General features: G+C 49.0%; 7 protein-coding genes across 15 annotated transcripts; 3 read left to right on the forward strand and 4 right to left on the reverse strand.

Annotated features, from left to right (window-relative positions):
* Positions 1 to 1,749: 1,749 nt before the first annotated feature.
* ppp1caa (protein phosphatase 1, catalytic subunit, alpha isozyme a) lies at positions 1,750 to 11,465 on the reverse strand. The gene is made up of 8 exons (XM_030348808.1): positions 11,265 to 11,465; positions 10,901 to 11,009; positions 5,431 to 5,562; positions 4,585 to 4,815; positions 4,388 to 4,492; positions 3,744 to 3,967; positions 2,666 to 2,800; positions 1,750 to 2,218 (listed from the first exon to the last, which is right to left on the reverse strand). Exons 2-8 carry the CDS (start codon positions 10,953 to 10,955, stop codon positions 2,102 to 2,104), a joined length of 999 nt encoding a protein of 332 aa, XP_030204668.1. The 5' UTR covers positions 10,956 to 11,009; positions 11,265 to 11,465; the 3' UTR covers positions 1,750 to 2,101.
* A 1,337-nt stretch (positions 11,466 to 12,802) lies between these two features.
* cldni (claudin i) lies at positions 12,803 to 16,632 on the forward strand. Its single transcript, XM_030348921.1, has 3 exons — positions 12,803 to 13,070; positions 14,247 to 14,379; positions 15,346 to 16,632. The coding sequence occupies exons 2-3, from the start codon at positions 14,248 to 14,250 to the stop codon at positions 15,850 to 15,852; spliced, it is 639 nt and encodes a 212-aa protein (XP_030204781.1). The 5' UTR covers positions 12,803 to 13,070; position 14,247; the 3' UTR covers positions 15,853 to 16,632.
* On the reverse strand, positions 15,088 to 24,406 carry coro1a (coronin, actin binding protein, 1A). Of its 4 annotated transcripts, none has more exons than XR_003974766.1 (12): positions 24,075 to 24,403; positions 22,011 to 22,214; positions 21,002 to 21,124; positions 20,390 to 20,519; positions 19,882 to 20,063; positions 19,271 to 19,390; positions 18,597 to 18,701; positions 18,241 to 18,386; positions 17,739 to 17,796; positions 17,419 to 17,634; positions 16,853 to 17,001; positions 15,088 to 15,103 (listed from the first exon to the last, which is right to left on the reverse strand). XR_003974766.1 is itself a non-coding variant. In XM_030348602.1 (12 exons), the coding sequence occupies exons 3-12, from the start codon at positions 22,206 to 22,208 to the stop codon at positions 16,906 to 16,908; spliced, it is 1,374 nt and encodes a 457-aa protein (XP_030204462.1). In that variant the 5' UTR covers positions 22,209 to 22,214; positions 24,075 to 24,174; positions 24,251 to 24,406; the 3' UTR covers positions 16,490 to 16,905. The 4 variants fall into 4 exon arrangements, 2 of the variants coding, with proteins under 2 accessions (XP_030204462.1, XP_030204472.1); XR_003974765.1 differs by lacking the exon at positions 15,088 to 15,103 and adding an exon at positions 15,287 to 15,315 and having other exon boundaries at positions 24,075 to 24,402; XM_030348602.1 differs by lacking the exon at positions 15,088 to 15,103 and having other exon boundaries at positions 16,490 to 17,001; positions 24,075 to 24,174; positions 24,251 to 24,406.
* Positions 24,407 to 29,740: 5,334 nt separating this feature from the next.
* Positions 29,741 to 35,537, reverse strand: paqr4a (progestin and adipoQ receptor family member IVa). Its single transcript, XM_030348857.1, has 3 exons — positions 33,867 to 35,537; positions 31,464 to 31,682; positions 29,741 to 30,274 (listed from the first exon to the last, which is right to left on the reverse strand). The coding sequence occupies exons 1-3, from the start codon at positions 34,138 to 34,140 to the stop codon at positions 29,844 to 29,846; spliced, it is 924 nt and encodes a 307-aa protein (XP_030204717.1). The 5' UTR covers positions 34,141 to 35,537; the 3' UTR covers positions 29,741 to 29,843.
* A 3,757-nt stretch (positions 35,538 to 39,294) lies between these two features.
* On the forward strand, positions 39,295 to 42,840 carry LOC115536985 (perforin-1-like). 2 transcript variants are annotated; one of them, XM_030348529.1, is made up of 5 exons: positions 39,295 to 39,383; positions 39,631 to 40,201; positions 40,683 to 40,821; positions 40,993 to 41,207; positions 41,538 to 42,840. In XM_030348529.1, exons 2-5 carry the CDS (start codon positions 39,675 to 39,677, stop codon positions 42,424 to 42,426), a joined length of 1,770 nt encoding a protein of 589 aa, XP_030204389.1. In that variant the 5' UTR covers positions 39,295 to 39,383; positions 39,631 to 39,674; the 3' UTR covers positions 42,427 to 42,840. The 2 variants fall into 2 exon arrangements, with proteins under 2 accessions (XP_030204389.1, XP_030204379.1); XM_030348519.1 differs by having other exon boundaries at positions 39,297 to 39,394.
* An 859-nt stretch (positions 42,841 to 43,699) lies between these two features.
* LOC115536972 (perforin-1) lies at positions 43,700 to 47,273 on the forward strand. 3 transcript variants are annotated; one of them, XM_030348491.1, is made up of 6 exons: positions 43,704 to 43,828; positions 44,337 to 44,369; positions 44,461 to 45,031; positions 45,493 to 45,631; positions 45,803 to 46,017; positions 46,305 to 47,273. In XM_030348491.1, the coding sequence occupies exons 3-6, from the start codon at positions 44,505 to 44,507 to the stop codon at positions 47,191 to 47,193; spliced, it is 1,770 nt and encodes a 589-aa protein (XP_030204351.1). In that variant the 5' UTR covers positions 43,704 to 43,828; positions 44,337 to 44,369; positions 44,461 to 44,504; the 3' UTR covers positions 47,194 to 47,273. The 3 variants fall into 3 exon arrangements, with proteins under 3 accessions (XP_030204365.1, XP_030204351.1, XP_030204356.1); XM_030348496.1 differs by having other exon boundaries at positions 43,718 to 43,828; positions 44,321 to 44,369; XM_030348505.1 differs by lacking the exon at positions 44,337 to 44,369 and having other exon boundaries at positions 43,700 to 43,828.
* A 140-nt stretch (positions 47,274 to 47,413) lies between these two features.
* LOC115537066 (glycine-rich cell wall structural protein 1.0) lies at positions 47,414 to 64,989 on the reverse strand. 3 transcript variants are annotated; one of them, XM_030348697.1, is made up of 23 exons: positions 64,678 to 64,989; positions 62,348 to 62,398; positions 62,157 to 62,192; positions 61,382 to 61,447; positions 61,248 to 61,277; positions 61,047 to 61,118; positions 60,601 to 60,693; positions 60,316 to 60,351; positions 59,989 to 60,039; positions 59,468 to 59,518; positions 55,887 to 55,943; positions 55,142 to 55,192; positions 54,903 to 54,959; positions 54,148 to 54,207; positions 53,593 to 53,637; positions 52,542 to 52,586; positions 51,905 to 51,985; positions 51,408 to 51,467; positions 50,771 to 50,845; positions 49,016 to 49,048; positions 48,819 to 48,857; positions 48,369 to 48,425; positions 47,414 to 48,083 (listed from the first exon to the last, which is right to left on the reverse strand). In XM_030348697.1, the coding sequence occupies exons 1-23, from the start codon at positions 64,742 to 64,744 to the stop codon at positions 48,079 to 48,081; spliced, it is 1,218 nt and encodes a 405-aa protein (XP_030204557.1). In that variant the 5' UTR covers positions 64,745 to 64,989; the 3' UTR covers positions 47,414 to 48,078. The 3 variants fall into 3 exon arrangements, with proteins under 3 accessions (XP_030204557.1, XP_030204550.1, XP_030204567.1); XM_030348690.1 differs by having other exon boundaries at positions 61,047 to 61,121; positions 64,678 to 64,985; XM_030348707.1 differs by lacking the exon at positions 52,542 to 52,586 and having other exon boundaries at positions 61,047 to 61,121; positions 64,678 to 64,984.
* Between the last annotated feature and the right edge of the window lie 2,696 nt (positions 64,990 to 67,685).

Below are 67,685 nucleotides of genomic sequence, written 5' to 3' on the forward strand. Positions count from 1 at the left end.
CTTCCATTAAGCTCATCATGCACTGGAAAGGGTATTTTCAGGTATTACAAAAAATAAAGGAAGTCAGTCTATGGGCGGCCCCCTCGCCTCTCTCCGCACCATCACGTTGAACAGCAGTGTGGCCGCCTAGGGCCTGCCCTAACCCAGTGGTAATGGGCACTTGCACTGAGATTTTGATAAAGAGCAGTGGAGATGGGAGCTGGAATTCCCCAAAACTGAACATTTAAGGGTCCCCGAGTGTCACCCACTGATTTAGAAATGTGTCAATGGACCGCATGAATGACGTACGAGACAATGAGACATAGGTCTACTTGTGCTCCCTCTCTCTGTTTGCATGCATGTGGTATGTATGCGTGTGTAAAGAACCATACACTTTGACATCGACTATATATAATGCTACAACAAATTAGTGTAAAAGCATTGGCATTATTCGTTAGGCAGCAAGAAAACAATAATCTGTTGTGTTTCTGCTGGCACTGTAAAAGGAAAAACACCACAAGCTCACAGGTACTGGAAAAGTACCCTCCATTATTATAATTGCAGGTTGTTAAATTACGGTGCACTCTAAAATAAGGTCATTAGGTGTCCGAGGCGAGATCAAGAACGACGTATCAAAACTTGCCAAATGGGCCGTCGATATGAAAGGAGGAAGAACACCGCATTGCATTGTCTTTTATCCTTGGTTGCCGTAGCAAACCTTTTGTAAATGGTTCCCTAGAGAACGCAGGGTTGGCAATGCACCTAACCGCAGCAAGACTGCCAGCAAACCAATGAATAATCAGTCAAATATACAAACACAACACCCACCGCTCTGACTCACACTTTTAAGTGTTTCGGAGCTGGAAGCAGCAACAGCACTGCCTAACGAGAGGGGAAGCATTGCCCTGGCTGAAACATGGACAAATTATTCCGTTAACGTTGTCCGGTTTTGTACCATTATTTAGATACATTTCTGTCATGGTATACGTTTTATATATATTTCGCCTAATTTTGAAAAACTTTTATTTTTAAATCAACATTAGGTTGTTTTTTTTCCTGGCCATTCGTTGCGGAGTAAACATTTAAGTTTGGATGCTGGAGAGCACGAGGCCCAGCCTTCACCGGGTGCCTCGCTCGACATCTTTGCGCTGGAGGAACTCAACGGCCGCGGTACAAAGAAGACAATAGAGTGGCATATTTCAAATAAATGGTTCTCTTTATTCGTCATTGACTGTCAGACTAACAACGAAAAAGGGAAAGAAAAACAAAAACACCTGTATTCATGATTCTAAAAAAAATAAAGAGAAAAGAATGAAAAATAAAAACAAAAAGCAAAAACTATTTCACATCCATGATTGTGTTTTTCCAAATCATTGGTTTTTCAAAAAGGTAAATGGGGGAGAAAATTAAAGTTGCTAGCGTCAAGAGACTCTGTATAGGTAAGGATCATTCTGCACGTAGCCACCTGTGTGCCCAAGTGGGGATTTATGTGCTGTTATTATTTCAGCGTGCAAGCTAACCCCACGACCCTTAACCCCACCCCCACCCCCCCCGCCCCCACACGCGCAAAATAAACACGCACAAACCTCTCAAACGGGATATACAAAAGCTTGTGTTTAACATTAAACAGTGCAGGGCCTTGACATTAACAGTAAGGGCCCTCCTCCCCCCCCCCCCCCCCCGCCTCCCGCCTCTCCCCCCTCCCCCCAACCCCTCCGCCCCCCCACCAACCGGCGTCCAGGTGCGCATTAACATCACTGAGGGGTAGAACCCATTTCATCTACAAAGTGACAGGATAACAGAGCAAAGAGGACATGGGAAAGAGAAAAAGAAAAACAAAGAGAAAAAACAAAAACACATTTGCTCATATGCACAGTACAGCCGCATCTTAATTCATCCTCTCTCATTGCTCATACATACGTGCACACACACATACGCACGCACACCCACCCAACAGCCAAACAGTTAAAAATAGTTTCAGAGGAAAAAACAGGACAGGACCCTGGATACTGTTTGCGTTGTCGCTGTTTGGTGATGAGGGAGAAAATGTGTTGGGAGGTAGAGGCAGAGAGTCGGGGGGGGGGGGGGGTTGGTTTTAAGGGGAGCCAGACCCAAGCAGGTGCTATTTTTTGGCTTTGGGCCCCTTGGCTGAATTCCGTGGTGGGGTCACCGGTCTGCCAGCGCCGATCGGGCCTTGGCCAGCGTAAGAATACAACTTCTTATCGGCAGGCTTGAGGATCTGCAGGGAACAGCGGACGACAATGTTAAGAACCCCCAAAACACACCCGCTAGGGACGGAGCCAGCACAATATGGTGAACGGACTGCTTTTATAGAGGGCTTTGCTCACCAGTGGCTACTCAAACACAATACAATACTTATAATATTCACTCGTACATGCACACATTCGCACACCGACGGCGGTCTCAGCCACGTAAGGCGACAATCAGCACGTCAGGAGCGGTTAGAGCGAGGCGTCTTGCTCAGGGACACCTCGACACTCAGTCAGGAGGAGCCGGGGATCAAAAGAGGAACCCTCCGGTTACCGGCCAAACCGCTTTACCTCCTGAGCCACATGCCTCCTCCGTTAACATGTCCATTACCAACTATGTGGTAACACAGAGCCAGACTAATCCACAGCAGCCTGTGCTAACAGCGCAGAGGAAACGGAGTGCTACGACGCCGTACCTGGAAGGAGCACATGAGAGTCTCGTCCACGCTCATCATGGCGCCGGCGTTGTCGAACTCCCCGCAGTAGTTGGGGGCCGAGAACAGTGTGACGAGTTGCCTCTTGGCAAAGAACTCGTAGCCGTCTTCTACCACCTGGGAGGGGGGGCAGGGTTCAGCACAACGTTAGCATCACAAAGGGAAACACGACACGTCGGTTAGGCATTCTGAGCGATTTAAGGTATAACGCAAGGTTTATAACGAGGGCTGAACGATTAATCGAAATGGCCATGTAATGGAACTCGGTACGCAAATCGCAAGGGCTGCGCTAAAAAAAAAAAAAAATAGTGCTTGGTTACCATTACTGACTGGAAATCAGTACGACTCATTTATTTAAATTTTACAATTCAATAGTTTAATAAAGAAGTTTAAAATATAAATTAATCTCAACACATCGACCTGGCCTAAAGGAAAGAGCAGTTTTAAGTTGACAATGTTGGTTTGGTTATACTAAGGAATGATTTTTTGTTGTGAATAATACACAACATAAGGAACTTGATAAATTATAAAAAACGCACATTAAATCGCAATATTGGTCAAAATAATCGCAATTATATAATTTCCCCAAATCGTTCAGCCCTATTAATAACCAGGGTTTCTGTAGGTTCAAGATTTATTTCATATTTTTAAGTCACATTTAAAGATCATTGTGATGCAATTTAAGACCTTCACATCCGTATCGCTGATAAAGTATGAAGGATATGCAGCAAATTCCGAGTGTGTGTAACTTGCAAAGTAAACGAAATGCAGTTTGCATTTATGGAAATTGGTTCCGTGATGGCTTGTTTTGTAGCTCTATTACAGCGTAATGAATACAAATTTCCCCCTAAAACCCATTTAAGCTGAAGTTAATGCAACAGTGTTTCATGAAACATTAACTCCAAAATCCAACACACTTTTAAGACCCATCTAAATTTAAATTACATTATTTAAGACGTCTGACATTCCAAATGCCTGATTATTGAATTTCAGGACTTTCTAAAGAAAGGACCCCTGTTTAACAGCTAGAACCAGACGAGCTGAGATGACAGCTGCATACCTGATGTGCCCTGCATATAAGGTCCATGTCGTGCTTGTGCAAAAATTTGGCCACCACGTCGGCACCGAACGTGAAGGAGACGCCGCGGTCGTTCTCTCCCCAGCCCAGGACATCTTTGTCGGGGTCGGCCCACAGCAGGTCGCACAGCAGGCCCTGATCCGGCACGTCCGTGGGCCGCATTACTCTGCGCACCTGCTCCATGGACTGGAGGTCGGGGGACAGACCTGCGGACAATGAGGGGGGGGGGGGGGAGACCACAGTCAATAACCACAAGCAGCGCGGCCATTTCATGTATCGCCCAAGAATCCTCGATCCAGTTAACAGGTGATATAATGCCCCAGGTATGAGTGTGAATAGCCGTTACAATCCGTTTGAAAATCTGCCTTGTCCCTTTGCCCTAGTGACAATCGCCAGTGGGCGTGTCCACCTAGACTTATGCTGGATAGATCAGTCCACCAGCCTACCCCAGTGGACTGTAGCAAATGTTTCTCCACTATCAGTCATACATCTAGGTGGACACTCCCACTTATGTCACACGGGCTCAGGGAAGGGCAGACTTTCGACAGCTTTTAATGGCTAATCACACCTGGAGGCATAATATCACCTCATTAAGGCCGATGAGGCAGATTAGGAATGACGATTACCTCCGTGGCAGCAGAAGATCTTCTCGTCTACGATGGCAGCCACGGGTAAACAGTTAAAGCAGTCTGTGAAGGTCTTCCACAGCTTGATGTTATATCGTCGCTTGCCTGAGAACAGAAAAGGGGACAGAAATAAGCAACAGAATGAAGGGGACGGGGTTTATGAGAGGCAAGCCGCAGTGTTGACCCCTGATACTCACACTCGTCGTAGAAGCCGTAGATACGGTTGATGGAGGCGCACTCGTGGTTCCCGCGCAGCAGGAAGAAGTTCTCGGGGTACTTGACCTTGTAGGCCAGCAGCAGGCAGATGGTCTCCAGGGACTGCTTGCCTCGGTCCACGTAGTCGCCCAGGAACAGGTAGTTGCTCTCGGGCGGGAAGCCTCCGTATTCAAACAACCGAAGCAGGTCGTAGTATTGGCCGTGGACGTCGCCTGCGGGGGGCGGCAGAGGGTTAGCTCTTTAGTTGCCACAGCTGCGGGCAAACTAAACGTACAACGGGGGGGGGGGCGGAAGTGGCTCAGGAGGTAGAGCGGGTTGGCTGGTAACCCGAGGGACGCTAGTTCGATCCCCGGCTCCTCCTAGCGGAGAGTCGAGGTGTCCCTGAGCAAGGCACCTCAGGGACAGCCCTAACTGCTCCGCACGAGCTGGCTGGCACCCTGCATTGTTGGCTCTGCCGTCGTTGTGTGCATGACAAGTCGACACACACAACAACGAATTGAATCGATGTAATGGAACACGGTACGCAAATCGCATGGGCTGCGCTAAAGAAATAGTGCTACGTTACCATTACTGACTGGAAATCAGTACGATTCATTTATTTTAATTTTACAATTCAATAGTTTAATAAAGAAGTTTATAAATAAATATTTGAATATTAATAAAAAAAAAAACGAACTTCGAATAAGGTTTTTTGGCAAAAGTCAAAGCCCTAACTGGAACCCTGCCGTGCCCCTGGGGGAAGCGGTCAGCGGTGTGTGGGGGTAAACGCGTGTGCGGTGTGTGGGGTAAACGTGTGTCACCGGGGCCTGTAGTTCATGAGGACTCACCGCAGATCTTGAGTGGCGCTTCCAGTTCCAGCAGGATGGGTTGGCTGAGGAAGATTTCACGAGACTTGAGGCAAAGCCCTCGGATCTCGTTCTCCGTCAGCTGGACATTCTTTCCTGGACGAGAGCCCTTGACTGGAGCAGTGGAAAGGGAGGGAGGGAGGGAGGGAGGGAGGGAGGGAGAGGGAGAACGCAGGAAGCAGAAGTGAGCAATGGAAACAGTCCACACGCGAGCATCTGTAGAGGACACAAAGTATTGTGCCAACATACGCATTGTATGGCTTTGTTAATACCCACAACATCAGAAAATATTTTGACAATAAGGGCCATAGTTGTGGCGTTGGATAAATGCTACAGACACTTCAAACCCAACACACACACGACAACAACTCGTGGTGAGCCAATATATAAAATGGTCGATAGCACAGTAGCCATCCAACGACACGTTTCCTGGTTGAGAGCAGGGCCAAGATCAGCCTGCGAGTGCAGAGCTGCACCCAGGAGAAAGACAAACGTCAATGTTCTGCGTGCATGTTCTGATCTCCCCCCCCCCCCCCCCCCCCCCCCAACTGATGACGTTATCGCAGCACAGGGACTGCAAAGGTGCACGCAATTCACCACAGTCAGCAGGAAAAAGGGGCTTGCTTCAGAGTTCAAAGGCTGGTGTTCAGGGTTGAATTGTGCAACGTCTGACATTCGAGAAGACATCTTCATAACCTATGCAGTCAGGTGAGCGTCTCAGGACCTCGCTCAGCTATGGTCTCGTCAGTGAACGTCACATTCTTCTCCGCCTCGTTTTCGTACCGAAACCAATCACAACTCAAGATAAAAAAAAAACCCAAACTTGTTAAAAAGGAATCTTGAACCTAAACATGAACCCATGGCTCGAGAGATTAGATCACTGCAGCCGGAGACACTAGTTCTACAGCTACATGTAGAAGTTCCGCCTTCTGGTCAGAGTGTGGTCTGCACTACAGATTTTGACGGGGAGTGTACGATGGCCAGGTCTGTGACTCAACTTAAGTCTGACAACACGTCTTGCGAAGAATTCTAATTAGAGTAGGGGGGGTGTGTCTAGAAAGCTATCCCCGGTATGGCACTATTTCAATTTCAAGTTAAATCCTTTAAGCCTGGGGGTGGTAACGGTTACGATATAACGACACTACTACTTTTCTCGATATTTCTTATTGATCCAGTTGGACTGGTAGTATGATTTTACTTCCTCTGGATTTGAACAAAACCTGTTATGTGCCAATTTCCAAGATGACACAAATAGCAATGCATTTGGAAGTAACATCAATATGAGGACCATGTCATCAATTCAACAACAGTTCAATAGGCCTTATAGATATGCATCGATTGATTTACTTATTAATTAGGCATCAATGTGTACAAATTATGGAACTCCTTTGATGAAGAGCAACAAAAATATCAGCCCTAAAGGGAATTAGGAAGCGAAGTCCTCCCAAGTGAGAACGAGGTATCAATACTGCAGCGCTGCTCGCCTCTATAAACCTGGATTACTCCTGGCTAAGCCCCAGCAGAGCTTACTCCAAAGTTAGCCCCGTGTGGCCGGTGGGCAGCCGTGAGCTCAGAGCCGGACGGGGGACCGCCTAACAAAAGGGCTTTCTGCTGCGCTGATCATGGGGTAGAAAGGAAAAGGTTGGATCGGCACAAAGCAGAACGGTGGGAGAGAGAGAGAGAGCCGGGATCAACGGTTAGTTTAGTCAAGCCTGGCCCTGAGCTCAGCCATGATGTCATGGTTCCTCCGGTGTACTTTCAGGAACACGGCCCCTGCCACCGGAACCGTTTAGGTCTAATGCACGTGTAATCCAATTGAAGGAAGTCCCACATCCCCAATGCATTTGATTGGTTTGGTCATCAAACATGCATGCGGGCAGGTGGGTATAACCCAGGCAGGACCCTAAAGGCGTGCATCAACCTCACACAGACTACTACCTTTATGAACGAATGAAAACACGTGTCTACGGAGAGGAACACCAATTAACTGAAAAAGGGAAATGATTATGGTCAGATGTAAAGGGAAAATTTGAGGAAAGGGAAAAAGGTCAGTCCCGTTACGCAAGAGGATATAAATACTGCCATTATCTGCCCTGTTTGTTTTCCGCTGTGCCGCGCCGACAACCTCATCACGGACTCAGTGAAACAAGCTGTGTACAAAACACAGACGCTCCTCCTCCACCACCACCACGACCAGGGCCCAGAAGGCACATTCTTAGCTTTCATAATGCCACTAAGTTCCACGAGACTCTGCGGGGAGAACACGCACTCAGGCTTGGTGGTTAACACTTAAACAAGGAACCCAAGCCGAGTCGTGCATTAGCATCACAGCCCAAGTTGAAACGTTTTTCTTCTTATAAAAAATAAAAAGTATGATTTAAGAGGTACAATTTAAGTGGAATTTGTCGTTAGAAATGCCGAAGCTGTTCATGAGTAATGGTTCTGTGAGATGGTACTTTCTGGTTCCTAACCCTAACCCATACTTAACAGTTTATACCAGTCTTTACGGTTAAAACTGATGACAGTGCACTCAATCTATATTAGTCCATTACATTTACACTCTGCACCTTACTGCACTTGTGCTTAATCGCCAACTGCATTTCCTCGTCTCTGTACTTAAACTCTGCACAATGACAATGAGGTTGAATTGAATCAGACCATTTTGTAATCAGACCAATCCCGACTCATTTCTGACCAATCCGTGCTTCTCTTGCAGTCCAGATTCGTTTGGAGAATCCAGCGTGCCAATCAATCAATAGGGATGCTAGAAATACCAAAAGATTATCATTGAATACATGGTTCCACATTTCAATAATTTTTAACCTGCTATTTGACTGCTTTAAAGATAGCATGAGGAACCGCCGCCGGTCCGCAACAGCAGAGCAAAGCTTCTATGCATCTCACTTCCACTTCTGACGTCAGGACGTTCCTGGAAGGCTGCCATTATTGTAAAGCTTTTCGAATGCGGAGGGGAAGTTAGTCTAGAGAACACGGCCTGGACCTTTTTTAAAAACACGCCGTCTGCAACAACGAATGATTGCACAACAGGCGTTGGACTATTGGAGGATATATCCTGCTCCCAAACATTCCCAAAATACCCAACATAACCTGCATGATGATTGATTACAATAATTGTCATAGTTTATGACTTGCTTAACAAGAACTTGTATGTTTTCACCCATAATCTTGACCCCCGCTAGGGCGTGAATGGACTACTCCTGAAGGAAGGGCCCACGTATGAATGGAGGGGAAAATATTTTTTGGGGTTGTTAATTTCTAAATATGGCTCTCTTCTGATAACTTTCTTTATTACTCACATTTCAACTACAGCCGATATAAAAATGACTAAATTAAACATGCTATTTTACAGATCATTCCTAAATGCACCCGTTAAAGAAATGGAAAAATTAACAGGTGCATTAGTTGACACAATGAAATGTCAAGTTCAGGAGTGATGGTTCACAGCCTGCAGTACCACAGACAAAGAGCAGTGGTTCTGAACCGACTAGGCCGCGGGGGCATTCGGGATGAGTCACGGACTGAGTGGGTCAGGGACATCTTAGAAAAGAAGGTTGATCGCAAGGATGGGGCAGCGAGAGTGCGGTAGCCTACAAACCAACGTCATCACGCACAGCAGCTAGCTGGTACCGCTATGGTCCATGGAGATGAACATTCAGCCCTACTTGAATAAGCACAGGCCAAACCTTAATCTTTAATGAATTCGGTTTTGGTAGCCCATGAATGAACTAAGGCTTCGATGGCTTACTATTTCATTGAGTTTAGCCCGAATTGTTGCAATTTCTCGCTCACTCCCTTTTGTTGAATTCATGACGGCATTGACATTTATTGCAATAGGTGTTGAGAATAAACATTGAAAGTGGATTGTGACCTAAGGACTCAAGAGTGTGGGTTGTGAGGCTGGACCAGTCGATAACCACTGCCATAGAGCATCCACAACTAGTGCACCATTTCTGCAGCGCACCACTTCCGTTAGATGCAGGTCACCGTTGGCGGAAAATTGTCTTTCTGCAGCGGCCCTACATGCTCGGTTTAAATATAAACCAAAGCTCGACTCATTTCCACACTGCAAGTGCACTGAAAGCACGCCTCTGGTGGAGAATGGGACAGCTGTGTTGCCGCGGAGCAGTGGCTCCAGATGAGCCTGAATTATATATACAGACTATAATGGCGGAGGTCATGCTCTCTGCGGTCACATACTCAACGCTCCCCCACTGAACTTTTAAAACCGTTGAGCGGGGATTTGAACCTGACCGACATCACGAAGGCTTGTGGTTAGACTATCGGAATCAACATCAGGCTGCACTGAACACTACGTATCTAGAATCCCTGGCAAGCATCTGCAGACATGAGGACTCTAGTGAAACACCACATTAAGGCACGTAATGCCCATCGCAATGAATCTACAGTGGGAATTACTGAAGACGGGTCGCGGTTCCTGAAGAGCATTTGTGTCCCGGCACACTCCTTCAAAGGGCTGAATTAACGGCTGGAAGAAGTATAGTCTGCAATGTTTACAATGAAAACACATTAAGCAAAATTACCTTCAAATTCATTACAAAACTGGCTGACAAAACGTTCCAGATCAAAGCAAAGCATGCACAAACATCGATTTATATTTTGTATAGTCTAGTGATGGCCAACCCTGATGATCATAGCTCTTGATAACTTGATAACAAAACCAAGCCTGCTTTGTTTGTAATAAAAACACTGCAGGGACCTTGCTAGTGTTAGCACGAGAACATAGAGCAACCACAAACCAGAGATAATATCTATATTCCAAAAGTCAGATTGTTTTTATGCACGTGGAACATTAACCAATATTCAAGTGTGCAGGAATGCTTACTTTTCTCAACAGAAAACGTTGCCGATAGGTTTAGAGGCTTTGGACCAATATGCTCGTGGGGTTGTCACAAGATAATCATAACCTTTACATAAAGCACAGTGCAAAAGCCCTTGGTGAGCATTCGGCAAAAAGCATCAGTGCTTTCCAAAAATACATTTTATTTTCTATAAAAGGCCCTTATAACAACAAAATCCACAACTGGACTGAATATTTAATAAAAAACTGAGTGCGTTTGTCAAACAACAAACTTGTGGATTATTCTCCATGCCACTTAAATGCCCCCCACCATTTCGGTGCCGAGATTCCCAGTAGCCAAAATTGTGCTTTAACCCCAGACGTTCATAGTAGTGTCCTGATCAAACTACATCAGATGGTCTCCCACTAGGACTGATCCAGCTCCAGTTCACCCGTCGACGGACCAGTACAACCTATGGTCCCTGGCAATGGGAGAAATCCCATCGAGCACGCACCAGTCGATGCCACCATCAGTTGCTAACAAATGCATTTTGGCACCAATACCCAAAAGTACAATCACCCCCGCCAGAGAAGGCACACTCCCGGGTCAGAGAACCCGCGGAACCCGCTTACCTTCCAGGAGACGCTGAATGATGGAGTCGATGTTTAATTTGTCCGGCTCCGCCATTTTCTTTATTTTCTGACGTTCTCGGGCAGCTAAGTCCTCGGCTTCGTACTTCACCTTCAAACGCGACCAAACACACCACCAAAAAACATTTTTAACCACAGTTCGTGTTTTAGGATCTGGTTTTAGGACGCTAGCACCGAGCTAGCTCGTCGAACCCTGGGCGAACGGCGTCCGCGGACCACAGTAATCAATGAGCTTTGGCGTTAGCTTAGCGTAGCTAGCTTCAAACCGGGCAGTGCTAAGCTAACCTAGCTAGTTAGCTAGCTGATAGAATATGTTCTGGAGGTTGGAGTGGGACGGAATAATTACCAGTTCGCGGTTCCGACCGGATAACACTTCTTCCCGGGAATTGCCTTTTGTAAAATGTATCCGGCGATGGTGACTCTGGCCCCCTTCTCCTTCGCAGTGCAGGCCCCCTTTATCTTCCCCGACCGCGGAACTTAAAAAGGGCCGTGTTTTTCACACTCTCGGAGGAGGCTAGGACGTAGTGATGTCTTTAAATCTGCTCGGTCCCGATTGGTCCGGCGTGGGGTTTAACACTTGAAATGGTCTCATCTGATTGGACGAACGCAGCATCCGTCATCCCGTTTAAGCGCCTCCTCGACCATTCAAAATGGCATCTGTGGGGAAAGGCCTCAGAGGGCGACATCAAGTTGTCATAGATGGAATTGCAGTTAAAAATGTTTGACACGGATGAGTGGTTATCCTCCGCTCGAGATGTACACGCCTTTGACGCACTATAGAAAGACAAAGACTCATGGTAAAACTATGCAATTAGTATCATTAGTCATCCTGAAACCGATATTTGAAACATTGGCCTACTTTACAAGTTCTGGTTGAGTTGTATTGAGATCATCTCAATACAACTCAACCAAAACTTGTAGTGTAGGCCAATGTTTCAAATTGGCCTACAACTAGATGGAACTTTGATGAGAATTGAAGTCATCATAGTAGGAACAATTTTGAACTTCACAAACTTTCATATAAAATACCAATTCAACTAATTATATGATAAAAGTACTCCTCTGCAAAGTTTTTTTTTTCTTCCAAACTTTGTCTAGCATATATAAAAAAAAAAAAAGCATCAGGCTGGGCGTGGTTGTGCTTGTGTGTGTGTGTGTGTGTGTGTGTGTGTGTGTGTGTGTGTGTGTGTGTGTGTGTGTGTGTGTGTGTGTGTGTGTGTGTGTGTGTGTGTGTGTGTGTGTGTGTCTGTGCATGCGTGTGTGTGTGTGTGTGTGTGTGTGTATTGTCTGTGCATGCATGTTTGTGTCTGTGTGTGATTGTGTCTAAGTGCGTGTCTGAGAGTGTGTTATTGTGTGTCTGTGTGTGTTGTATGTGAGGGAGGTTAACTGGTGTGAGACATCCACAACTCAATTGTGTCCCAACCTACATCTTATTTCTCCATCTCTTTCCGTGGCCTTGCCGGAATCCCTTAATCTAGGACCTTGTCACTAGCCTAGCCCGCCCTGGTTCTCTCAACCCAGTATCCCTACGCACACAGGCTCAGTCACGTGTCCATTGGGCGGCCATCAGAAGAGGAGGGAAAACAGGGACGACATTCCTGATGATTCACCGGCTGTTTGTGTTGTTTACTGTCTACTCAATGGTGAATTCCATCATCGCAAGAACCACCTGCAGCCATGGTTTCCAAACAACCTGCAACACTGGCCGGAGGTTGTTTGGAGAATATGTGATAAGATGGATATCCAAGCTCACCTGGATCAGATAATACGTCATCATGTTAATATATTTAACAGTTCATGCATTTTTTTTACATTGTATTGTTAAAATTAAAATAGGTTTCGTTCCAAGACAGATGGCAGCCATGATTACCACGTATAGGAAGCTATTCTTTACATTCTGAGGGGGAGAGAGACGTAAAGGACAGGTTCAGTCTTGTAGGTCTTCTCTCCTGCACCTCTTCCCTCTCCATCTCTAACCCCACCTACAGCGCATTCCTCTATAAGAACCTGGACCCCGCGCCACAGCCCCACTATTCACGACCCGACCCTCCAGCGCCTTTATAAAGAAGATTAGATTCAGCTTTTCAAACTAACATATCGCCAGTTTCCTTATCTTTCTTTTCTATCGAGGCAAAAGAGCATAAATTAAAAGGTAAGAGGAATATTTTAAATTGAAGAGAGAATTGGTGTAGTGCTATTTATTTATTAACTCTACTTATTTAAAGTGGTCACAAGTAACCATTATAAAATGCAAATGCACCACTAAAACTAGGGTACATAAATAAACCATTACTTAACATTAGTTAAGGCAGAAATAAGCATGTACTAACAGTTAATAACAATAAACCAATGGTCTACTTCCTTTACTAATGGTGTCCATGTATATTTATGGTGTTCATGTATGTTTTTGTAATGTAGTCAATGTTTTTTTCAGGATTAACTAACCTCACCCCTATGCTAATAATAATATAATAATTTTATTACTGCATTAACTAAGAATTATTTGTGGATAATTAACGTACCCTTAAGTTAAGAGCCGCCTGATATCGATTCAAATTCAGTGTATGGACTAAATAAATCGCAATGTCTCGGTTATATTATTGTTCATCTTGTGTTCCTTCACCTTTATGAGTGATTATTTAAGCTTGATCATTTTTAGCTGCAAACCCGCCCAAAATTCATCTGGTCCCTTCTACTCCGAGACTCCCTTAATCTTCGTCCTTTTAGTCCAGGAAATATTATTAGGAATCAAATGAATAGGCGAACAATCGCTTAAAGTAAATAAAAAGATGGAACATTGAACTTTTTCCAAACAACAATTGAGAAAAAGATTCCTTGAGGCATGTAGCTCTGGGTATGCGAATAAAGGTCTTCGGAAAATAATAAACAAGCCAATCCCATCACTGCTCAGGTTACTGGGCAGGTGTGGCCTGCCCAGTGGTGGAGGGGCGCCCCTCCACCAACACACAAGCCTGTCCGGACTTGTGTGTCTGGGTGGAAATTTTATATATTTAGCTCCGAGCTACGTTATTTGTGTAGAGGCCTGTGCCAGTGTGCGCTCCAATACTCCGACATTATACAAGAGTGTAAACGCCCGCTAAGCCTGCAACTGTGACTCACCGTGGACATATTGCAAAGAAGTGACGGGACATTCATTGAGATTTAATTTCCCCCCACCCCCCAATCTCCCCCTGGTGTTTCACAGTGGAAGCCACAGTGCCTGCTGGCTTCACAGCACTTCATTGCACATCAAATGTCTCTTCCGTTAAAAAAAGACCAGACCGATGTACGAGGATGCAGTGAATGAGTGTACCTTCTCTGCTTCCAGGATGGGCTCCTCCGGAGTGCAGATCGTGTGCGTGTCTCTCGGGATCCTGGGACTGGTCGGGGCCATTGTGTGCTGCGCCATCCCGAGATGGAAGGTCACGGCCTTCACCGGACAGTCCATCGTCGTAGCGCAGGTGAGCAGGAGTCGACGGACGGAAGTCTTCTGTTATCGTTGTGTACTTGAATCGTATTTTTTATTTTTTTATTTAACCTTTATTTTTCAAGATAAAACATTAAGGAACAGTTTCTTATTTACAATATTGATCTGGTCCAAGAGGCCCCACCAGGAATAAAAGGTACAAATAACAAAAACAGAAGCATGACTAATTTAGACAAATATAAAACGGATATACAAATACATAACCTATGTACAGAAAGAAAATAGAAAACACCATTGCACTAACACCATTACACCCTTCACACACAATGTTATATTGTGTGTGAAGGGTGTAATTCAAATGAGAAACAGTGGAATCAACAGGAGCAGGGGGGGTCTACTAAGACATAGTTAAGTTTCTGCTTGAAGGCAGACTGTGATATGAAAGCTGTAAGTTTGAGGGTGTCTCACATCGGTCGTTCATTTGCATCGACTTCGTTTTGATTTCTTGCCTGTTTTCATCAATCCAGGTCTGTGTCCAATTCCTTGAATGCTATTTTAAAATGTTCCATTAAAATGCAATAGTCTAGGTCGGATATTGCTTCCATCCAATGGAGCACCTACATACAACTTTAAACAATAATAACATGCTGGTTTGGACAACAAAGACAGAAAGCGATCCATGTCCTCCTACAAGCAGAATCACTCTTGGCCACGATGATGTCATCTGGAATAAATAACAAGGGTCTCTCTCTCTCTCTCTCTCTCTCTCTCTCTCTCTCTCTCTCTCTCTCTCTCTCTCTCTCTCTCTCTCTCTCTCTCTCTCTCTCTCTCTCTCTCTCTCTCTCTCTCTCTCTCTCTCTCTCTCTCTCTCTCTCTCTCTCTCTCTCTCTCTCTCTCTCTCTCTCTCTCTCTCTCTCTCTCTCTCTCTCTCTCTCTCTCTCTCTCTCTCTCTCTCTCTCTCTCTCTCTCTCTCCTTATCTCCCTCCCTCCCTCCCTCCAGAGCGTCGAGGAGGGCCTCTGGATGAACTGCGTGGTGCAGAGCACCGGCCAGCAGCAGTGCAAGAAGTACGACTCGCTGCTGATGCTGTCCGCAGACCTGCAGGCGGCCCGCGGCATGGTGATCATCAGCTGCATGCTCTGCTCCCTCTGCCTGCTCATGCTCTTCGCCGGCGCCGACTTCACCACCTGCGTGGAGAACGAGAGCGCCAAAGCCAAGATCTCCCTGGTGGCAGGCATCGGGCTCATCCTGGGCGGCCTCCTGGTGATCATCCCCGTCAGCTGGTCCGCCCACAACACCGTGAGCGACTTCAACGACCCCTTAGTGGTCGCCAGTCGGAAGAGGGAGCTGGGCGCGTGCATCTTCGTGGGGTGGGCGGCCGGCGGCCTGCTCGTCCTGGCCGGGGGTCTGCTGTGCTGCTTCAGCAAGGTGAAGTCGGGGGGCTCCCCGGGAGCGGCCAAGTACTACAGCAACGGCGGCGCCTCCGCTCCCAACAAGAACTATGTCTGAGGCGGAGGACGGAGCGAGGCGAGGAGGAACACGACGGCTGACAGTTGTTTTTGATAGAGGGGGGAAAGGAAAACTGTAAATACCAGCAGATAAATGCGTACCTTTTATTATGTATTTGTGTTTTACTTTGGTGTTAGGTACAGGGTTTTTAGTTGGGTTAGAGGCAGATTATTTCTTTGCCTACAAATGTCTCCTGGAAAAGGTGCGGAGTTTCTCAAAAGCATTTAAGCGGTCACCACTTACCAATCGACAAATTGTGAATTTGTTTATTGTGTGCTGTCGTATCCATACCTCTTTCATACCACTGCTGTATTTAGTTATCTATGTGTCTTAAATGTAATAAAGGAAGATTGTGTATATTTCCTTATTGCTTGTATTTTTTGAAGGTTACTATTTGGTTTTTGTTTCGGTATGACATTTTGTGTATTTGTGGGTCCAGATAACTCCGAAAGTTATGCAATTTTTATGCAACTTTCAATGATTGTCGTTGAGGCTTGAAATGGGAGTTGAGTAATAGTTTCTGAGTAATAAACGAACCTGTGAGTAATAAACAACCTCTGAGTAATAAACAGACCTCTAATGAGAACCTTTTCTTGTTGTTTTATGATTTCTTTAAGAACAGGTCCAGACGATCAAGTAGAATTTTTGAAAACCAAACATTTTATTTCAAACTATGGAATGCATATATTATAGTTTGTTCTAAAAAAAAATATTTCAAGAATGTTTTTAATTTGCCACCTGAAGTTATGTATCATGGCTTGTCATACAACCCTTGTCTAAGCAAATCACTACCACAATGTTTTGAATTTTAAAAAACATAAAATTGTGTATTCACTTGATAACAATAACATTAAAATATGATACTTTGAAAATAAGGTAATCTGAATTTATTATTACTGGCTTTCAATATAGCAGTGAATCCTTCCATTAACCCTTTGTTTTCCCTAAGATCTCCAATGAAGCCAGTTCAAACTCAGTCGACTGTTCTGTCAGTGGTCACGTCTCTCTCTCTCTCTCTCTCTCTCTCTCTCTTCATTCTCTCAGGGCGTGGCACTACTGCTGCTTGGGCTGGAGATCATTCACCGTCTTGGTCAGCGCCTCCAAAGCCTCTCTCAACTGCTTCACTTCGTTCCGTAAGCTTTCAATCTCCTGGGAAGTTCAGAGAGAGTCAGACGTACAGTACGTAAAGTCAGACGCTGGAGACAGTGCTATCTCTGGTGAATCACTGGTTTCGCACGGATGTGGCTGATTGACTGATAGCCTGTTAGCAGGAATATTGCTTTTTTACTAAATTATTGCTGAAGCAAATATTTACATTTACATTTACATTTAGGGCATTTAGCAGACGCTTTTATCCAAAGCGACTTACAAGAAGTACATTTTTTAGAAGAATGAGAAACAACATTATTCCTCTCTCTGTAAAGTAAGGATGTTCATAGAACCAAGTGCCAAGCACTAACAATTGCTAGGTTAAACCATAGTACTTATGGCGCTATGATGGTAAGGATGATAGTACTGATAGTACTTTAAAACTATCGTAGAATAATGTGCAACGGTTTTCCTCACCCCTCCTCTGTTTCCCTGGTCTCCGACGCAGACGGTCGTGCTCTTCAGGAGAGTCTTGTTCAATTTGAACTCGCTGGATTTGGTCGGGGCAGCAATGCCGTCTTTCAGGGAAATCATTATGGGCTGGCCGTCTTTGCCGTCAAACCAATCGTCTGCCTCCACCGACGGCTCTGGACCAATCGTGTTAGGGTACAGGTCCTCCTGGAAGAGGTCAGACTGAAAGACAGAGACATGTTTAGCCCACATGGAATGCAAACAGAACACCTGGTGGAGGTGTATCGTTGTCATGGTAACATCAATGTTCAGGGGATGCTTCCTACCTTGCGGGGCACGGTCATGACAACTGGTTCACACTTCCTGTCGTGGAGCTTATAGAATCTGAAAAAGTCATGCATACAGAACAAGTTATTCATGATTTTATTTATGAATGAAATCATGGTTAGGGTCGAACAGCGCACGGTTTTTCTTTTTCTAAAGGTGCTGTCGGTACAATTTACGAGCTGTGAGTTCTTTAAAATTCTCTCTGCGAATATTTGGTGGGAGTTTACTGAGAGCTGCCAGTATAGGTATTAAATCTTAGATTTGTAGATTGCTCCTGGCTTATATCTGACCAATCATTCCATCGCAATCCTGATTGGCTCATGGAATCCATTCCGCTAGTCAGAAGTGTGCCAACGCAACAGTTCAATGTAGGAGGGAGATAGGGAGGGAGGCAACGTGGTTTCGAATTGTTGCTGGTCTCTCTTGCTCTTTTCTATCGTCTCGATTTCAACACTCAAATCGAACATGCTGCAGCTTTAATACATCCGGGGCCATAGCTACCTTGCTATTTCACATTTGTTGACCTCCAGGCCTCTCTTGGGCATGTAGCCCATGCCCTTCTGGCTCTCCTTGCCGCTGTACATGGAGAGGTAGTGGACGAACGGCGCCTCGTCGGTGATCTCGAAGTAGCGGATACTGGTGTCCCCCTGTGGTGAAAGAAAAGGGACCCAATCGGGTCACATGTCTGGTAAGAAGGTGGGCATCGGTTCGTCAGTGGGTCTTTATGATGGTGTACATCTATGCACACACATATACGCACGCACGCACACACGCTCGCTCACACACACGCACGCATGCACGCACACACACACGAACACACAGGTTCATAGATGGATCCACACAGGACAGAGCCGTACCTTGCCACACAGGAAGACGATGCCGGTGTCTGGGTCGAAGAACGGCAGCAGAACGCCGCTGCTGGTGTCCAGCTCCTGAAGTGTGAGGGGCTCCCCGAAACGGTTCTGTCCAGAGGAAGGAGAGCCGTCACACACATGGCTGTTTGGATCCAGAACCGTAGCTACCCCAACGCATTCAGAGTTTGGTTCACGCAGGACAATCAACGTTTGGTCATTTCCCCTATAAAGGATGTTCGTTGTTTTTTTTTTCAAACTTTCAAAGTATCTTAGCAATAAACATGTACTGGAAAATAATCATGTACGTGTCACAAGACAGTATGTCAATCAGTTTCCTTTAAGGGCAGCCTTCTCCAACAGTTTCTAGACAGCGGCTTAGCTCAGGAGGTAGAGCAGTTGTCTTGTAACCGAAAGGTTGCTAGTTTGATCCCCGCCTCCCCCTAGCTGAGTGTTGATGTGTCCCTGAGCAAGACACCCTGACGAGCTGGCTGCGCCTTTCATGGTCGACTCCGCCGTGTGTATTAACTGATGTAAGTCGCTTTGGATAAAAGCGTCTGCTAAATGCCCTAATTGTAATATACATATTTATGTAATTATATTTATATATTAACAGTGTCCCTCTTGAGGCCCGACCTCTTTTGAGGTCTCTTTTGAGGCCCGTGTGCGCGCTGACTCACCGGGTCCCAGAGGGCCACCTGCCTCTCGCTCATGCGGCTGAAGCCCGTGCTGAGGATCTTGTTGTCGGACACGAACAGGGCCCTGACGGGCCGGGAGCCCTCGTGGGGCTTCTCCTTCTCCTGAGGGAGGAGGGGGGGGGAAAGGAGACGGGTTCAGATCCACGGTAACATCACGCACCATCTCACATACTTAGTTCACTCTCCCTACTGCAAGATGGTCACTCGTTCTTGGGTTCAGTGTGTGTGTGTGTTTTGTGTGTCTGTCTGTGTGTGTGTAGCTGTGCGTGCGGTGCATGTGTATCCATGTGTGTTTATGTGTGTGTATTTGTGTGTGTGTGTGTGTGTGTATGTGTGTGTGTGTGTGTGTGTGTGTGTGTATGTGTGTGTGACTGTGTGTGTGTGCGCGTATATGGATGTGTGTGTGTGTGTGTGTGTGTGTGTGTGTGTGTGTGCGTGCGTGCGTGCGTGCGTGCGTGCGTGCGTGCGTGCGTGCGTGCGTGCGTGCGTCTGTCTGTGTGTTTGTGCGTTTCGTTCATCATCAGTTTGCCGCGAGTCATTCGAGACAGCCATGTCGCGTTTGGCGAACCAGAGGACCTAGCGCTGCGCCCCACCGTGATCACGGTGCCCTTGCGGGGGTCCAGGACACGCAGGGTCTTGTCCTTGCAGGCGGTCAGGATCTGGGAGCCGTCCCGGTTCCAGCAGGCGCTGTAGATGAGGTCGGTGTGCACGGTGTCCATCCGCACCATCTCCTGTCCGCGGGCCACGTTCCACAGGATCAGTACGTTGTCGCAGCCTGTAGGGGGCAGTGAGGAGCGGCCCAGGGCGGTGAGACGATAACGAGGTAGTCCGAGGTCGTCAAAACAGTTTGGAAGTAGGTGTGTAGAGTGTGTGTGTGTGTGTGTGTAGAATGTGTTTGTGTGCGTCTGTGTGTCAATATGTATCTGCGTGTGTGTGCGCCAACGTAAGTGCGTGACTGTGTGTGTGTGTGTGTGTGTGTGTGTGTGTGTGTGTGTGTGTGTGTGTGTGTGTGTGTGTGTGTGTGTGTGTGTGCGTGCATGCACATGCGTGTTCCCGTGTGTGGGTGTGCACTTTATGAATGAGCATTGAACCCCTGGGTACCTGCGGTCATGAGCACGTTGTGGGCGGTGGGGTGCCAGCTCAGGATGCCCACCCTCTTAGAGTGGCCCTCCAGCTTCACCACCGGTTCGCTCAGGGGCGAGGTCAGACCTCCCTCTGGGATCTCCCAGATCTAGGGAGGAAAACCGGGCCAGGAGGTCAGCATCTACGTGTCGTAATACGCATTGACGTGTGTATAAATCACGCACGTCCAAGTGTGTTGCATTCAGTCACATCCAAGTGTGATTGAGTGAATAATACAAGTGAATAATGTATACGAATCAATCACAGCCAAGTTAGTTTGAATCACTCACATCCAAGTGTTATTTAATCACATCCAAGTGTGATTGAATCACATCCAGGTGTGATTGAATCACATCCAAGTGTGATTGAATCACATCCAAGTGTTATTGAATCACATCCAAGTGTTTTTGAATCGCATCCAAGTGTTATTGAATCACATCCAGGTGTGATTGAATCACATCCAAGTGTTATTGAATCACATCCAGGTCTGATTGAATCAGATCCAGGTGTGATTGAATCACTCACATCCCAGTGTGTTAGTGAGTGAATGAATCCTACTGAGAACAGTGAGGCCGGTTGACTTCTCCTTACCATCACACTGCAGTCCTCGGACCCGCTGGCTATGATGTTGTCGTTGTGGGGGCAGAACTCGATGTCCAGAACGGGACCAGTGTGGCCGCACACTGTGGGGTAGGACATATCAATACGTCCCGTCTGGAGAGAGAGAGAGAGAGAGAGAGAGAGAGAGAGAGAGAGAGAGAGCGAGAGAGAGAGAGAGAGAGAGAGAGAGAGAGAGAGAGAGAGAGAGAGAGAGAGAGAGAGAGAGAGAGAGAGAAAGAGAGAGATTTATCTTGTTTTATCTTGTCATCAGTGTGGCAGGAATTGGTTTGACTGATCATTAATCAAGTCAAATCTGATAGATTCACAGGGTGATCCTTTATCCTTAATCTATAAGCCTAAATAAAACAAAAAAAATAATAATTTGTGTTCCATTTCTCTTAAAAACCCCAAAAAAAAAACCCTGAGGACACAAGAGGGTCATGATTCGCTGGTGGGCGGGTGGAATGTGAGACGTGCAAAAACTCGTTCTTCCACCTTCTGCGTTCGAATAAGGCGTTGAACTCGCATCTCCGCTGTCGCGCAGCCACCGTGCAGAGAGTCGCAGGGAGCTGGCCACATCCTGCCCTGCGATCTGCACTGCAGCGCTCCCTATATGGAGACATCTCGAAGAGCCGCAGCCGCCCGAGTGTGACGACGACTCAAAAAACGGTGCAAAGCTTCTCCTTTTTTGTGCTATTGGGCAGAATTCACTTCCGAAGCGTGACTTGGCCACAACTGATACGCAAAGGATAATGCTTCAGAAATAAATGCTATGCATAATGTAAAAAGTGGCAGGGATTAGTGAGATTTAAAATGTATACTTTAGTTTGCACGTCCTCATGTGAATGTGCTGGTGCCTGTCGGTGTGTGCGTGGGCGTTTGTGTGCTTGGGCGTGTCATTTAACACACTATAACCCAACACTTTGTCTTTGTTTGGCGCTGTTGAACTCTGCTCCCTCCTATTGGCTCTGTTGAACCCCGCTTCCTCCTATTGGCTCACCTTGCTCAGGGGCAGCACGATGAAGGACCCTCCACCACTGGCGTCCACGATCATGGCCACGAACTTGGGGTTGACGGTGCAGAAGTTGCTGTCCCACGTCATCTGGGAGATGCGGATGTCATCGTAGCACTGGTCGGCCTTCAGGCCCTGGCCGAAGACATGGCGGAACTTACTGGACCTCACCACCTTCCGGGACATGGTGGCCTGTAGCGTGGGATGGAGGTTGGGTCGGGGTTAGAGAGAGGCACACGAGGGGGGGTGGGGGGGGGGGGGACAATGGTGACAACAGTGGGGGTTGGCCTAGCTCAGAAGGTTGCTAGTCTGATCCCCAGCTCCACCTAGCTGGGTGCTGAGGTGTCCCTGAGCTAGAGACTTCACCCTCACTGCTCCCGACGAGCTGGCTGTCGCCCCCTGAATGGTTGTCTCTGTCACTGTGTCACTGTGTGTATCAACCATTGTAAGTCGCTTTGGATAAAAGCGTCTGCTAAATTACCTAAATGTAATTGTAACACCAATATAGAGAGGAGATTGAGTGGAAGAGCAAAATGTAGTATCTAATGCTGTTAGATGGTGGGTAAGTAGGACTGTGGATGTAACGTGTGTGGGCGCCATGTTCCTTGTTTTAACGTTAACAAAGAGTGCAGAAAGCTGTCAGTGGGTGGCTTAGCAACCAGGCACTTGCTTCCCGGTTTGTTATCTCGGCGGGCGGGCTATTTCATCACGAAAGCTGCAGGAAATAGAAAGAAGCCAGAGAAAAGAGGAAGAGAAGGCTTTCGAAAAACGACTTCCCCTCGTCTGTCTAAGACCGCCGTCCTCCTCCACCTCCCTTCTCTCGGTCGACCGCTTGTGTTTTAAACAATCTGTACACTCTGCACACTGTACAATTGATGCAAAATAAAGCATCAAATACACCTGAAGAATAAGAAAGTAAACCGACTTGTGCTGCATCAAGCCCTGCCTTCTCCCTGCTCTTATTCATCACCCACATCACTGTCTTCTGAACGAGGCACGGCTTGCTCGCCAAACCTCACTCCAACCGAACAGCTATTCACATCAACCTTCAGTTCCTACACTTAGTATCTAGTCACAAAGGCCTCTGTCCCTTGCATCCCAAACACTGTAACAATGCAGCGCTCAGGTCTTGAACACGCTTCTGGAGGGAGCTACGTCACGGCTGTGTGCCGGCCCGGAGCCGTTGAACCACAGCGTGAGAGAGAGCACCCTGAAACACTTCGCTCACATCCGTCTTGACTCATCCCCTGGCCGCTTGTTGTCCTCGTGAAGGCAATCGCAAACGGCACACGCACACACAGAGGAAATACCTCTGTTGTAATATCACATCCTCTGCAGCCTTGCAGCCCAATCAGTATTAATACGAAGAGCAACACGGAAAAGATCCAGTTTACAGACCCAGTTTACCCACAGACCTGGTTTCAACAGGTTTTTGCAAACCCACCTTATTAAACTATCCCTGCATTAAGTAACTGTGGAGGAATAAATACAAAATCGACTGGAGGTTTTTGCTTTGCCTCCATGTGTGTATCTCACTTCCTCATAGACACCGCCTCACCCAGCTCAGACAGACAGAGCAGCTCTCTGCCTGCATCACAAGACTCCTTCAGCTGGCCTGCTACTTATGTAATAATCCTTTATAGAGTGAGGCATGATTGTATCAGAGACCGTTATGCCTCTGCCACCGATCAATCAGTCCCCATCTCTCACACGCAATTCTTTGTAAGTGTTTTTTCAGCTGACCCTGAAGGACTTACCTGCAACACAGGAATGGAATTGAATTTAAACAGAGGCGAAAGACTTTAAGGTCCAACAACACCAATGCTTCAATTTTTACGACTCATCATTTTATATTGCACAGCCTACTATTTACACCACAATCCTAGAACAAGAGTATGCGGAAGGCCTGTACGGACCAACCCGATTACAGGTTTGGTTTGAGAAGCAGGTGAGTGAGTGTGAGGGGCAGGGTCAAGGGTCATGGTGCCGCGTCCATGCATCAGGGTGAGGTTGAGGGTGAGGTCGTGTGAGAGGGCGAGCGAGCGGACCTACCTGAGCGTTGGTGTGAGTCGGTCGGCGTTGAGAGGTGTAGAAGCGGAGCACCGGGCTTACAGAATGAGTAGTGGAGGGCGTCGGAGTTCAGCACATCTCGCTGGCAGATGGAGGAAGTGGATAGTTGAAGGGAGCGAGGTGAAAAGGGGAGGGGACCGATTTTAAATGCAACTCACCGCGGGGTTGACAGAGAAACGCTGAAGTGAAACCCACAGGAAGATGTGAAATACTTACTGAGATAAGAGCCCTACTACGAGAAGAACTGTCAGAGACGAAACAGGCCCCCTGATGTCACAGCCGGCCCCGTGGGTTAACATCCACTTCTCCAAAGTGGCTTTGAGTTACCCTGCTGAATTGAGCCTTTATGATATTGAGATATCAAAACTTGAGCCCTTGGACCATCCACCCACATTTTTTATTGCAACATTAGGACGACAGAGTCCAACATTTGAGGAAGTTCATGTAAGGGTTACGTCACACACATACCAGTAGATAAGAGCATGTGCCTTCAATATGCTTGGATCACAAGCGATCTGGTCCTAGATCAGTTGTTCAGTGGGTTGCAATCTGCAGCCTCACCACTAGATGAGACTATATCCTACACACTGCACATTTAAAGTGATCTCGGCCCAGGCTTATTATCATTACTACGGTTATGAGCAGGAATTCAGCGAATCTTAACAAAGATTGGAGCGCGACTGTAAGGCAGCAATGCAATGTTCATTGTCATCACTATCACACTGCAAATAACACCAGGAATCTGCTGCCTCTCAACCACACACACACACACACACACACACACACACACACACACACACACACACACACACACACACACACACACACACACACACACACACACACACACACACACACACACACACTTAAACCACTGCAATTAAACAAACATGGACCAATAAAGGAGATCTTTAGTCAGGTTTTAAAAATATAGACTTCCGTTTATTGCACAATCGCTGCTGGAGACTTTTAGGAGAATTAGGAGCTGTCTGTTACACAACGGGCAAACATGAAGAAGGAGCGGACCCGGGAATAGTATGTCTTTGTGGGTGTGTGTGTGAGTGTGTTTGTGTGTGACCATGCACACCCACACACACACACACTATATCCCATCAGCATAGAAGGAAAAAAATCGAATCATTTATGTCATACCATCTGTATACATTGCTTCAGGACTTTTCTCACAGAGAAATGTTACCTCCCCCCTCCTCCTCCTCCCACACACACTTTAAAAACATGATGATTGGCAAATTAGTCACTTGTGCACCTCCAACCCCTTTACTACATGTCGTTGTCATCACTCGGCCAATACAAGTCATTCCCGTATGCCCCTCGATAAAGAGACGACAGGTCTCTGGCAATACACGACGCGGCCGTTAGATGACGCCAAAGTCCCACATGAAAGTACACGTTCATAAAGCAAAGTCAGGGCCGACGCGAGGTGAGACAGACAGCCCCCAGAAAGCTCTCTTCACCCTACAGGAATGGGACTAGGCTTGTTGTCTGTACAGGTCGGACCAGGAACAACATCAGTGCCACAATCCCCCACAGTTACAGTAATCATAATCGTTGATATACAATATGTTAATCACGTTATAAATATTGATTAACAGACTATCCGGCAGCTGTTCAATTAAAAAATCTATTTTGTTAGCAATGTAGTCAAACATCATGTCATTTCTATATCTATATAGATATAGATATATATATCATTGAACATACACGGACAGAGACCATTTTACTGGCCATTAGCTCCTCTTCTGGAAAAAACAGGCCTTCGGCACAACTACAACACAAATAATCCCCCTCGTTCACACGGCCCGAACTCTGCGTCAAACAAAAATAAATGATGAAAACAATAAGAACAACAGAGCAGTTTGAAACAGACCATGGATGTCCCCCAAAGCGCACCCAGACAGCCACTATGTGAACCCTTTCGTCCATAATGGACTAGACTAGTTTTTCCAGAAGGTAAAGAACCGAAAGGGACGAACGGGTCAGACGGGACAGACGGGACAGACGGGACAGACGGGACAGACGGGACACCCCCCCCCCCCCCAAAAAAAAAAGATCTAGTACAGCTACTGTTATGGCACCCTGAGAATGGGAGACCCAAGATGTAGAGATGAAGCTGTACAACCCCCCCCCCCCCCCCCCCCCCCATTTACACACACACATCCTCCACTCCCCACCACCAACATCAAGGCCCACCACTCTATACCCCCCCTCCCCCCATAAACCGGCAACACCCATCGTACAAACACACAGATCTACTTTATTTACATCTGAAAAATGCATAGATATCCCTTTGCAGTCGAAGGGTACGCACAAGTGCCCGCCGAGGGATCCCCTAACATGGCCGTTTAAAAAAGGGGTAACCGTTCTCATGGTTACCCTGCCTGGTAGTGACACCCACACATGGTTGGATTAGTTAGTCAGACAGGTGTCACTCAGAATCCTCAGACGCACATGAGAGCAGGTGTGCGTTCTCAGGCGTATTGTTCCCCTCGCCGTACTGCGTCAAAGAAAATAGGACGTATTGTCTTGGATTATAGTATAAGCTGGATGTGTATCCTCTACATACATCGGGTTACAATTAAATATACAGACTTTAAATGCGGTTTAGTATGTGTTACCTTTCACTTCTTTGACCTAAAGCCCTTTGGAATACCGTGAATGTGTAACTAATCTATGACTAATGGTGATCGATTATCAATAAACGGTGATCGCTGGGCCAGTGGGACCCAGTGGTTCCCGTGCACACTGATCTCCGCTTGCAAAGCGAAACTTACTAATAATTAATGTGTTTGCGGGCGGGTGTTTCTGTGGGTGAGTGTGTGCTTGTGAGATACCATTCGCAGGCCCTTTCTCACGTAGAGTGGGTCTGGAGAGGACATGACACATCACCACCCGGTGTCTGGGTGTTGGAGGTGTCAAACCTTGGTGCAAACGTTGCTGAGAAATGCTCAACAACAACAACAAAAAAAGAAAAGGTGACCACAAACACATGACAGTAGCCTAACAGTGCACGCACTCGTAGCAGTGCCTCGGTATAGCAGGACTGGACAGAGCAAACCATTTCATTAGTGAGCCATCGCGCCTCAAAACACAGAATCGATCCGGAAAAACACGCAAATCAGGGGTGGGGGATGGTGGGGGGAGTGTAGGGGTTCACTCATGTCTGCTTAAAAAAGGGTGAAACAAAACACTAACTGTGTTTAAGGACAGCCTCAGCAAAACGCGTTTGGTTCCTTGTTAAAAAGCAGTGCAGCTCATTCTGGACTGTTCGAACTGACGCTAGCCTCCAGTCATAGACAGGTCGGCTGCCCTCCCCTCCATCCCCCCGGGGCAAAACGTGGAGAAACTAATCCCCTGCAACGGAGGATGGTGCAAAAAATGGCATCTTGAGGATAGGGCCTCAAGGGGCTAAATAAACCGGGCCAAGTGTCATCATTTACAAATAAAACATGATACAGCTTCATCTAATGTGTATGGCAAATGATATAGCTTCATCTATTGCGGATGGCAAAAAACAACACACATAGTTAAAAACAAACACATAATCATAATCCTCATTCACTTTCATCCATTATTAAATAACGATTATTAAATAAATCTTTACAATGAATGTAATAGTGTGGTCTACATCAGACGGTAGACGGAGCCAGTTTTAGCAGCGCTGCTGGAATTGTAATTGTGCCCCGGCCTGACCTGAGTTCTAAGTTTGACTCGCTCAACATCTTCCTACAGAACCTGTATTTCCACCCCAGGCAAACCCAGCCCTCAAAAGACCACACACCGTTGTTGCCATTGGCCGTTGAAAGTCTAGTAGAACTGTATAACCAACCATTGATAAAAAGAAGAAATTGTATTGATTAAAAATTAAAGAAATTAGTTACCTCTTTTTAATAAAATGTGTGAATGTTTTAGGTCGGCGCTGGGCACTCACTACCCTGTGAGACTGTCGCCATTAATGAGCTTTATAGCCGAATGCCAATGCCTAATTCATGTTCTGGTTGTTCTGGGATGATTCATATGTTTCCTTTTCTTTTTCCACTGCCAAAGAATGATGGATTGAGTATTTGTGTTTGCTGGCCAAACTGGCCACACCAGATATTGTATTGTGCTGTCAAAAGAAAACATTTAAAGGAAGAATGCCGTCTAGTTTCCCTGCCGCGCCTGTGATGGCACCTGGGGCGCTGGTACCAAGGTTGGTCTGGCTTGATCCACGGCAGTACGCGGTAGGACAGGTTAGCGTTCCCATTATGTCCCGTGGGTTTCAAAGCCCTTCCCTCACTTGGGGGGGAGGAATCCATTTCCTCATCAAACTGCCTTTGTTTGTACTGGCACGCGTTCAGGTGTGCAAACACCATGGAGGCGATACTCCCGTCTCGATTAGCGGGATACACCTCGCATAGGAGGGAAACAAACAAACAAAAGAAAACCGCCCTCGCAGGCTAGGAAATGAAGCGCCACGCCCCCGGTTCGGCTTACGTCATCGAACCGAGGGGAAGAGCTTCTCCACAGTGGATATACATTACAGAGGCGGGTGTGGTCTCGGCAGGAATGAAGTTATACCACAGAAGGACGGCTCGTGCAAGCAGCACTTATTCAAATAAATAAAGGAAAACTCAAGTAGTTCCAAGTGACCTCACAAAGTCGAGTCTAGGAGTGCTTTGTGCAATACCCACTGGCGGCATGGAGCATGGACCTTAGGACGGTGTTGCGTGTCTTTGTGTGTGTGTGTGTGTGTGTGTGTGTGTGTGTGTGTGTGTGTGTGTGTGTGTGTGTGTGTGTTTACGTGTGGGTTTCTAGATATGATGCATAGGTAGTAGTAGCACAAGAGACTTCTGAGAGAGCGATAGCGGTTCCCCTTTGTAAAAAAAAAAAAAACGCGATATTATTTGGTCATGCTTCCTCTAAGTCATCCATGCCAACTACATATCAATGCAAAACTAAAGTGAAGGCTCTTTGTCTCTCGTAGTCCCTCCTCTACGCTAAACACAGCTGTATAGTGAGCCTGTGTAATGGCTTGAGAGAACCTGATACTCAAGCTACTGCTGTGGTTAATCTCCGTAACTCTTGTATACGACAGGGTAGTATGTGTGCTTGTGTTTGTATACTTTTATATGCAGCATACAGGGAGGGGTGTTCCTGTGTGTGAGCAAGGCTGCTCACCTCCGTGGCAAGGCAAGGGGGTTACTGAATGGACGTACGTGGAACACACACACACACACACACACACACGCACGTACGCACACACACACACACACAAGGGCGCAAACGCCCGCCAACACACACACACACACAAAGGGGGAACGAGATATGAACATTCAACGCCTGCGCGCCTCCGGTGGGGGACACATCCTCCGTCGCTCAGCGGTGCGGCCCCTCCCTCCAGGTGTGGCCCCTCCCTCCAGGTGTGACCCCCACCCTCCAGGTGTGACCCCCTCCCTCCAGGTGTGGCCCCCTCCCTCCAGGTGTGACCCCCTCCCTCCAGGTGCGACCCCTCCCTCCAGGTGTGACCCCCTCCCTCCAGGTGTGACCCCCACCAGTCCCACGTTCTCTGGTCCAGACAGCAGCCACAGTCAGCATCAGTCCCCCAATGCAACTCCCCCCTCCCCCCTCCCTCCCTCCCTCCCTCCCTCCCTCCCCTCCCTCCCCCCTCCCTTCCCAGAGGTCTGTTTAAATCCCTGGCCCCCCCGCCTCCGTCAGAGGGGATTCAGAGGGGGGCGGGGGCTCAGCCCCCAGTCAGTCCGGACAGTGGTAGCTGTTGATCCACAGCAGGTCGTCCAGCACCCCCCAGTGCAGGTACAGGATGGAGCCCACCACCAACACGTGCATGATCTGGTGGCTGTTGCACCAGTAGTCGAAGAGGCCGGGGCTGAAGCGCTCGGGGATGCGCGTGATGTTGATGATCCCGCCCAGCACGGCCAGCGCGTCCATGGTGAGGAAGTGGCGCAGCGAGGTGGGGCTGCCGCCGCCCACGCCCGCCCAGCGCAGCAGGAAGAAGGTGAAGCGAAAGAGCAGCTGCCAGGCGAAGGAGCGCAGGCGGCGCACGCTGCTGCTGGCCGTGACGGCGCAGTAGATGGCGTAGCTGGAGAGCACGATGTAGGTGATCAGCGCCAGGGTGCGCGTGAAGGGGTAGCACAGCAGCGTGCTGTACACGATGGGGAGGGCACCTGGGGGAGGAGGGGGGGGGGGGGGAGAGAGAGAGAGAGAGAGAGAGAGAGAGTGGGAGAGAGAGAGAGACAAAAGTCAACTCACAGTAAGATAAAGAAATACCTCAAAATAATGCTAGCTCCATGGTTTGAGGGATTTGGGTTTTTCATCCGAAAGGCTTTTCGTGCAAGCCTTTGCCCAGAAGCTCCCCTTTCCTGAGACTGGCAAGATAGCAGGATTAGCTGGGTGGTGATAAGGGTATTTGGCTCTCTGTTGTAATGTTCTGGGTTCAAACCCGAACAGTCCTTGAGCAAGATGCCTCACCCTTACTTGCTAACCCTTCCATGCTAAGGAATTCATGTCATGTCTCTTTCGAAATAGCTTTTTCTAATGAACTGGTAGCACGGATATTTTCTTTAATCCGGCTCAACCTCTTTCCGATTGGACTGTACTGAGGAACCTGAACGAGTCTGAAGATGTGACACACAGATAATGTCTCCCGTCACATTTGACCTCCACCCAGGGTCAGTGAGACCATTTAACCATGAAGCATCTGTTCAGCTCTCTGACAGGTCGAAACGGGGACCGCAGAGGGTACAGCAGCCCGGTAAACCTATGCTCGAACCAGCAAAATATTTCCTCACAAATCCCTAGATCTTTCATTTGCATTTTGCGAATCGGCCCGGTTCATTTACATATGTTGTAGGATGCGGTGAGTGTGCTTCTTTGTATACTATATCCCTGACCTCATCAGGGTTAGGGAAATAACACAAGCCACATCTCTCATGTCTAAGTTCATCTACTAAAAGTCTAAAGCGTGCAAGGGGCTCCGGACCGTAGAGTCCGTCACAGCTGCCGCTAAAGACTCAAGACTCACTTCAGAGTTCACCTAGACTCTGCATAGCAACCCCCCTTACCCCCCCACCCCCTCTTAATCACTTATTGTACGTTGTACATCCTGGCACTTTAAAATAGTACTGAGCATCGTGTAGCCTTATCTGAGCTGTCTTTGTTGTGTACGGGGAATGTGTTAACCTAGCGATTGTAAGGGCTTGGCACTTGTATTCTATGAACACCCTTACTGTACCCACAGAGATATATCGTTGTTTCTACTTCTTCTGACAAATGCATCCGTTGTAAGTCGCTTTAGACAAAAGCGTCTGCTTAAGGCCCTAAACTTCAACGTAGACGGAGAGCCAGGCAGCGTACCCAGTGTGTTGATCATACATATCCCACACATGTCCAGCTTCAGCAGGGTGTGGTAGACGGGCTCGCCGCCCTCGTGGTTCATGAAGAGGTGGTAGACCACCGAGCCCAGCTGGGGCGAGAGGCAGGCCAGGAAGTGGACCACGCCCAGCCAGGTGACACTGATCTGGGACCAGGGGATGTTTAGGGGCATGAGCACCATGAAGCACACCAGTGGGATGCCTGCGGAGAGGAGGGGGAGAGAGAGAGAGAGAGAGAGAGAGAGAGAGAGAGAGAGGCAGAGAGACGTCTGCTTTTACTGTTTGCAATTTGCCTATTCAAGACTGTCTAGCCGGTGTCATTTTTGTATGCCTTTCCAAGGGAAATAGGGAGTTTGCGTGTGCCTGATGGAAGGAGGATCAAGACAGGGGTAGGGTAAAGGTCCTGGAGAATTTGAGTTGTAAAGTGACACTTTTGGTTTCACTAAAACGTTATTGATTATTATGCCATATGAAAGCAGCATGGTTAGGTGATGGGCACACAGTGGCCTCAGTGGTACTGAGGTTTGAATGACACAGTCCCCTAATCAGCCATGTTTGCGCAATGTCTCTTAGAAAGGAGGCTTAGAAACGAGCGGCCAAGGTCCAAGTCCGGCTAATGTTATCCTTAAGTACCAGAAACTCACACACAGGTCTGAATGGATAGATGATGACCTGTGTGTCCTGTCTGCTGCCGGTTTCGATTGCAACTTGGCGCGTCTTTCACCGAGCGCCTAATGCGCTGAGGTGCAGCGCCTTTCAAATCATTCGCTCTGGTTACAGATATGTTGTGGATTCCTTTACAGAGGCTTTAATGGAACTTTCTTTGTCCGTTGTACACTTCCCCGGTTAACCTGGATGTATGCATAATAAACGGCAGAATAGATAAATGATAAGAACATCCCCACACACTGCTCAGTGGGGGTGTGTGTGTGTGTGTGTGTGTGTGTGTGTGTGTGTGTGTGTGTGTGTGTGTGTGTGTGTGTGTGTGTGTGTGTGTGTGTGTGTGTGTGTGTGTGTGTGTGTGTGCGTGCGTGCGTGCGTGCGTGCGTGCGTGCGTGCGTGCGTGCGTGCGTGCGTGCGTGCGGGCGTGTCTCTGATAATAAGACACAGCTTTTGTTGGAACCGCTAATGCCCACATAACATAAAGCAGCCGAGCTCCCGTGAGTCGTGCGTGTGCGGGCATGGACTTAGTGCTTGGCGTGCAAAATAGGGTCCTTGAAAATACGACACGACGGGGCGAAAAAAACCAAAACACGCGCACATGACCATGTGTCCATAGACACCGCCGCATCCCCACCTGGGTCTCCTCTCCTGCAGCGCCCCGTCAACCCAATGTCATTGTTCTTTTTTTTTCTCCGCCAGCCAGGTGAAACTGTTCATGCCATCCAACACATCTATTTTAAGCATTGTCTGCACGACCCCCCCCCCCCCCCCCCAAGCCCCACACACACACACACACACACACACACACACACACTCACTAGGGAATCGAACCCCCAATCATCAGTCTTTAAACGTTGGTCGTTGGTAACTGTAAACAAAGAGATAGCCTTTTGTTTAACTGCTAACTAACAAACGGGTTTATGCGTTCACTGAACAAAGATTATGGAAATAAAAGACCACTTTTCCATCAGAAAAATCATCAGAACCGTTATTACCAACCCATAGACACCAAAAGCCAAAACCTTTCTCACATGCACACCCATCGCGAGTGACGGCTACGCGCGCGCGCGCGCGCGCACACGCACACACACACACACACACACACACACACACACACACACACACACACACACACACACACACACACACAGCCACAGCTGTTGTCCTGGACAGAGCTTCTCCACAGGGGTCTCGGCCAAGTCATTCACAAGCTCCTTGCATGCTGCCATGGGCTTGTGTTGGATGTGGGGGGGGGGGGGGCTTGGGGGCCTAGTGGGGCTGGGGGCTGGGGGTCTAGGAGGGCTGGAAGGGTATTTTGGGACTCATTTGGAGTGGGGCAGCCTGGGTTACAGCATGAGCACAGTCCCCATGCAGACTTACTTTCCCCTTTTTGCCCTTCTACTTAGTGAGTGTATTTGCATTCAGTCTTAGTGTAACAATGATTGCTCGGGCTGTGGCAGGTCAACATGTTGAAATCTCGACCACGGTTTACAAGTGTGTATCTAAGCCATCTTTTCAAAAGTCAACAAGGCAAAATCAAACACAAACAAGCCCAAATAAACACAAACATATGATCATGATCTTTACTGAGTTCTTATTAAATATAACTATAACAATTATATCAGTGTTATCTTGGATATGTGTTATTATAGGTGTAATGAACCACAAAAGAAGCCTTTCCCCTCAAACATCATGAACTCCCATCAGCAGGCCGGGCACTCACCGTGAGTGTAGATGTTCCCCAACTCATTGTGGAGGTAAAACAGACTCCTCACGCACTCGGGCAGTGAGGAGACCGGCCGGTACCCGGTGAGGACGTATCTGTTGAACTGCAGGTGGGGAGGAGAGCTGGCCCAGTCCAACAGCCTGGGTCCGCTCAGGAACGCCATGGCGACCATCACGGTCAAAACGATGCCCCAAAACACGTAGAAAAAAGACTGTACACCTATATACAAATTCAGGAGGAATATTGCGATTAAAAACGTACTGGGCACCATTGGTGCTGCCGGTGACCGATGTGTTTGTATTGTGCAGTTAGCCACATAGCCCGCTGTGGGGCTACGGTGCGGGGCTAGCGGTCGGGGGAGCCCTCCGACGCCGCTGCGTGGTCACCGCTGCCCGGCGACGGCGTCGCTCGCTGGCCGCTGGTCGAGTCGGAGAACCGCACGCGTGTCATCCGCGGGGGTCGACGAAAACACGGCCAACCCCGTGCATGGTGCGGGTCCGTGAGGGTCATCACATTTGGCATCGAGCATCAGTGGTCTTTATAAGCTGCGGCAGGCAGGAGAAGAAGGAGGAGAAGGAGAAGCCGGGGGGTGTTTAGCAAACCAAATGAGCCAAACGGGCAGAGACCCGGACACGTCCATCGATGGCTGCAGGATCATCCCGCGTATCCATGCAAGTGCCCAGCCGGGGAGGGAGAGAGGGGAGAGGGGTTGGGGAGGGGAGAGGGGTTGGGGGGGGGGTCCGGGGTTAACAGCGTGCTACCTGCCTCCGATCACCCACCCCTCACACTGATGCTGCATACAAGTGTTGAATAACCCTTCTCTCTGGATGCCAGCAGTGTCGGTCTTGCTCGTTGGTCTGCGAGTGGAGGTCAAGAAGACCGCTCTGCCTGGAGAACGATCCGTGGTCGTGTGTTCATATCCAGATCCGGATTGTGTCTGCGGGCTAAACAACGCGGGCAAGACCAGTTGCTTTGATGCTGGGACGGACGACCGGGCGGCGGCGGTCGGGGTGACCGGGCGGTGCTAGCGGTAGCAGCCGGCTAGCAGCAGCCGTCCTGGGCATGCCCTCGCTGAGCGCCGAGGCTGAGATTTGAGCCGGCAGATTCCAGACAATGCCCGATGGATCGGTCTATGTAATATCCTCAAAGTCAAGGGTGCTATTCGATAAAAAAATAAAACGATAGACTGCCTCCCACCACTGTTCCCATTGTGTATTTATTTCCAGAACATATCCCGTCTCGGACCCGGCCTTTCGGTACCAGGAGCCCGCAGCGCTGTGGAGACGGCGCGGTGTGGGAGCGACACCACCGGAGGCTGTGACGTGGTGTGGCTCTCCTGACGGGAGAGGCTGCGGAGGGAGCGGGCTGGCGAATGGAAGAGGTTCAATGAGGAGACCGCCACGGGGATGGACTCGGCCCGGATCACGCCACTCGTGTTGTGATGCCCCCTCCCTGCCCGCCTGCTTGCACCCTTCACGCAGCCTCTGGCGACGCGCTCTCTCCCATACGTCCAGTGCGCCTAAATTAGGGTTATGTTTAGTTTGCAGCAATATATATATACTTTTCTTGGACCACTGCACAGCGAACGAAACAAATGCTTTAGTAAGACTAAAACATACTTATTCATTATTAGGCCTATGTAATTTACATGCAGAGTCATAATTGGGTAGGCTAAATAAACTATTAAGACCTCAACAGGACTTTTAAAATGCATAAAACACCACAGAATTCGGTACATGAACGGACAAGCGAAGTCGGTTATAGAACACCTATAACTCGTTCATTGTCGGCTTTCTACCTGCATACCAGCATCGTATCACGACGCTGAAGTTGGCATCCGATTCGCAGCATCCGATTCGGCTTGAAAACCACTTAGAATCTTCAAATCGGTCCTGATTGAAAACCACTACACCTATACTCTTCAAATCTGGACTACATTATCACAGTGAGGCTATACATTATGTAAAACATAGTTTCAGATTTTTTAAACCTTTACCCTATTTGTGAAAATGCAATGATGTCTGGACCCCTAAATGAGCCTGTATTGCATTTTCACAAATACGGTAAAGGTTTCACAAATCTGAAAATATGTTTTACATAATGTATAGCCTCACTGTGATAATTTAGTCCAGATTTGAAGAATCTAGGTGTAGTGGTTTTTAATCAGGATCAGTTCTAATGCGGTCTGGACCCCTAAAAAGCATTAAAATGTGCCTTTATTGCATTTTCACAAATAGGGTAAAGGTTTCACAAATCTGAAACTATGTTTTACATAATGTATAGCCTCACTGTGATCATTTAGTCCAGATTTGAAGAGTCTAGGTGTAGTGGTTTTCAATCAGGACCCGTTCTAATGCAGTCTGGACCCCTAAAAAGCATTAAAATGAGCCTGTATTGCATTTTCACAAATAGAAAAAAGGTTTCACAAATCTGTAACTATGTTTTATATAAAGTATAGCCTCACTGTGAAAATTTAGTCCAAATTTGAAGAGTCTGGGTGTAGTGGTTTTCAATCAGGACCGATTTAAAGTGGACCAGCTGCCGAATCGGATGCTGCGAATCGGATGCCAACTTCAGCGTCGTCATCGTATCTCATATCGGAGTTCGCGTTCTGCACATGCTCGAGATCGTAAGGCCGGGCCCCGTGAGCCGAAAGTCGAAGGAGACGGTAATCGTGTTGTTGTCGCCATAGACATAAATAATCCTTATTTCTTCATAAGTATAAATATTTAATTATTTCTTTATATGTTTATGGTTGTCGCCGTCGGAAAAGGAGAAACGGAAAAGCGATTTATTTAAAAGGGACATATTATACCAACAGGTGGCGTAACTGGATGGGACTCTCTAATGCCGCTTTTCCACTGCATGGTACCAGCTCGACACGACTCGACTCGACTCAGCTCGCATTTTTTGCGTTTCCACCGCGAAAACATGGTATCTGGTACCTGAAGTGGCTGCTTTTTTTAGTACCGCCTCGCTCTAGGTTCCAAGCGAGCTGAGCCGATGCTAAAAGGTGACGTCGGCAGACGGCCGGCCACTGATTGGCCAGAGAGTGTGACGAAGTCACGAGAGCGACATGGCAACCATGCTGGTAACAGCCATAGCAGCGCCGCAGCCAACATATTCCACTTCTTCAACTTCTTCAACATGCCAGCTAATAATAGTAATGTTATCGATGTCCTCCATTGTTGTTATGTGGGTTCTGTCCATGTGTGGGTTGCGTAGGTGTTGTTTGCGTCCCGTACAAAAATACGTCACGGCCCTTTCGCGCAGCCGACCCCGCCCACGTCCAGGAGGTACTATTTGCGGTGGAAAACGACCCGCGCTGCTACCGTGTCGAGTCGTGTCGAGTCGAGTCGAGTCGAGTCGAGCTACATGTGCGGTGGAAAAGCGGCATAAATCGACGCCACTTCGCCCGAGGCGGGACTTAACGTCTTATGTCACTCGCTATGGGTGTGCATGTGTGCGCGTAGCCGTTTGTCTCAGGGATCTGTGCACGAACTCCCTTGCACTACAGGATTACGAGCGTCAGTGTCGTTCGCGATGGAGGGTGGGTGACATTCCTACATTCTGTGATGATAGGCTATATTTCTCGGCAGTGGGGTGCACAGTTTGTACTGTTCTCTGTTCTTCGAAAAAAATCCCTAGCTAACCCTAACTATTTCTATTAAACTCTGAACCATTTTGCAACAGGCAACTGTGTGTTGGTGTGTCTTATTGCTTCCCACGTCTGCGTCTGCATCTTTCCCACTCCTGGCTAATAATTTTAGCTTTTGTACTGTCAATCAGAAATGATCACCCTGTACCACACTGCTGACTTGTTGATGTTTTGTGAGCACTCACGCATTTCTCTAGGTATCTTAAGTTTCCTACTGGAGTCATCAAATCTTTGGACTTTGTGTTATTGTAAGAAATATTGTGTTGCAAAAACACTATCTTACCCTTACCGTTACCCTAACCGTAACATTTTTACATCATAAACTACAAGTTACACAAAATAGCATGCAAACATCCAGTCCAATTTGAAAGAAAAAAGCTAGCTTCACTAAGGAATCGAACCCCTTATCCTCGCGTCAATGAGTTGTTCTCTGACCACTAACCCATCAGGTCTTAGTACATGTGATTCAAGAGTTAACCACTTGACAATCTTTTAATCTTCGGTTGCCTAGAAATTGTAAAGACAGTGATGTGTGTACATTGTGCGCGTATCCGTCACTCGCGATGTGTGTGCAGTCCAAAATGAAAGAAAAAACCTTGCATCCCTAGGGAATCGAACCCCCAATCATCGTCTTTAAACGTTGGTCGTTTGTAACTGTAAACAAAGAGATCGCATTTAGTTTAACTGCTAACTAACAAACGGGTTTATGCGTTCACTGAACAAAGATTATGGAAATAAAAGACCACTTTTCCATCAGAAAAATCATCAGACCCGTTATTACCAACCCATAGACACTAAAAGCCAAAACCTTTCTCACATGCACACCCATCGCGAGTGACGGCTACGCGCACATATGCACACCCATAGCGAGTGACGTAGGACGTAAAGTCCCGCCACGGGCGAAGTGGCGTCGATTTACGCCTCGTGCCCACTGCACCGTCAGTCAAAGGACTCAGAAGGCGTGGCTGACGGATGGGGGTGGTTTCCAGGGTCGTCAGAGCCCGAGTAGTGTCACAGTGCTTACATTTGCATACGCGATCTGATTGGATGACGGATCCGTCGCTACCGAAAAAGTTGAACATTTTTCAACTTTTTGACGGAGCCTTCAGCGCACGGATCCACAATGCATTGCGCGTCCGTCCCCATTCAAAGTCAATGGGGATCAGTCAACGGGCGGAGGTAGTGGGCACGGGGCGTTAGAGAGTCCCGTAACTGGATGTAGAACCGCCACTGGCTGCGAGTTCACTTCGGGTCCATGTCATTTCTCCGACGCTCCATTGTTCCGACCACTTTTTGCGGAACAATGTAGCGTCGGATAATGACATGGACCCGAAGTGAACTGACAGCTTTCTACTGAAAACATCTTTCTCGAATGTTGCTGAGTTTGTTGTTGCTGGTGACGTAAAGAGGTTCTATTACCACTAGTTGAAATGGGTAGAGCGCCGCCTATCGTACCGGGGCATGACATGCTTCCACCAATGAATCAATTTTCTAACCGCCATATACTCAGACAATTGCAGTTGTACAATTGAGGAGCATAGTCGAACTATGGTTTTAATCGGTTTAGGCTTTGCATGTAAACGTACTGACAGAAACGAGAGCTGACTCGACAGTTGAAATGGAAGGCCAACAAATATCTGCCTTTTGGGTTGCATTGTTTTGTCGCAGTCCCGTCAAAGGAACCACAAACCCCTCCCCTTGTAATCAAGTGTGAATTCCGTTTTCCTCTCTCCCCCAGGCCGCGGACACCTCATACCCACACACTCGTCAACAGTGGGTTTCTTGTGAAGTATAAAACAAGGGTGTGAACCATGCTTCTGCACTTCCTTTCAAGTCGAAGGAGGGGGGAACAACAGGTTGGAAACCAGTGGGTCAAGTATTCTGCCTCTTCTTGCATTTTGTTAAGATTTTATTACGATTATTTGTGATTTTGTTTTTACCTCTCACTGATGGTGAATAACTATGTAACTGGTGGTGTATAACTATTTGCTTTATGAAATTAATCAGGGGAACCTTTTTCAGACAGTAATGTACGTTCTAAAGCCATCATCTTGATGAATTAATATTTGTATTCCTATAACAATTACTCTCATCGTCTTTCAGGATAAACCAAAGCGGTCAAATCTGCGAGCATACGGACGCGCAGTATGTCCAACAACTGCCTCCGCATCGGACTCCTGCTGTCTCTGCTCCAGTGCAGCCATCAGTCATGCAAGGCAGGGACAGCCAGCCAGTGCAAGAACGCAGACTTCCCCCCGGGAATCAACCTGGCAGGGGAAGGCTTCGACATCACCAAGATGGCCCGCAAAGGGGCCTTTGTCATTGACCTGAAACTCTGGGAGCACAAGGACAAAACGTGCACCCTGTGCCCCAACCCCTTCCTGGAGGGCAAGAAGCAGAAGCTGCCCCTTTCGGTGACGGACTGGAGGCCCAACCAATCATGCAAGATGAAGCTGTCCAGCAGCACGTACCGGTCCAGCGAGGCCCTGGTCACCTCCAGCTCTTCCTCAGTGACAAACGACTGGAAGGTGAATCTGGATTTGGCAACGGCGGGCAACACAGCCTCCTTGATGCTGGCCGGGACCGATTCCAAACTGGCCCAATACTCCATGGAGAAGACTAAGAGCGACAAATTCAGCTTCACCAGTCAAAGCATCTCCTGCGAGTACTACAGGTATGGTCAAATGAACACACGTGAAGACACCTTTCTCTGCACTCCTTTCTCCCATTTTATTGGGGGGGGGGAATTTGTCTAAGGAGGTTGAGCAGGTTGGCTGGTAACTGGAAGGTTGCTACTTCGATCCCTGGCTCCTCCTAGCGTGAGTGTCTAGGGGTCCCCGAGCAAGAGACCTCACCCTGACTGCTCCCGACGTGCTGGCTGTCTCCTTGCGTGGCCGTCGGTTATGTGATTGTGTGTATGAATGGTTGAATGTTAGGCAATGTTGTAAAGCGCATTGAGTGGCCACTGGCTAGAAAAGCGCTGCATAAATGTATGCAGTCATGCAGTCCATTTACTACGTAGTGGACAGGATGTAGGTAAACATTTGAATGAAGGCCTGTGGTTCCTTACAAGTCATTAAAGACCCCCTACATCGTGGATTCAATATTGATTCACTGCTGATGACGTTGATGTTTTTGTTACCGACGGGGGACAGCTTTCGGCTCGTACACAAGCCGAGGTTACACGAGGAGTTCTCCGCAGCGCTGAAAGACCTTCCCAAGACCTTCTCCCCTGAAAACAAGCAGCGCTTCTACAAACTGATCGACACCTACGGCACCCATTACATCACTCAGGTAAAGATAGGACTATCGCCTTTTGAATTAGGAGGCCATGAATTAATCCTCTTGCAAATATATATTCGTCATTAGCTCCCTAAAATGGATTACCATATCATTCTTTAATGTTATCCGATGATGCTACCATGCGTTCTGATTGGTCCACTGTTCCTCCCGACCTGTTGACAGGTGAAACTGGGCGGGAGTGTGAAGTCAGTGACCAGCATCAGGCAGTGCCTGGCCAGCCTGCAGGGCCTCAGTGCGGAGGAGGTGGCCATGTGCCTGGAGGCCGAGGCCGCTGTAAGCATCAGCGTCGCAAGTTTGAAATCTGTAGCGAAGCACTGCAAGAAGGACATCCAGAAATCTGACAGCAAGTCCAGTTTCTCCAGCATGTTCAACGACAGGTAAGGCCTCTGTGCTACACGTCGGGATTCTTTTGGAGTCTGACTCCTAATATAACTATTTGAGGTAGAGCGGTTTGGCTGGTAACCAGAAGGTTGCCAGTTCGATCCCCGGCTCCCGCAGTGTTGCGGTCTCTCTAAGCAAGACAACTCACCCTAACTTCTCCTAACAGGCTGGTTAGGAGAACTGGTTCGGTCTGTGAATGTGTGTATGAATGGGTGAATGTTTGGCAATGTTGTAAAGCGCTTTGAGTGGCCACTGGTTAGAAGAGCGCCGTAAAAATGCAGTCTATTTAACATCTACATTTTCAAACATACCTTTCTCCCCTAAAGGTTCACCGAGATAGAAGGAGGAAAGACCACGGAACCGGAGCTACTCTTCTCCGCGGACAAGGACCCCTCCGCCTACAAAGCCTGGCTAGACTCGGTGCCCCGGCTCCCCAACCTTGTGTCCTACTCCCTGAACGCCCTGCACGAGCTGCTTCCCGCCGAGAACAACGACGGGAAGCACAAGAACCTGCGCACGGCCATCTCACACTACATCCTGGAGAGGGCCCTGATGAGGAACTGCTCCGAGCGCTGCAAGGCCGGTGCCAGGCGCTCCCAGAGCGAGCCCTGCGCCTGCAGCTGCCAGGGCGACCCGGCTGTGACCCCCGACTGCTGCCCCTCGCGTCGGGGCATGGCCCGCGTGCTGATCACCGTCCAGAAGGCCACCGGGCTGTGGGGGGACCGCATCACCGCCACCGACGGCTTCGTGAAGGTCACCTTCACCGAGACGGTCAAGAGACAAACCCCCGTGTGGCTCAACAACAACAACCCGACATGGGGCAGCGTCTTCGACCTGGGCGACCAGGACCTGTCCGCCGGCCGGACCCTGCGCCTCGAGGTGTGGGATCAGGACAGCGGCTGGGACGACGACCTTCTGGGGAACTGTGAGAAGTTGGTGGGCCAGGGCGTGACGGAGGAGGTGTGTGCCCTGCAGCATGGCCGGCTGTACTTCAAGTGGGAGGTGAGGTGCGCGCCCAGTCTGGGAGGAGCCGACTGCATGGAGTACAAAGCCTCCCCGATGAGCCAGCAGCTGCAGAAGGCGTTCGTATCACGCCACAGCCAGCGCGTGCCCCAGGCCTTGCTGAAGGAGAACGGGGTGTTTCTCGCGGTGCCTGGGCGCCACGGGAACCAGAGTACCGCCTCCCCTGCTCTGCCGTTTTTCCCGGTACCGTGATGTGTGACACGCCGAAGTATTGTTCGTGATTTCACCTCCAGCCAATAGTTACGGCAGGCTGATGGGGTTGCAAAGGCAATGCGTAAACAAGATAACGAACGGAAATGTTTGCAACCGCACATTTTCAATTGCAATTGATTATTTATCTATATTAATGTTCGTGATATAAACAATTATTGAATATTTCTTTGTAGATGACATTACTTGTGTATGTTTTTATCCTATTACTTCCTGCTATGTTAACTGCAGCACCTGCTCCAACCACAGCGTCAACAATACAACCCTTGTTTGTAATAGCATGGTTTAATCGTCGGCTACTGCATCTCAAACCAGCATGTCTTTTGGCTTTTAGCCATGCTTGTACCACCAATTCAGAGTGTTATATTCTGCTTGAATAAAGCGTGTGGCTCATCATCCTTGTTTCGGTTTTTATTTTGTATTGAGCTGGTGGAAACTGTGGTGGTCTTGATGAATGGAGGAAATGGTTGGGACTTCCTGTCTGCGCTAGATACTTTTAAAACCCTTGAGTAGAAAGAAGGACGTTGACTTGGTGTATGCTTTATCATCGCGGACAGATGGTCGATCATCGGGTCAAACAAGTGATTTTGTTCGACGTGCGTCGGACACTTGATTTCCATCTTTGTTGACAGTCTATAGTCAACATGACGTATGTTTGCAGCAATATATATATATATGCTATTCTTGGAACACTGCACAGCGACCGAAACAAATGCTTCAGTTACACTGAAACATAATTATTTAATTATATTATTATTATTATTATGATTATGTCAGGCTGTTACAATTGTAACTAGGCTATAAGACTATCACTGGCATATATGAAGCTCTATATATAAATATCTGTTTTTGACAACCTTTAGAAGTGCCATACTTTCAGATCCTCCTAGCATTGTTATAAACAATAAATAGGGTAAAGTAAATCACGTAACAACAATAAAGCAATACTAATGTTTCACAGACAAATATACCATTAGTAGTCCTATACACTCAATATGCATCTGCAACAGTCCTCCACTAAAGTAATACAATCTAAATTAATTATATGTATATTGTCATCATCAGGGCCTACACAATCTGACCACAAGCCACCACTTCACAGAAACGAGAGCTGACTCAACAGTGGAACTTGAAGGCCAACAAACATCTACCTTTTGGTCTGCATTGTTTTGTCGCAGCCCCGTCAAAGGAACCACAAGCCCCTCCTCTTGTTCTCGATAGAGTTTGAAATCAGTTTTCCTCTGTTCCACCCCAGACCGCGGACACCTCATACCCACACACTCGTCACCAGCGTGTTTCTCGTGAAGTATTAAATGAGGGAGAGAACCATGCGTCTGCACTTCATTTCACGTCGAAGGAGGGGGGAACAACAGGTTGGAAACCAGTGAGTCAAGCATTCTTTCTGTTCTTGCATTTTGTTAAGATTTTATTACGATTATGTGTGATTTAGTTTTTACCTTTCACTGACGGTGAATAACTATGTACCTGGTGGTGTATAACTATTTGCTTTATGAAATTAATCAGGGGAACCTTTTTCGGACAGTAATGTACAGTCTAAAGCAGGGGTCTCAAACTCGCGGCCCGGGGGCCAGTTGAGGCCCGCGGGATGATATTTTGTGGCCCCCTACTTGACGTCAAAGTTTAGTGTTAGTGCGGCCCGCGCATTGTTGTCAAACGCAGATCATTGCCACGCTTTTTTATCACTTGTGATAGGGTGACCAGATGTCCCGGTTTTCCCGGGACAGTCCCAATTTTGAGTTGCATGTCCTGAGTCCCGATAAAAGCCAAAGGACGCTAAAATGTCCCGGTTTCCACCAACCACGATGAAATGTCCCCTGTTGTCAGCGATTACATAGCCAATGTGATCTAATTATAGACTTTTTGTGGCCCAGCCTGACCCAGACTCTACCTCCAGTGGCCCCCAGGTAAGTTGAGTTTGAGACCCCTGGTTTAAATCCATCATCTTGATGAATTAATAATTGTATTCATATAACAATTACTCTCATCGTCTTTCAGGATAAACCAAAGCGGTCAAATCTGCGAGCATACGGACGCGCAGTATGTCCAACAACTGCCTCCGCATCGGTCTCCTGCTGTCTCTGCTCCAGTGCAGCCATCAGTCATGCAAGGCAGGGACAGCCAGCCAGTGCAAGAACGCAGACTTCCCCCCGGGAATCAACTTGGCAGGGGAAGGCTTCGACATCACCAAGATGGCCCGCAAAGGGGCCTTTGTCATTGACCTGAAACTCTGGGAGCACAAGGACAAAACGTGCACCCTGTGCCCCAACCCCTTCCTGGAGGGCAAGAAGCAGAAGCTGCCCCTTTCGGTGACGGACTGGAGGCCCAACCAATCATGCAAGATGAAGCTGTCCAGCAGCACATACCGGTCCAGCGAGGCCCTGGTCACCTCCAGCTCTTCCTCAATGACAAACGACTGGAAGACGGATCTGGAATTGGGCAAGGCGGGCAACACAGCCTCCATGATTCTGGCCGGGACCAATTCCAAACTGGCCGAATACTCCATGGAGAAGACTAAGAGCGACAAGTTCAGCTTCACCAGTCAAAGCATCTCCTGCGAGTACTACAGGTATGGTCAAATGAACACACGTGAAGACATCCTTCTCTGCACTCCTTTCTCCCATTTTATTGGGGGGGGGGGGGGGGGGGGGCATTTGTCTAAGGAGGTTGAGCTGGTTGGCTGGTAACTGGAAGGTTGCTACTTCGATCCCTGGCTCTTCCTAGCGTGAGTGTCTAGGGGTCCCCGAGCAAGAGACCTCACCCTGACTGCTCCCGACGTGCTGGCTGTCTCCTTGCGTGGCCGTCGGTGTGTGATTGTGTGTATGAATGGTTGAATGTTAAGCAATGTTGTAAAGCGCATTGAGTGGCCACTGGCTAGAAAAGCGCTGCATAAATGCAGTCCAATTACTACGTAGTGGACAGGATGAAGGCCTGTGGTTCCTTAAAGGTCATTAAAGACCACCTACATCGTGGATTCAATATTGATTCACTGCTGATGACGTTGATGTTTTTGTTACCGACGGGGGACAGCTTTCGGGTCGTACACAAGCCGAGGTTACACAAGGAGTTCAAAGCAGCGCTGAAAGACCTTCCCAAGACCTTCTCCCCTGAAAACAAGCAGCGCTTCTACAAACTGATCGACACCTACGGCACCCATTACATCACTCAGGTAAAGATAGGACTATCGCCTTTTGAATTAGGATGCCATGAATTAATCCTCTTGCAAATATATATTCGTCATTAGCTCCCTAAAATTGATTACCATATCAATCTTTAATGTTATCCGATGATGCTACCATGCATTCTGATTGGGCCACTGTTCCTCCCGACCTGTTGACAGGTGAAACTGGGCGGGAGTGTGAAGTCAGTGACCAGCATCAGGCAGTGCATGGCCAGCCTGCAGGGCCTCAGTGCGGAGGAGGTGGAGATGTGCCTGCAGGCCGAGGCCGCTGTAAGCATCGGAGTCCAGAATTTGAAATCCGAAGGGAAGCACTGCAACAAGGACATCCAGAAATCTGACAGCAAGTCCAGTTTCTCCAGCATGTTCAACGACAGGTAAGGCCTCTCTGCTACACGTCGGGATTCTTTTGGAGTCTGACACCTAATATAACTATTTGAGGTAGAGCGATTTGGCTGGTAACCGGAAGGTTGCTAGTTCGATCCCCGGCTCCCGGAGTGTCGAGGTGTCTCTAAGCAAGACACCTCACCCTGACTTCTCCTAACAGGCTGGTTAGGAGAACTGGTTCGGTCTGTGAATGTGTGTATGAATGGGTGAATGTTTGGCAATGTTGTAAAGCGCATTAAAAATGCAGTCTATTTAACATCTACATTTTTAAATGTAGGTTCACCGAGATAGAAGGAGGAGAGACCACGGAACCGGATCTGCTCTTTTCCGCAGACAAGGACCCCTCCGCCTACAAAGCCTGGCTGGACTCGGTGCCCCGGCTCCCCAACCTTGTGTCCTACTCCCTGAACGCCCTGCACGAGCTGCTGCACGCCAAGAAAATGGATGGGAAGCGCAAGCACCTGCGCACGGCCATCTCGCACTACATCCTGGAGAGGGCCCTGATGAGGAACTGCTCCGAGCGCTGCAAGACCGGTGCCAGGCACTCCCAGAGCGAGCCCTGCGCCTGCAGCTGCCAGGGCGACCCGGCCGTGACCCCCGACTGCTGCCCCTCGCGCCGGGGCATGGCCCGCGTGCTGATCACCGTCCAGAAGGCCACCGGGCTGTGGGGGGACAGCACAACCTCCACTGACGGCTTTGTGAAGATCACATTCGCCGGGACGGTCAGGAGACAAACCCCCGTGTGGGTCAACAACAACAACCCGACGTGGGGCAGCGTCTTCGACCTGGGCGACCAGGACCTGTCCGCCGGCCGGACCCTGCGCCTCGAGGTGTGGGATCAGGACAGCGGCTGGGACGACGACCTTCTGGGGAACTGTGAGAAGTTGGTGGGCCAGGGCGTGACGGAGGAGGTGTGTGCCCTGCAGCATGGCCGGCTGTACTTCAAGTGGGAGGTGAGGTGCGCGCCCAGTCTGGGAGGAGCCGACTGCATGGAGTACAAAGCCTCCCCGATGAGCCAGCAGCTGCAGAAGGCGTTCGTATCGCGCCACAGCCAGCGCGTGCCCCAGGCCTTGCTGAAGGAGAACGGGGTGTTTCTCGCGGTGCCTGGGCGCCACGGGAACCAGAGTGCCGCCTCCCCTGCTTTGCCGTTTTTCCCGGTACCGTGAGGTGTGACACGCCGAAGTATTGTGCGTGATTTCACCTCCAGCCAATAGTTACGACAGGCTGATGGGGTTGCAAAGGCAAAGCGTAAACAAGATAACGAACGGAATTGTTTGCAAACACGCATTTTCAAATGCATTTTATTCTTTATCCATATTTATTTTTGGAGATATAAACAATTATGACTAACATTACTTGTATATGTATATATCTATTCCATTTCTTCCTGCTACTGCAGCACCTGCTCAAACCACACCGTCAACAATATTACACTTTTGTTTGTAATAGCATGGTTTACTCTTCGGCTACTGCATCTCAAACCAGCGTGCCTTTGGGCTTGTACTACCAATTCAGAGTGTAATATTCTGAGTGAATAAAGCGTGTGGCTAAGCATTCTTGTTTCAAATTTTATTTTGTATTGAGCTGGTGGAAACTGTGGCGGTCTTGATGAACGAAGGAAGTGGTTGGGACTTCCTGTCAGCGCTAGATACTTTTAAAACCCTTGAGTAGAAAGAAGGACGCACGTCGACTTGGTGTACACTTTATTCATCGTCGATCATCGGGTCAAACAAGTGTTCGTCGTGCGTCGGACACTTGATTTCCATCTTTGTTGACGTTCTATAGTCAACATGTCGTGTGTAAGCATACACTTGAATATCATGCCATGTGTGGACACTTAGGGGAAGGCGACAGACGCATGTGGGAGACACAGCAGGGGCGACATGAGGGAACAGAGACACACACAAGACACTCAAAGTCGAGGACCTCGAACAAAACCAGACAAGACAAGAACACACAAGAACCACATGTAACATGAATTGACAAACCGTAAAAAAACAACAAGAATAACAACACACATTTCAATGAAGGAGTTGTCTGCGTCATTTCAGTTAGCCTGTTTGACAAAGGAGAGAAGGGGGTGGGGGGGAGGGAAACAAGATGACAACAATGATCAGGGGTGCGTGAATAGTGCTTGATGTAATGACAATGTTATCACACACACACAGACAAACATTTCCACACATTCACCCCCACACAAACCATAGATTTCCATTTACACACACACACACACACACACACACACACACACACACACACACACACACACACACACACACACACACACACACACACACACACACACACTTCCATACCCATCATAAAACCCCATTCCTCTCACCTTTGTATCCATTTCCCAGGAAGCCATTTACTCCACCATATTTGCCATGTGGCACTCCTGTGAAAGGACAAACATAGTTTTTAATTATTATAAAAACCTTGTTGAATATTAACATACTAGGACAGCTTCTTCATTCAAATAAAATACTAAAGCGAACAGACTGGTTGGTTGATCCCAATTCCCAGTGTGTGTGTATGATGGGATTCTAACCCACAACTAGTTTGTTTGTGGTAGTTTCTTATTAGTAGGCTTGACTGTGAGTAAGTAACAGTATAATATTCGCTCAATCGCCAAAGAAACATCCAACTAATTTCATTTGCTACAAATGAAATTGATGCGTGGATGATCCATAAAGAAAGTGGTACTTTATTCTTCTTATTTGGTGGAGGAACTTGTAGAAATATTGTGTGTGTGTGTGTGTGTGTGTGGGGGGGGGGGGGGCAGTCTTACCATAGGAGTCCTGACCAGCGCCAGCCTGGGCAGCGAAACCTTGGGGTGGGGGTGGACAGTAAAGACAGAGTCAGTGTGAAGGCCACCGGCCCCTTAAGCCACGCGTCACTATCCCTTGGGTTCAGACTCTAGTGGTGTGTTCATGTGCATGCGTGTTATGGCTTATCATTGATTGGATGAGGATTAGGATTGTTCACCTGCTTGCTGAGCACCGTAGCCTGCCCCCACGCCTGAGACGACACAAAAACATTACGAGACATCGTTAAAGATTAAAACGAGGGGCGGCATCACAGAGTGCACCCACGTCCACCTGGGGGGCGGGGCTTGTCATGGTGAACCCTGCCGTGAAGTCGGAGCCACATGCCAGCCAGCCACAAACACCTCCAGCTCGAGAGAGAAGAGTCATCAACACAGGCACCACCAGCAAAGACAGCACAGACACTAGTGTCTGATGGTACTGCACCAGTAGAGACAGAGAGTATTCTGATGGTTCTGCACCAGTACAGACACTAGTGTCTGATGGTACTGCGCCAGTAGAGACAGAGAGTATCTTGATGGTTCTGCACCAGTACAGACAGAGAGTATCCTGATGGTGCTGCACCAGTAGAGACAGAGAGTATCCTGATGGTTCTGCACCAGTACAGACACTAGTGTCTGATGGTTCTGCACCAGTAGAGACAGAGAGTATCCTGATGGTTCTGCACCAGTACAGACAGAGAGTATCCTGATGGTTCTGCACCAGTAGAGACAGAGAGTATCCTGATGGTTCTGCACCAGTACAGACAGAGAGTATCCTGATGGTTCTGCACCAGTACAGACACTAGTGTCTGATGGTTCTGCACAAGTAGAGACAGAGAGTATCCTGATGGTTCTGCACCAGTACAGACAGAGAGTATCCTGATGGTTCTGCACCAGTACAGACACTAGTGTCTGATGGTACTGCGCCAGTACAGACAGAGAGTATCTTGATGGTTCTGCACCAGTACAGACAGAGCGTATCCTGATGGTTCTGCACCAGTAGAGAGAGAGAGTATCCTGATGGTTCTGCACCAGTACAGACACTAGTGTCTGATGGTTCTGCACCAGTACAGACACTAGTGTCTGATGGTTCTGCACCAGTAGAGACAGAGAGTATCCTGATGGTTCTGCACCAGTACAGACAGAGAGTATCCTGATGGTTCTGCACCAGTAGAGAAAGAGAGTATCCTGATGGTTCTGCACCAGTACAGACACTAGTGTCTGATGGTACTGCGCCAGTACAGACAGAGAGTATCCTGATGGTTCTGCACCAGTACAGACACTAGTGTCTGATGGTACTGCGCCAGTACAGACAGAGAGTATCTTGATGGTTCTGCACCAGTACAGACAGAGCGTATCCTGATGGTTCTGCACCAGTAGAGACAGAGAGTATCCTGATGGTTCTGCACCAGTACAGACAGAGCGTATCCTGATGGTTCTGCACCAGTAGAGACAGAGAGTATCTTGATGGTTCTGCACCAGTACAGACAGAGCGTATCCTGATGGTTCTGCACCAGTACAGACAGCACAGACACTAGTGTCTTGATGGTATGGCCACTATAACCACTAGGGTCCAGTCCACACAAGTTAGAAGGGTCCACTTTCTGACCCGATGCAGTGAGAGTGACTGATTTGCCGTCCCATATGCAAAATACATCCAAACACTTTCCCACACACCTTTTTGTTCAGGTTGTAAAAGGGTAATTATAGGTAGCGGGTAAAATAGGAGGTTAAAATAAGACTATAGCTTTTCATGATGGAAGGGATGGTAAACAGCCTTATAAACAGACCATAATACACTCCACCGATAACATAGTCATGAGTCATAAACAGGTATTGTACGGTAAAGGACATGACACACAATGGCTTCCACCTCGTTAGTGAGTCATGGGGACATCAGTCATACGTTCCTTCCGGTATGAGTGTCTTCTTACCAAACTTGCTGGCAGATTTGGCCGCAGCAGCAGCAGCTTCTGCCCCAAGGGCGCCGTAGGGGTAGCCTCCATCACCTAGACCCCAGGGGGCGTCTCGGTTAGAGGGTTGTCATTACACTTCAAATCTCTGATGTATTGCATGCTCTGTATCAACATCCCTACGGCCAACCGAAGTAAGGTGAGCAGTTGTCTTTTTATTTTATTTATTTTTTTTACAATCTTGCCTGCCCCGTGAATATGCGAGTGAGCACGAGCACAGAGAAAATGCACACGCGGAGTGACTTGCTAAATTTATTGAGGATCAGGCGTAATTAAACACACCTGCAGAGACGCACGCACACACGCAGGCACAGAGACACACGCACACACGAAGGCACAGAGACACACGCACACACCCAGGCACAGAGACGCACGCAGACACAAAGGCACAGAGACGCATGCACACACAAAGGCACAGAGACGCACGCACACACCCAGGCACAGAGACGCACGCACACACAAAGGCACAGAGACGCATGCACACACCCAGGCACAGAGACACACGCATGCACGCAGGGGCAATCAGGCACGCACGCAGACACGTTGGCACAGACACGCACGCACACACACACAGACACACACACACACATAGCTTTACCCTCTAGTCCAGCAGGAATCACCGGAGAAGCGCCGTTGGAGAGGTGGCCAACTCCTCCCCCTGAGGGAAACAGATCACAGTCACCTCTCACCAACTCTATGCCTGAGTTGACCCTTGTTCCTTTGCTTTACTTCAAGGTTATTCGATTTATTTCTGCTGCAAAGAACTCCAGAGTATTATGAATTGCATTAAAAAACACTTGAATGTTGTTTTTAAGAAGCCTTTTTATTCTCTCTCTCTCTCTCTCTCTCTCTCTCTCTCTCTCTCTCTCTCTCTCTCTCTCTCTCTCTCTCTCTCTCTCTCTCTCTCTCTCTCTCTCTCTCTCTCTCTCTCTCTCTCTCTCTAAAAATCTTAACTTTAAAAAAAGGGTTACTCACACACACTCCCTAACATTTTCGGTTTCTAAGGTGAAACATGTCCAACATCTATGGGGATCACAGAATCGCCAGCGTTGGGAATGCTGCTCTATGGAGGTCAAGGTGTGAGGTGTGAATTACCCATGCCAGAGTCGCTCCCCAGACCCATGGCCTGAGCATCGCCGTACGCTCCGGCACCGACAGGGACCGAACCAGCGCCCCCTACAGACCAACACAGAGCACTGCAATCAGGGTCGTAATTCAGCGAGCGATCGTCTAACCTTTGACACAGAGAGCCGCAACCACGCATGCATTGTTGTTCTTGTTCCACCCTAATAGAAACGCCATCGTGGCAATTCCTTGATAAGAGTTGAATGCATTGGAGTAATCGGAATGTAAATCATACTTTGGGCTATACCCTTATGGTTTAATAGAGCTTTAAACAAATACTGAGTAATGCGGCTTACATCACAAGAATATGGACCCTATGCTTTTGTGAATATACACAGACAGGTAGGCGCCTAGGCCTTTTAGTACTTACACTTAACAGGGCGAGATAAGGCATTTGTGGCATCATTACAATGCAATAAAAGGCCTCTCTTGTTTTGGTTTACACCGAGTGTCATTTAGATAGTGTCACTCCGTTTATCTTTCCACACACACACACACACACACACACACACACACACACACACACACACACACACACACACCCAAAACAATCACACACAGCTTCCAAAGTTCCTTCCTGATACTTCTCCGGCCTTGACCTCCTTACCAAATGATCCCTGACCCTGTCCAGCATAACCTCCTGCCCCATAGCCTGTAACGTTACACAAGCACAAACAGTGAGACATCCATGCACCTCCAGCGGTCCGGCTCCCAGGATGGGCCCTGAAGGAAAGCCACCACACTGGACCGGACCAGACCAGACCGGACCAGACCGGACCAGACCGGACCTGACCGGACCAGACCAGACCGGACCGGACCGGACCAAACCGGACCGGACCGGACCAGACCGGACCGGACCAGACCAGACCGGACCGGACCGGACCAAACCGGACCGGACCGGACCAGACCGGACCGGACCAGACCAGACCGGACCGGACCGGACCAAACCGGACCTGACCGGACCGGACCGGACCGAACCAGACCAAACCGGACCTGACCGGACCGGACTGGACCAGACCGGACCGGATACAAGGTCATAGCTCAACACCAATAAACCGTCGGTGGAAAACAGTGGATCCGCCTTCCGTTACGGTGAACCATCAAACGCTGCTGTCGAGATTCCTTTAGGAGACGCTAGTATCCATGGTGACCTCAATACCCTGAATACACGCACAAGGCCTTGATAAGCAGGCAGGGACCAGCCTTACATTTACATTGACATTCGGGGCATTTAGCAGACTTACCATAAGGACATTTGTCAGAAGAAAGAGAAACAACAACACATCACTGTCGGCGTAAGGTTCATCGTAGAACCAAGTGCCAAGCCCTGACAACCGTTAACCGTTAACCCAATCCCCGTGTACAACAGAGATAGCTACGATAAGATGCTAAGTAATGCCAAGTACTATGAGCTAGAGCCTTAATCATAACAGGTGAGTCGGGACTCGGGCGTCCACATCGCCTAGCGTGGACAGAGCGTCCCGGGCCCGATCAGACGATGTCTCTGAGGATCACAGATCCCCTGGTGTTGAACAACAGCCTCTCCCCAGAGGCTTGACTCAAGAGGCCTCGGAGGCTTGGCTCGCGGGCGGAGAACACTGCAGGCATAACAAACCGAGCACAGTGTGTTCCCCTCTGTGTGTTCTGCCAGGACTCACCGGGTCCATAGCCGTTGCTCCCCATGTTGTAACCATTGCCGTAGCCTAGGGAGAGGGAGAATAACGTTGTGAAATAATGGCAAGAAAGTCAACATTACCGCGATACCCACCCCTCTTCGGCTGGATCTACCCGTGAATCATAACGGTTTGGGTAACACAGGTTGTATAATAGTTATATAATGACTCACAGATCCTCCCCATGCCCTCAACCCTAGCAGGGAGGTAGCTCCAGGCATCGCCTTTCATTCCTTCTACTCGGGGGAGTCACGCAGGGCCTGATCATTGCTAGTGTGTGTCGGTTCAACTCTGGTTCCAGATTGCACTGCAACAATACAACTTTCACAATCAGGACGGGCCATTAAAAGACCTCCGCAGGGAGAACTGCTGCCTCTTCAGCGTTTTTACACGCCGAGTTTAACACACCTCATAAGCAGCGCATCTGTTTCACTCCCTGCTGCTGGAGATTACGCTGTGATTCCACTGTGCTGAGGCTGGAATCACAGCCCCCCCCCCCCCCTATGGTTTCAGTCTCAGCCCATGCGATCCGTTCCTCACCGTAGCCGTTGCCTGCTCCAAGTCCCCCGGCGCCATAGGCTCCGGTCCCGTCTCCGAACTCTGCAGGGAGATGACACCACGGGGGGACAAGAGAGGCCTCCGTTCAGACACACGGCTAAACAATGCTCTCCCTGTCCCTCCCTCCACAACAAAGAGAGACAGGGGAGGAGCGGAGGAGGCGATACCATGCACTGACGTCTGCGCTGAGAGGAAGGCAGAGAGAGCCTGAGTGGCGATACTTGTGGGCCACGTGCAGGTTATTCGTCGGACTCCCGAGGGGCGTCTAGCGCATGATGTTAATGTCGAGGTTGTGCGTGTGCGCACACACGCATACGCATGCATGTACACACGCACACATGCATGCGCACACACACGCAGGCAGACAGAATGACACAAGCACACACACGCACATGAACACACGCACAGGCACACACACGCACACACACACACACACACACGAACGCACACACAAACATCAGCTCCACCCTTCCCTGCCACACATGCTAAGCAGCGGTTGTGGTGTGTTGAAGGTGGGGTTCTGTCCCCTGGTGGGGGTGCGGGGGGGTTAATCGAAACCGAAATCGTGAGAGGAGGGAAGGAGGGAGGTGTAGAAGTGGGGGGTGGACGGAGGTGTGAGTACAGAAGAAGAAGAAGAAGAAGAAGAAGAAGAAGAAGAAGAAGAAGAAGAAGAAGAAGAAGAAGGCGAGGAAGGGCATCAGGAGGGGATGGAGCAGGAAGTAGAATCAAAGCCTCACCGGTGGGCTTGCCAAGCCCTCCCTGTGGGTATCCACCATGTCCCAGATTCGCAGCACCTGAGATGAAAGGCAGTATTATTAGACATCATTCGTGAATTAATGAAACAGAAAGAAGGTCTGTCAGAAGCGACATCCCACCGCGCACAGGGCTGGGGATTTGGATTCCCTGCTCGGTGCGACCCGTGAGATGTGTACGGACTCAAATAGACGGTTCGGAAGGGAACCTGGCAGCCACTGACCTCCGAGTTTCCCCGCCCCGGCGGCCATGGGGTAGCCTCCGTTTCCCAGGCCTGTGGGCGCACAGAGAGGAGAGACTCAGAGAACAGAGACACTCAGAGACTCAGAGACTCACAGAGACTCAGAGACTGACAGAGACTCAGAGACTCACAGACTTAGAGACTCAAAAAGAGCAGAGACTCAGAGACTCACAGACTCAGAGACACACGGAGAGACTCAGAGAGCAGAGACTCAGAGAACAGAGACACTCAGAGACTCTCAGAGACACACGGAGAGACTCAGAGAGCAGAGACTCAGAGAACAGAGACTCTCAGAGACTCACAGAGACTCAGAGACTCACAGACTCAGAGACTCAAAAAGAGCAGAGACTCAGAGACTCACAGACTCAGACACTCACAGACTCAGAGACTCAGAGAGCAGAGACTCAGAGAACAGAGACACTCAGAGACTCACAGAGACTCACAGAGACTCAGAGACTCACATACTCTCAGAGACTCACAGACTCTCAGAGACTCACAGAGACTCAGAGAGAGCAGACTCAGAGAGCAGAGACTCACAGAGACTCAGAGAGAGCAGACTCACAGACTCTCAGAGACTCTCAGGGACTCAGAGACTCTTAGGGACTCAGAGAGAGCAGACTCAGAGAGCAGAGACTCAGAGAACAGAGACACTCAGAGACTCAGAGAGCAGAGACTCAGCTGACAGCAGTGCCGCGGACGGCGGGGTCCAGACGAGGCCGGTCCTTACCTGCTCCGTAGCCCGCGGCCCCCAGCCCGGCTCCAGGGTAGATTCCTGCCCCGTACCCTGTGAGGCAAACACAGCACAGCCACCGTGAGACCCGCTGCCTTCTGCTCCGTCAGACAGAGAATCAACCAGGGCCCAGGGGACACAGGTCACCAACCGTGGGTAGACTGGTCAATAGAGCTAAAGACCTATCTATAGACTTATCTATAGACTTATCTGTAGACTTATCTATAGGCTTATCTATAGACTTATCTGTAGATGTATAGTCTTATCTATAAACTTATCTATAGGTGCGTGGACTTATCTTTTGAAATATCTTTGGACGTATAGACTTTTCTATAGACTTATCTGTAGACTTATCTAAAGATGGAGAGACTTATCTATAGACTTATCTGTAGACTTATCTGTAGACTTATCTTTAGATGCATAGTCTTATCCATAGACTATCTATAGGTGCGTAGACTTATCTTTTGACATATCTTTGGACATATAGACTTTTCTATAGACTTATCTAAAGATGGAGAGACTTATCTCAAACATTCCTCTACGGGACGATAAAACAAACGGGGTTCCTTGGATGTAACGAAGACTGATGTGTGTGTGTGTGTGTGTGTGTGTGTGTGTGTGTGTGCGTTTTCACTTTGTTCGATTCTTAGACACTTAACATTACACACCCCTTCGAGGAACACACAAAATAAAAATGCAATACCAACTGCTGACCAACCACGGGCAAAACATTTGCTTTGCTTCTGAAGAGGGAAAAACGCTGTTCCCCGTACAGAGGCAAAGTGAATCTAACACACCCTTCCATTCACCATACCACCAACACACACTCATCACAGTAACAGTCATCGTTTTCTCAGTGTCTACAAACTCTACAGGAGACACGTTCAGGCAGTTTGAGAATCACCAGGGTGCAGCAACAGCGCAGGATCATAGAGGTTAGTATCAGGAAACTCACTTAGATACACACATTACCCAACAGCAAGAGCACACAACCTCACACACCTCACAGACGCAAGTGCCAGACGCACACACAAAACCTCACACAAAGACGCACACACACACACACGCACATACACACAAAACCTCACACACACACACACACACGCACACACGCACACAAAACCTCTCACACACACAAACACACAAAACCTCTCACACACACACCTTAAACCCCCCGACCAAACCCAACAAGGCTGCCAGAGGGCGGGCGAACACCTTACCCATATATGGTCCCTGTTTCCTCTTCTCTTTCAGCCCCGGCGGGGGAGCCAATCGCGTCGACCCCGTCGTCAACAAGGGGTCACCGTGTGAGAGGCTGCTAGCTACCTGCCCCGCCCCGGCCACTAGGCCCTGATCTGTCCGTACCGCCGCGGGTTCCGCGCCCAGCGGCCTGCCGCCCACTGGGTCCCGGCTCACCGGCGCCCCGGCCTCGGGTCCAACGGCCCCGGGACCCCCAGGAGTGAGGAGACCCAGAAGACCCTCACCGGCCGCCAACCGGGCCTTGAAGGCCTCTTTGTCGCTAGCGGCGGCAGCTTCGTAGTTGTGGCTCCTCTGCCCGTGTTCGAAGGCCACCCCGTAATACCCGCTGCTGCTGCTGTGGCTGTTTGCAAACGAAAGGCCGTAGTTCTGCTCCTCCTGGCCCAGGGGCGTGGCCGGTCCCAGGCCCTGGCCGGCGGGGAGGACCGGAACCTGACCCCCCGGTGGTTTACTCGGCTTCTCCCCTGCTGCTGCTCCTTCCAGCCCCGTGGTTCCGCTGACGGCTCCACCGTGGAACCCAGGGTTCTGCTGGGGGCCTCGATGGAGGTGAGGGGACGACCCGTAGCCGCTGGATCCCTGCGCTTGAGGAGGGACCGGGAGACCCAGGCCGTGGTTCTTCTCGATGCTGAAGGGCAGCAGATGGCGCTGCGGGAGGCCCGCTCCGCCCGTACTGGACGCCAGGGTGGCTTTCTCTTGTAGAAAGGCGGTTCCTGCCTGCGCTTGAGATGCAGCCTGGCCGAGACGGTCAGCTAGAGGCACCGTCGCTTCGTGCGAGAGCTTTCCCACTGGGTCCAGACGTTTCAAATGTTCTGCAGGCGGAGGCTGGTGGGTCCATGGCCCGCCACCTCCACCTCCACCTCCTCCGTGTGGGAGCAGCCCCACCACTGGGATCTGACGTTTCAGATGTGCTCCAGGGGGAGGCTGGTGGGTCCATTGCCCTCCTCCTCCACCTACGCCGTGGAGGAGGTGGAGGGCTGCTCCAACGCCGTGCGCGTATCCTTTCACTTTGGGGGCTTGGGGTAAGAGGGTCCTCTGAGGGGCGACCGGTCCTGGTCTTTCCATCGCTCCTCGTCCCGCGTGCGTCCCTCTAACGTTCTTAGCTCCGTGTACCCCGCCGGCCCTCCCAAACCCCCCTAAATACGCGGCCGGCCAACCTGAGAAGATATCATCAGATGATCTTGATTTCTAGAAGATCAATCGGCAGTATTTGAATTTGTGGCTGGATGGATTTAGATCCGTTGCTGAGTCCAATTCTTTGAAAATTAAGCAATGGAAGCTCATAGAGAAATCCATCTTGGAGAGAAGAATCAGTTAATGACGAAGATGAAGTGTAATTTGTGGCATTATGTGTTGTAGATTGTAAGTTATCTCAGAACTGAAGCCCCATAAACTCAACATCCCACCCTCCATAGAGGTGTCATTTATATATGTTACATGGATTGGTATATGGGTGATATACAGTACCCGTCGTATTGAACATGTGTCTTAAGACAGTTTGACCTTTTCAAATTGCCATTTGTTGTCAGTTTGTCCTGAAACAAGCGGAACCATAACAGAGGAAGTTTCCTTGCCACCCCGTCGAAGTTTTACACATGTTTGAAAAGGGAGCCCTGAGTTCTGCAAACTGTGCGTCTGAAACTTCTCACATCCTGTTGTTGAGCCCAGGATGCAGACATAAAACAGCATGTCTCTTATCTCGGCTACCCCCTGAACCCCACCACAGACAGCAGCCAACCGACATCAGAGGACAGATAACACACGGGGGAACACTGACCAGTGGTTAGTAACTTTGGACGAGGACATGAGAACCAACATAACACTCATGCAGACGCACAACCACAACGCACAACATAGAGGATGGCTTACCTCCTGTACACTCAGGCAAGAACCATCAACACACGCAAGGTCTCCCCAAATACACAGTGCAAAATATATCCATCATTTAGCAATTCATCCATATTAGGTCTGGAACATGACACTAAACCTACTCTTTTACTTAAAAAACTGCAAATTAACAAGACATACAGTTACAATTTCAAACAATTGTAATTGTAATCCGCAGACAGTTGCATTAAAACAAAACAGACCTAATAGTAGAATAAATGCTTTTTTTTGTCATATTTCGTTCACTGTCGAGGGAGTTGACGCTTCAATTAGACACAATTCCATGCGACAAAAAACAGAACACAACCCAATTTTAGCTCCAGTGTACCAGAGGTCACTGCTTTGAGTCGAGGGTTACACACACACACACAAAGCTACAAGACAGAGACGGATGGACAGACAAGAGGCCTCGAGTGGCTGAGTTCTGCAGGATTTACCAGGTTTTGGCCCCTTGGCGGACTGTCCGGGGAAGTACTGCGCTCCCATACCTGTTGAGGCAGACAGGGCAGCGGTCAGAACAACATTCTCCAATCATATCTCGGCTGGGAAGGGGGCAGGAAGTGAAGCGTTACAGTGATATGAGATTTGGAACGCACCCCGATAAGAGATCTGCTAATGACAGGGCCTTCGGATCGAGATATGGCAGCTATGTTAAAGATAGAAGACAATGATTGATACCGATGTTGCCATTGGTTTAAAATACAACATCAAGGGCATAGGTCCAGTAAAGCATTCTATCATGGCGGGACCTTTTTAGACGGTGTCAATAGCACCATTCTCATTGGTCAAAACAAATCCGTTCAGGAAGTCAGGCGGAAACGTTTTACCTGCGCCCACAGCAGGGGGTCATACGACCGGCTGTAACACCAGGTGTGACCGGGTGGCAGACCGACCCTTTTGCATACAAATGTGGTCAACAACATGGAGGGAGGGGGTGAGCCGCGATTGGTCGACTTACCGGGACGGACTCCAGCGTAGCCCACCCCAACCCCGGCCCCGGCCCCGTATCCTGGCAACGAGACAAGAGACGGGGTCAGAGAATTTCCTGCATAGACTCTACATCATCACAATCGGACGCCGGCACCTTGGCCGGACACCTTAACATGTCAGTCAGGGTGTGTTTCCCGTCGCGCGATAAGGTTGCAGCGTGACTAATGGTCGTCTGAGGTGCAGGGGGCTCTATAGATCAGGACCGCGGCGATGACAGAGGGAGACACGGGTCAGGGTGAGGCAGACTGTCAACATTCATCAGCAGCTCAGACCGACAGACGGAGACATCACTCACCTGGTTGAGTGCCGTAGCCGTTGCCGTTGCCGTAGACTGAAAGACAGACAGACAGAGAGGGAGACAGACAGACAGACAGACAGACAGACAGACAGAAAGACAGACAGACAGACAGACAGACAGACAGACAGACAGACAGACAGACAGACAGACAGACAGACAGACAGACAGACAGACAGACAAACAATGCAGGGAGAGTGACAGACGGACAGAAATTAGCAAATTCCAGAGGGTTAGAAAGTAATATGAGTTTGCAGCCTCATATAGGCTGAGCTTCGTGTTTACCTCCGCGCTTCCCTGCGTGGGGCAGGCCCAGCCCCATCCCGTTACCCATGCCCGCTCCCATGGGCATCCCCATCCCGGCGCCCAGACCCACGCCTGCAGACGGGAAGACCGGGAACATCATCATCAGGAATGTTCCCTTAAGAAGCTCTACAGTATTAATGGTAATTTAAAGGAACTCTGGAGACTGTGAATAGTGATTCAAAAGTATTTTTCAGCTTGTGATTATTTAGTGAATGTATGTCTCTTATCGAACAACAGCGACTAATGAACCTTACTAAATCAGAAAAATATTTATGTGTCAACAACTCAATGGTGAATCTAGACTGCAGTACCCGTTATAAACACTAGGTGTCAGGTTACATGGTACCTTCAGAAAAAACATACAGAGTACAATTCGTAATTTAATGTCCCTGATGTGATGTCATTGATCTTAGAAGGAACTTTACCGTAGGTTCCGTAGGCCCCGTACCCCGCGCCTTGCTTGACGGCCGCTTTGCCGGCCCCTGGGTTCCTGTAGCCTGCTGAGAAACACATGGGAAGCACAGGGGGCCGCACATGAAGAGCCTACTCCGTGGGAGAGACAAAGAGAGCTTTGACAGAAACAGGTGACAGGAAGGACAGTGACTCTGCAGGAAGTCGAGTCTTACCTCCGCCAAGGTGAGCCACAGGGTAACGTCCTTGGAAAGAACACAATAAAAATTGAATAACAACCTTTTTTTTTCTTTTTTTTTTTGCATCACACCCGAGACAGTGTCGCCATGGTTACGTGTGATGGTCTCACCTGCCACCTGCCTCCCCATCTTGGCCCCGTAGCCCCGGCCCCCCAGGGCTCCTAGAGCGCTGTAACCTGGGAGGGGAGACCGTTTAATTAACCCTTAATTAACCATGAAATAACGTTGTTATGGCAGTGATAGGCATTCACCCAGTTAATCAATAGTTAAATAATAGTATAGTTATGGTTTGGTTATGTGTTCATGTTAGCTAAGGTGTTAAAGTATGCATCATTTAAAATGGTTAGGGTTAACCCTAAGACACTCACTTATTATCTAATTAACTATACCAATTTGGGGTCTACTACAATCTTACTCCCCCGGGGACATTTAAGAAGTATTACTACTATTACTGGTAGTAACACTTCTAGTACTAATACTACTATTTGTATTAGTAGTATTGCTGCTACTAGTCGTACTAGTCCAACCCAATTCAAAGTGAGTGAATATCTAAGACTAACACAATACAAAGTGAGTGAATATCTAAGACTAACACAATACAAAGTGAGTGAATATCTCAGACTAACACAATACAAAGTGAGTGAATATCTCAGACTAACACAATACAAAGTGAGTGAATATCTCAGACTAACACAATACAAAGTGAGTGAATATCTCAGACTAACACAATACAAAGTGAGTGAATAACTAAGACTAACACAATACAAAGTGAGTGAATATCTCAGACTAACACAATACAAAGTGAGTGAATAACTAAGACTAACACAATACAAAGTGAGTGAATAACTAAGACTAACACAATACAAAGTGAGTGAGTTTACTGACTTGCAGGCTTGGCTCCTCCCATGGCCAGGCTGGCGTCTAACCAGGTGGAAAGAAGAGGGTAATAATAGGAACAGAGGGACGTAAACACAGTCAGCCCTCAGACATAAACACAGGCCGAGGGGGGGGGGGGGGGGGAGGGGGGGGGGGGGGGGGGGGGAGCAGATGTGGCGCTCCCGGCGTTCCAGACGTACCTTTGACCGGAATCCCCAGCCGTCCGAGGGCGGACACCTGGGGTCGGACTCCTGGAGGGGGGGGAGACGGGGAACACACATGAGGCCGCCTGCATCACAACAGACCTACAGTGATGCGATCGGGGATGCTGAGGGGTCGCCATGGTGACCACAGCATCCGTACCCCTGGGAGGAGGCCGCCCGTGTGTGAACGGAGAGAGACTCGGAAGTAAATGTGAAAATGGGCGGTCGTGTTTAATATGTCTGGTGTCTGATGATGAGGAGGGTGTGTGTTGGGGGGGGGGGGGGGGGCGGGGGGGGGGGGGGGGGGGGGGGGGGGGGGGGGCGAGGGGAACAGACAGCCATTGATGAGGAGGGAGGTCCGATCCAACACTTATCTCACCCTGGCCTGTCACATTTAGCCGTCCTGCGCTACCTCCTCCCCCCCCCCCCCCCCCCGCCCCAGCTTTGATTCTCAAAGAGATGAGCGTATAAAAGCGTCGTCTTGGATCAAATCCATCGGGCTCAGACCCCAGCAACCCCATCCCACCCCCACATACACACACCGTACACACGCCCCGCACACACACACACACACCACACCCACAGCGCACGGTGCTTGGTTCAACCCCCATCTGACACAGAGTGGGGATATTTAGCAGGGGGCTGTGATGGCGGCTCTGAAGGCCTGCTCCAGGATCTCTGATCTCCTGATGGTTCGCTATGCCCCCGTTGAGACTCGCTGAGCTCCCGTCGAACGGGACGTCTGAACTCTGAGTGTCTCATTGAGAGGATTCCTCTTGAGGACTGGGAACCCGAGCGGCTGAGAGGCAGAGAGACAGAGAGACAGAGAGACAGAGAGGCAGAGGGGCAGAGAGACAGAGAGGCAGAGAGGCAGAGAGACAGAGAGACAGAGAGGCAGAGAGGCAGAGAGGCAGAGAGACAGAGAGGCAGAGAGGCAGAGAGGCAGAGAGGCAGAGAGGCAGAGAGACAGAGAGACAGAGAGGCAGAGAGGCAGAGCGGCAGAGAGGCAGAGAGGCAGAGGGACAGAGAGACAGAGAGGCAGAGAGGCAGAGAGACAGAGAGACAGAGAGGCAGAGAGACAGAGAGGCAGAGCGGCAGAGAGGCAGAGAGGCAGAGAGACAGAGAGACAGAGAGGCAGAGAGACAGAGAGACAGAGAGGCAGAGAGACAGAGAGACAGAGAGGCAGAGAGGCCTCGAGACCTTGGCGTGCAGAAAATATTATATTTGAGCCAATATTTCTCCACTGACTGTGACTCGAACGGTCTGTACACATCTGTACAAGTACTGTACACAATTAACACTGTAGTGTAAAGCAGTAAGTCTCGTTTTTTATCATCGGAGTGACTTAAGTAACCTCAACACAACTTTGATGTTTTATCTTCACATTAAATCAGTTAGGAAATTGAGATAGTCGTGGATTGCTAATGCAATTCAATAACACATTGATAATAATACTTATTTCTTCTTTTGCGGGCAAGTTAGCACCCAGACACAAACACCAGCAAAAGCACGCACTCACTGCAGACGCTCCACCACGAGGAGTCTGTCTGTCTCATCACGTGAGACAGACCGCTTCTACAGTTGAAAGGGGACCATAATGTTTTTGGAGTTACAGTTGACACCTTCCAAACAGCTCGAGGAAAACGGAGAGATTCAAATTCAAATTAACATCCTTAAGGCAACAAGTGCTTTAATGCACACAAAAATACGAAAATTCATTTTGAGAAGGAGGACTGTATCGCGCAGGTTCTTGTTACTGCATGTTAACCCAAAACGTCTTAAGTTAATTACGTGAGAAGGGTGCAAAGAGGTGCAAGTCACACTTTTTTTTCACAGGTTTCGGTGGTTCAACAGGAAACCGAGTGTGTGCCTCAGTGTGTTTGTGTTGCTGTTGTTGTATGGACTCCAGTGTGCGCTCCAAAATACAAATACACCCCCTATATACACCCCCTAAAGCAAACAAGTGAACTGTACTAGGGTATATTTGAACTTTACGAAGGATTATAACTTTGTCACACTAACTTTGTATGCGTATTAACAGTGGTGATACGGTTTGAGGCTAAACATTGGAAAAGGATCTGTTCAATTTATTCGATGCCAAAAAGTATCAGAGCAACCATCAATGTAAAGACGTCTCCCTCTGAATGTCCCTCCATCCATCCTCTACCCATCCCTCTCTCCCCCCATCTCCTACCATCCATCCATTATCTCCTACTAGCCATTCCTTCATTCCTCCATCTCCTACTACCCATCCAGCCATCCCTCCAGGCTTCCCTCCTTCCCTCCCTCCCTCCCTCCCTCCCTCCCTCCCTCCCCAGGGCTCCTACCTTTCTGCAGGCTGAGTCCAGTCATCCAGAGGACCAGCGAGGTTCGGAGAAGCGCTCTGGCCAGCATGGCTGAGGACGAGAGAGAGAGAGAGAGAGAGAGAGAGAGAGAGAGAGAGAGAGAGAGAGAGAGAGAGAGAGAGAGAGAGAGAGAGAGACACCAGCGGACAGAGAGAGAGAGAGAGAGCAGGAGGGAGAGACACCGACGGACAGAGAGAGGCCAACGTGGTCAAGTATGTTCAGGAGGAGATGCTGGCCGGGATTCTGTGGTCACTGGTTCCACTCTGGGGCGTGAGCCTCTTATATAGAGTCTCTCTCTCTCTCTCTCTCTCTCTCTCTCTCTCTCTCTCTCTCTCTCTCTCTCTCTCTCTCTCTCTCTCTCTCTCTCTCTCTCTCTCTCTCTCTCTCTCTCTCTCTCTCTCTCTCTCATTGTGGGTAAATGGAGGAGCTGTGGCGAGTGGATGAGGTGGATCCTATAGCTTGATGAGCACGTGTGCACCAGGTGACAAGGGTTTTCGAAAAACGTATTTGAAACCATGATTGTTTGTCCCTCACTAGAGTCAAAGAACAATATATTTTCTTTTCTTTGGAATCACGTGGAAATTAAGATGATGCTAATTGTATAACACACACACACACACACACACACACACACACACACACACACACACACACATACACACACGTGGGAGTGTGCGTGTGCAAAGATTTGTAAGGCTGAAGCTATCTTTCCCCTGCAGACGGTAGGCCTACACCACGCTCAGCGAAGTGTGAAGGCCTAGACCACGCGCTGAGCAGTGTGTAGGCCTACACCACGCTCAGAGGAGTGTGAAGGCCTACACCACGCTCTGAGCGTGGTGTAGGCCTACACCAGGCTCAGCGCAGTGTGAAGGCCTACACCACGCTCAGAGCGGTGTGTAGGCCTAAATACTGCGCTGAGCGCGGTGTAGGCCTTCACACTGCGCTGAGCCTGGTGTAGGCCTACACCAGGCTCAGCGCAGTATTTAGTGCTACACACAGCTCTGAGTGTGGTGTAGGCCTTCACACTGCGCTGAGCGTGGTGTAGGCCTACACCACGCTCAGGGCAGTGTGTAGGCCTACACACTGCTCTGAGCGCGGTGCGTAGGCCTACACACTGCTCTGGGCGCAGTGTGTAGGCCTACCGTCCCCCCCACGGGACGGGGCGGTCTCACCGCTGGCAGACCACCGCGGCGGCGATCACGGTGGCCCAAGGCGTCCAGACAATAACACAGCCCACGCCTGAGTCAACCCTTCCTCCAAACACCGTCCCCTCGACGGAGCCTCCACGGACCGCTCTCTCGAAGACAAATACTGGTAGTAGCACTACGGTATGACGACTGTTACGAGTAGTACTACTAGTAACAGTCGTAATTACTGTACGTAATACAGTAACAGAAGTGATTCATCTCTAATGTCCCCGGGGGGATTCGATTGCAAGAGACAACAAGATGACGATTGATATTTAGATAATTTGTTGGGGTAAGGGTTAACCCCGAGTAATTATCAATATCATCCTCTAATAAGGGTTAGGCTTTACCCTAACCCCCTCACTCTTTCACTATGGATGTGGATTGAGAGGGAGGGGGGGCGGGGGCGGTGGTGTGTGTGGGGGGGGGGGAGGGAGGGGGGGGTTTGATGACACACATCAAGCCCCAAGGGGAGAGAGGGTGGAATGAGTCGGCTTTTCACGATAAGGTGTCGGGCGTGGAGAGGGGAGATGTAACGAAAGCGTTGTGGGTTTTGGCCGACGGTAGACAGAACCATGGCGACGGTGGGGTGGCTGTGTGTGTGTGTGTGTGTGTGTGTGTGTGTGTGTGTGTGTGTGTGTGTGTGTGTGTGTGTGTGTGTGTGTGTGTGTGTGTGTGTGTGTGTGTGTGTGAGTCAGTGTGTGCATGTGCGTGTATAGATATGTGTGTGAGCGTGTGTCCGGTGTGTGTGTGTGGGTGCAAATCTAACAATGTGCATGGATAGATGTCCGGTTTGTGTGCGTGTGTGTGTGTGTGTGTGTGTGTGTGTGTGTGTGTGTGTGTGTGTGTGTGTGTGTGTGTGTATTTGTGTGCATGTGTGTTTTTGTGTATGAGTTTGTGGGTGTTTGGATATGAGTGTGTGTGTGTGTGTTTGTGTGTGTGGGTGTCTTTGTAATAAAGTCATGATTTTTCCAGCCTTCAGCCACCATAACCAGCTGCGTGGCCACGGAGGGGAAACGAATACAATCCATCACGTTTGTTTCTGATGAGTATTTGCTTTGCGGGCCACAAACAGTGTGCTCGGGTTGAAGTGTGTTTTTAACTTCACGCTCTTCCCGTAGCTCTCCGCTGGGTCGGGCCGGGGGGGGCGGCAATATTAATGTTGAGCTCGACGGAGCGTCACCAAACACAAGGATCAGCACAGAGGAGCACAGAGAGGGCTGACGACACCGCCGTGTGTGTGTGTGTGTGTGTGTGTGCGTGTGTGTGTGTGTGTGTGTGTGTGTGTGTGTGTGTGTGTGTGGGTGTGTGTGTGTGTGTGTCTGCACGTGTGTGTGAGTGAGTGAGTGAGTGAGTGAGTGAGTGAGTGTGTGTCTGTCTGTCTGTCTGTCTGTTGGTCGGACGGTGTGTCTGCACGTGTGAGTGTGTGTGTGTGAGTGAGTCTGTGTGTGTGTGTGTGTGTGTGTGTGTGTGTGTGTGTCTTTGTCTGCACGTGACCGTGTGAGTCTGTGTGTGTCTGTGTGTGTGTGTGTCTTTGTCTGCACGTGACCGTGTGAGTCTGTGTGTGTCTGTCTGCACGTGAGGGTGTGTTTGTGTGCGGGAGTCTATGTGTCTGTGTCTGCGAGCGTGTGTGTCCGTGTGTCTGCGCGAGCATGCGTCTGCGTGCACGTGTGTGTGTGTGTATAAGTGCGTCAGCACCAAGGGTCGCCTTAGGTAAGCTGTGAACGCACAACAGAGAGTCCTCTCCAAGGTCAAGGCATCGTGTGAAATATGCTCCGTATAAATCACTCCCGCCTCACCTGG

This window comes from Gadus morhua, chromosome 2, assembly GCF_902167405.1.
Source record: "Gadus morhua chromosome 2, gadMor3.0, whole genome shotgun sequence".
Classification (NCBI taxonomy): domain Eukaryota; kingdom Metazoa; phylum Chordata; class Actinopteri; order Gadiformes; family Gadidae; genus Gadus; species Gadus morhua.

Excerpts from the sequence above, each read along its gene's own strand:
- cldni (XM_030348921.1), top strand. The coding sequence starts at position 14,248 with ATGGGCTCCTCCGGAGTGCAGATCGTGTGCGTGTCTCTCGGGATCCTG. Across the intron at positions 14,380-15,345 it reads AGTCCATCGTCGTAGCGCAG|AGCGTCGAGGAGGGCCTCTG; the intron begins GTGAGCAGGAGT and ends CCCTCCCTCCAG.
- ppp1caa (XM_030348808.1), bottom strand. The coding sequence starts at position 10,955 with ATGGCGGAGCCGGACAAATTAAACATCGACTCCATCATTCAGCGTCTC. Across the intron at positions 4,816-5,430 it reads AGCGCCACTCAAGATCTGCG|GCGACGTCCACGGCCAATAC; the intron begins GTGAGTCCTCAT and ends CGCCCCCCGCAG. Across the intron at positions 2,219-2,665 it reads CTCTCATGTGCTCCTTCCAG|ATCCTCAAGCCTGCCGATAA; the intron begins GTACGGCGTCGT and ends TGTTCCCTGCAG.
- coro1a (XM_030348602.1), bottom strand. The coding sequence starts at position 22,208 with ATGTCCCGGAAGGTGGTGAGGTCCAGTAAGTTCCGCCATGTCTTCGGC. Across the intron at positions 20,064-20,389 it reads CAACGTGCTCATGACCGCAG|GCTGCGACAACGTACTGATC; the intron begins GTACCCAGGGGT and ends TGCCCCCTACAG. Across the intron at positions 17,002-17,418 it reads ACCAGGGAAACAGAGGAGGG|GAGATTGAAAGCTTACGGAA; the intron begins GTGAGGAAAACC and ends TGAACTTCCCAG.
- paqr4a (XM_030348857.1), bottom strand. The coding sequence starts at position 34,140 with ATGGTGCCCAGTACGTTTTTAATCGCAATATTCCTCCTGAATTTGTAT. Across the intron at positions 31,683-33,866 it reads GGGGAACATCTACACTCACG|GCATCCCACTGGTGTGCTTC; the intron begins GTGAGTGCCCGG and ends TCCTCTCCGCAG. Across the intron at positions 30,275-31,463 it reads ATGTATGATCAACACACTGG|GTGCCCTCCCCATCGTGTAC; the intron begins GTACGCTGCCTG and ends CTCCTCCCCCAG.
- LOC115537066 (XM_030348690.1), bottom strand. The coding sequence starts at position 64,744 with ATGCTGGCCAGAGCGCTTCTCCGAACCTCGCTGGTCCTCTGGATGACT. Across the intron at positions 62,193-62,347 it reads GCTGGGGATTCCGGTCAAAG|ACGCCAGCCTGGCCATGGGA; the intron begins GTACGTCTGGAA and ends CCACCTGGTTAG. Across the intron at positions 54,208-54,902 it reads AGGGCTTGGCAAGCCCACCG|AGTTCGGAGACGGGACCGGA; the intron begins GTGAGGCTTTGA and ends ATCTCCCTGCAG.
- LOC115536972 (XM_030348505.1), top strand. The coding sequence starts at position 44,505 with ATGTCCAACAACTGCCTCCGCATCGGTCTCCTGCTGTCTCTGCTCCAG. Across the intron at positions 45,632-45,802 it reads GCACCCATTACATCACTCAG|GTGAAACTGGGCGGGAGTGT; the intron begins GTAAAGATAGGA and ends ACCTGTTGACAG. Across the intron at positions 46,018-46,304 it reads TCCAGCATGTTCAACGACAG|GTTCACCGAGATAGAAGGAG; the intron begins GTAAGGCCTCTC and ends TTTTAAATGTAG.
- LOC115536985 (XM_030348529.1), top strand. The coding sequence starts at position 39,675 with ATGTCCAACAACTGCCTCCGCATCGGACTCCTGCTGTCTCTGCTCCAG. Across the intron at positions 40,202-40,682 it reads ATCTCCTGCGAGTACTACAG|CTTTCGGCTCGTACACAAGC; the intron begins GTATGGTCAAAT and ends GACGGGGGACAG. Across the intron at positions 41,208-41,537 it reads TCCAGCATGTTCAACGACAG|GTTCACCGAGATAGAAGGAG; the intron begins GTAAGGCCTCTG and ends TCTCCCCTAAAG.